The sequence below is a fragment of the Mytilus edulis genome, chromosome 11 (genome assembly GCF_963676685.1).
Source record: "Mytilus edulis chromosome 11, xbMytEdul2.2, whole genome shotgun sequence".
NCBI lineage: Eukaryota > Metazoa > Mollusca > Bivalvia > Mytilida > Mytilidae > Mytilus > Mytilus edulis.
In genome coordinates, this window is record NC_092354.1 from 56,010,089 (window position 1) to 56,065,134 (window position 55,046).

The following is a 55,046-nucleotide window of genomic DNA, read 5'->3' on the forward strand; positions in this document are numbered from 1 at the left end:
TGTTTCAATTGACCCTTTCAAACGTGTTTAACCAACCAACCAACCAACCAACCAATCAATCAATCAATCAATCAATCAATCAATCAATCAATCAATCAATCATGATCAATCAATCATGTTTCCGTCTCGTCTCGTGTGTTTAATATAGGGTCCAAGATCTTCTTTGTTTCTTTTTCGCTGTTTCAATTGGCCCTATCCAACGTGTTTAACCAACCAACCAACCAACCAACCAACCAACCAACCAATCAATCAATCAATCAATCAATCAATCAATCAATCAATCAATCATGTTTCCATCTCGTGTGTTTAATATAGGGTCCAAGATCTTTTTTGTTTCTTTTTCGCTGTTTCAATTGGCCCTATCCAACGTGTTTTACCAACCAACCAACCAACCAACCAACCAACTAATCAATCAATCAATCAATCAATCAATCAATCATGATCATGATCAATCAATCATGATCAATCAATCATGATCATGATCAATCAATCATGTTTCATGAAAAATTGAAATTTAATATTGTTCTTGCGTCACTTCTGAAAAAAAAATCCACATGTACTCTGAAACTACAAATACAATCGACCTCAAAATTTGCAGTCAGCAGGGCATACATGTACTAAAAGTTTATAAAAAAACTTGGTGCAGATATCTCTCAAAGCTTTTCCTAGAGAAAAGAAATTGCAATGCCGTAAAAATTGCTTGCTAGGTCCGAAATTTCAGTAAAAGCCTACAATAAAATGTCCGCTCCGAGATTGAAATACTAATCTGTGTTACAAACAGGTGCTGAAAAATGTACATTATCAGAAAATAATCAATAAATGTGTTTTAAAGTTAAACCGGATCAAATAAATCCAAATCATGCACTGCTTGTAAACTGTCATCAAAATGTCAATTTCCTACAATGACAAAAGAAATTACATTGTGTGCATTCCGTCTCTATACATGTTGTCTGTTCAAAGTCCCCACCTAAAAAGGAATAAAAAGACTATCTTTTCGTTATTATAAACCCGTGTCACGTGATGTGGCGCGCGCGCTGTACCTAAAATAAAAGAAAAACTTTCCAAACTAAACATGAAACTTCTCCGGTAACAATAATATAGACCCCATACAGAAACAAACAAACAAACAAACAAACAAACAAACAAACAAACCCCCCCCCCCCCCCAAATTCAATTAATTTTAAAGGGGGAAAGACCCCCTACAATTGCTTTAAAAAAGCAATTGATTTATATTGTAAAAAACCTTTTTAACCATTCTGTTCCGTTAATAAAAAAATAAAAAAAATCTCCCCGAGACCCCCTTTTGCCCCCCCTTTTTTTTTAACCCTCCACTTACAACTGAATATAGGTTGTGTGCTATCTATATATATATTCTATCAACGGAAAACGAACGACAACTCCAGTTTTTTCCATATTATTAGGTCTTTCCACTTTTCTGTGGAAAGCCTATTGTATTTGTTCTGATTATTAGGTCTTTCCACTTTTCTGTGGAAAGCCTATTGTATTTGTTCTGATTATTAGGTCTTTCCACTTTTCTGTGGAAAGCCTATTGTATTTGTTCTGATTATTATTATTATTATTTTTTTTTTTTTCCGCCAAATTTTGTTCTTGCGATAAATGTTTGTTTCGCAATATGTCGCTTAGATTTTTTTCATATTGTATCGCATAGTTTATGCGCTTTTTAATTTCACCCTGCTAAGCCGAACCATTTTCTTTGTAAGAGTTATCTCCCTATTCACTGTTTGTCATGTGTGTGCATCTCCTTCGTAACAAAATAAGAAAGCGACAAAATTCTTTTTACAAATTGTTCGTTACATCCTCAGGAATTTTTGGCTAATTTGGATCGAAGCGATTCGATGAAATTTTATAGGAGTTATGTACCTTTACGGAATAAATTTGTCGGTATGTTTTTTTAACTCATTAACCGTTAACCGTATAACCCTGGAATGTTTTTATTTGAGTCCCCTGGGTCCTAACTTAGAAAATTAGGTCAAGGTCAAAGGTCAAGGTCATATTTTAGATTTTCATATGTCTTTGATTTCCCTATAATTCTTGAATGGTTATAGATACAGAAAATTTTAGCAGTGAAAAATGTTCAGTACTTCAAGGGGCAACTTTGTTACATTATGACTGTATTAGTTTTACCATTATGTAAGGGACATAACCCCCATTGATGGTTTATAAAAAGCCATTATTAGGCAAAACTATTAAACAAAAGGTCCTTGACCCATAGGGTCTTTTGCAATGACATTGTGAAGCAATGACCTTGACAAAGGTCACAAGGTCAACGGTCAAGGTCATGTACATATGTGATTTGGGGCACGACTTGAAGAATTTTATGCGTGTTTGCCAACCAACCAATCATGATCAATCAATAATGATCAATCAACAAATCATGATCATGATCAATCAACCACTCATGATCATGATTAATCAACCAATCAATCATGTTTCCGTCTCATGTGTTTAATATAGGGTTCAAGATCTTCTTTGTTTCTTTTTCGCTGTTTCAATTGACCCTTTCAAACGTGTTTAACCAACCAACCAACCAACCAACCAATCAATCAATCAATCAATCAATCAATCAATCAATCAATCAATCAATCATGATCAATCAATCATGTTTCCGTCTCGTCTCGTGTGTTTAATATAGGGTCCAAGATCTTCTTTGTTTCTTTTTCGCTGTTTCAATTGGCCCTATCCAACGTGTTTAACCAACCAACCAACCAACCAACCAACCAACCAACCAACCAATCAATCAATCAATCAATCAATCAATCAATCAATCAATCAATCATGTTTCCATCTCGTGTGTTTAATATAGGGTCCAAGATCTTTTTTGTTTCTTTTTCGCTGTTTCAATTGGCCCTATCCAACGTGTTTTACCAACCAACCAACCAACCAACCAACCAACTAATCAATCAATCAATCAATCAATCAATCAATCATGATCATGATCAATCAATCATGATCAATCAATCATGATCATGATCAATCAATCATGTTTCATGAAAAATTGAAATTTAATATTGTTCTTGCGTCACTTCTGAAAAAAAAATCCACATGTACTCTGAAACTACAAATACAATCGACCTCAAAATTTGCAGTCAGCAGGGCATACATGTACTAAAAGTTTATAAAAAAACTTGGTGCAGATATCTCTCAAAGCTTTTCCTAGAGAAAAGAAATTGCAATGCCGTAAAAATTGCTTGCTAGGTCCGAAATTTCAGTAAAAGCCTACAATAAAATGTCCGCTCCGAGATTGAAATACTAATCTGTGTTACAAACAGGTGCTGAAAAATGTACATTATCAGAAAATAATCAATAAATGTGTTTTAAAGTTAAACCGGATCAAATAAATCCAAATCATGCACTGCTTGTAAACTGTCATCAAAATGTCAATTTCCTACAATGACAAAAGAAATTACATTGTGTGCATTCCGTCTCTATACATGTTGTCTGTTCAAAGTCCCCACCTAAAAAGGAATAAAAAGACTATCTTTTCGTTATTATAAACCCGTGTCACGTGATGTGGCGCGCGCGCTGTACCTAAAATAAAAGAAAAACTTTCCAAACTAAACATGAAACTTCTCCGGTAACAATAATATAGACCCCATACAGAAACAAACAAACAAACAAACAAACAAACAAACAAACAAACCCCCCCCCCCCCCAAATTCAATTAATTTTAAAGGGGGAAAGACCCCCTACAATTGCTTTAAAAAAGCAATTGATTTATATTGTAAAAAACCTTTTTAACCATTCTGTTCCGTTAATAAAAAAATAAAAAAAATCTCCCCGAGACCCCCTTTTGCCCCCCCTTTTTTTTTAACCCTCCACTTACAACTGAATATAGGTTGTGTGCTATCTATATATATATTCTATCAACGGAAAACGAACGACAACTCCAGTTTTTTCCATATTATTAGGTCTTTCCACTTTTCTGTGGAAAGCCTATTGTATTTGTTCTGATTATTAGGTCTTTCCACTTTTCTGTGGAAAGCCTATTGTATTTGTTCTGATTATTAGGTCTTTCCACTTTTCTGTGGAAAGCCTATTGTATTTGTTCTGATTATTATTATTATTATTTTTTTTTTTTTCCGCCAAATTTTGTTCTTGCGATAAATGTTTGTTTCGCAATATGTCGCTTAGATTTTTTTCATATTGTATCGCATAGTTTATGCGCTTTTTAATTTCACCCTGCTAAGCCGAACCATTTTCTTTGTAAGAGTTATCTCCCTATTCACTGTTTGTCATGTGTGTGCATCTCCTTCGTAACAAAATAAGAAAGCGACAAAATTCTTTTTACAAATTGTTCGTTACATCCTCAGGAATTTTTGGCTAATTTGGATCGAAGCGATTCGATGAAATTTTATAGGAGTTATGTACCTTTACGGAATAAATTTGTCGGTATGTTTTTTTAACTCATTAACCGTTAACCGTATAACCCTGGAATGTTTTTATTTGAGTCCCCTGGGTCCTAACTTAGAAAATTAGGTCAAGGTCAAAGGTCAAGGTCATATTTTAGATTTTCATATGTCTTTGATTTCCCTATAATTCTTGAATGGTTATAGATACAGAAAATTTTAGCAGTGAAAAATGTTCAGTACTTCAAGGGGCAACTTTGTTACATTATGACTGTATTAGTTTTACCATTATGTAAGGGACATAACCCCCATTGATGGTTTATAAAAAGCCATTATTAGGCAAAACTATTAAACAAAAGGTCCTTGACCCATAGGGTCTTTTGCAATGACATTGTGAAGCAATGACCTTGACAAAGGTCACAAGGTCAACGGTCAAGGTCATGTACATATGTGATTTGGGGCACGACTTGAAGAATTTTATGCGTGTTTGCCAACCAACCAATCATGATCAATCAATAATGATCAATCAACAAATCATGATCATGATCAATCAACCACTCATGATCATGATTAATCAACCAATCAATCATGTTTCCGTCTCATGTGTTTAATATAGGGTTCAAGATCTTCTTTGTTTCTTTTTCGCTGTTTCAATTGACCCTTTCAAACGTGTTTAACCAACCAACCAACCAACCAACCAATCAATCAATCAATCAATCAATCAATCAATCAATCAATCAATCAATCATGATCAATCAATCATGTTTCCGTCTCGTCTCGTGTGTTTAATATAGGGTCCAAGATCTTCTTTGTTTCTTTTTCGCTGTTTCAATTGGCCCTATCCAACGTGTTTAACCAACCAACCAACCAACCAACCAACCAACCAACCAACCAATCAATCAATCAATCAATCAATCAATCAATCAATCAATCAATCATGTTTCCATCTCGTGTGTTTAATATAGGGTCCAAGATCTTTTTTGTTTCTTTTTCGCTGTTTCAATTGGCCCTATCCAACGTGTTTTACCAACCAACCAACCAACCAACCAACCAACTAATCAATCAATCAATCAATCAATCAATCAATCATGATCATGATCAATCAATCATGATCAATCAATCATGATCATGATCAATCAATCATGTTTCATGAAAAATTGAAATTTAATATTGTTCTTGCGTCACTTCTGAAAAAAAAATCCACATGTACTCTGAAACTACAAATACAATCGACCTCAAAATTTGCAGTCAGCAGGGCATACATGTACTAAAAGTTTATAAAAAAACTTGGTGCAGATATCTCTCAAAGCTTTTCCTAGAGAAAAGAAATTGCAATGCCGTAAAAATTGCTTGCTAGGTCCGAAATTTCAGTAAAAGCCTACAATAAAATGTCCGCTCCGAGATTGAAATACTAATCTGTGTTACAAACAGGTGCTGAAAAATGTACATTATCAGAAAATAATCAATAAATGTGTTTTAAAGTTAAACCGGATCAAATAAATCCAAATCATGCACTGCTTGTAAACTGTCATCAAAATGTCAATTTCCTACAATGACAAAAGAAATTACATTGTGTGCATTCCGTCTCTATACATGTTGTCTGTTCAAAGTCCCCACCTAAAAAGGAATAAAAAGACTATCTTTTCGTTATTATAAACCCGTGTCACGTGATGTGGCGCGCGCGCTGTACCTAAAATAAAAGAAAAACTTTCCAAACTAAACATGAAACTTCTCCGGTAACAATAATATAGACCCCATACAGAAACAAACAAACAAACAAACAAACAAACAAACAAACAAACCCCCCCCCCCCCCCAAATTCAATTAATTTTAAAGGGGGAAAGACCCCCTACAATTGCTTTAAAAAAGCAATTGATTTATATTGTAAAAAACCTTTTTAACCATTCTGTTCCGTTAATAAAAAAATAAAAAAAATCTCCCCGAGACCCCCTTTTGCCCCCCCTTTTTTTTTAACCCTCCACTTACAACTGAATATAGGTTGTGTGCTATCTATATATATATTCTATCAACGGAAAACGAACGACAACTCCAGTTTTTTCCATATTATTAGGTCTTTCCACTTTTCTGTGGAAAGCCTATTGTATTTGTTCTGATTATTAGGTCTTTCCACTTTTCTGTGGAAAGCCTATTGTATTTGTTCTGATTATTAGGTCTTTCCACTTTTCTGTGGAAAGCCTATTGTATTTGTTCTGATTATTATTATTATTATTTTTTTTTTTTTCCGCCAAATTTTGTTCTTGCGATAAATGTTTGTTTCGCAATATGTCGCTTAGATTTTTTTCATATTGTATCGCATAGTTTATGCGCTTTTTAATTTCACCCTGCTAAGCCGAACCATTTTCTTTGTAAGAGTTATCTCCCTATTCACTGTTTGTCATGTGTGTGCATCTCCTTCGTAACAAAATAAGAAAGCGACAAAATTCTTTTTACAAATTGTTCGTTACATCCTCAGGAATTTTTGGCTAATTTGGATCGAAGCGATTCGATGAAATTTTATAGGAGTTATGTACCTTTACGGAATAAATTTGTCGGTATGTTTTTTTAACTCATTAACCGTTAACCGTATAACCCTGGAATGTTTTTATTTGAGTCCCCTGGGTCCTAACTTAGAAAATTAGGTCAAGGTCAAAGGTCAAGGTCATATTTTAGATTTTCATATGTCTTTGATTTCCCTATAATTCTTGAATGGTTATAGATACAGAAAATTTTAGCAGTGAAAAATGTTCAGTACTTCAAGGGGCAACTTTGTTACATTATGACTGTATTAGTTTTACCATTATGTAAGGGACATAACCCCCATTGATGGTTTATAAAAAGCCATTATTAGGCAAAACTATTAAACAAAAGGTCCTTGACCCATAGGGTCTTTTGCAATGACATTGTGAAGCAATGACCTTGACAAAGGTCACAAGGTCAACGGTCAAGGTCATGTACATATGTGATTTGGGGCACGACTTGAAGAATTTTATGCGTGTTTGCCAACCAACCAATCATGATCAATCAATAATGATCAATCAACAAATCATGATCATGATCAATCAACCACTCATGATCATGATTAATCAACCAATCAATCATGTTTCCGTCTCATGTGTTTAATATAGGGTTCAAGATCTTCTTTGTTTCTTTTTCGCTGTTTCAATTGACCCTTTCAAACGTGTTTAACCAACCAACCAACCAACCAACCAATCAATCAATCAATCAATCAATCAATCAATCAATCAATCAATCAATCATGATCAATCAATCATGTTTCCGTCTCGTCTCGTGTGTTTAATATAGGGTCCAAGATCTTCTTTGTTTCTTTTTCGCTGTTTCAATTGGCCCTATCCAACGTGTTTAACCAACCAACCAACCAACCAACCAACCAACCAACCAACCAATCAATCAATCAATCAATCAATCAATCAATCAATCAATCAATCATGTTTCCATCTCGTGTGTTTAATATAGGGTCCAAGATCTTTTTTGTTTCTTTTTCGCTGTTTCAATTGGCCCTATCCAACGTGTTTTACCAACCAACCAACCAACCAACCAACCAACTAATCAATCAATCAATCAATCAATCAATCAATCATGATCATGATCAATCAATCATGATCAATCAATCATGATCATGATCAATCAATCATGTTTCATGAAAAATTGAAATTTAATATTGTTCTTGCGTCACTTCTGAAAAAAAAATCCACATGTACTCTGAAACTACAAATACAATCGACCTCAAAATTTGCAGTCAGCAGGGCATACATGTACTAAAAGTTTATAAAAAAACTTGGTGCAGATATCTCTCAAAGCTTTTCCTAGAGAAAAGAAATTGCAATGCCGTAAAAATTGCTTGCTAGGTCCGAAATTTCAGTAAAAGCCTACAATAAAATGTCCGCTCCGAGATTGAAATACTAATCTGTGTTACAAACAGGTGCTGAAAAATGTACATTATCAGAAAATAATCAATAAATGTGTTTTAAAGTTAAACCGGATCAAATAAATCCAAATCATGCACTGCTTGTAAACTGTCATCAAAATGTCAATTTCCTACAATGACAAAAGAAATTACATTGTGTGCATTCCGTCTCTATACATGTTGTCTGTTCAAAGTCCCCACCTAAAAAGGAATAAAAAGACTATCTTTTCGTTATTATAAACCCGTGTCACGTGATGTGGCGCGCGCGCTGTACCTAAAATAAAAGAAAAACTTTCCAAACTAAACATGAAACTTCTCCGGTAACAATAATATAGACCCCATACAGAAACAAACAAACAAACAAACAAACAAACAAACAAACAAACCCCCCCCCCCCCCCCCCAAATTCAATTAATTTTAAAGGGGGAAAGACCCCCTACAATTGCTTTAAAAAAGCAATTGATTTATATTGTAAAAAACCTTTTTAACCATTCTGTTCCGTTAATAAAAAAATAAAAAAAATCTCCCCGAGACCCCCTTTTGCCCCCCCTTTTTTTTTAACCCTCCACTTACAACTGAATATAGGTTGTGTGCTATCTATATATATATTCTATCAACGGAAAACGAACGACAACTCCAGTTTTTTCCATATTATTAGGTCTTTCCACTTTTCTGTGGAAAGCCTATTGTATTTGTTCTGATTATTAGGTCTTTCCACTTTTCTGTGGAAAGCCTATTGTATTTGTTCTGATTATTAGGTCTTTCCACTTTTCTGTGGAAAGCCTATTGTATTTGTTCTGATTATTATTATTATTATTTTTTTTTTTTTCCGCCAAATTTTGTTCTTGCGATAAATGTTTGTTTCGCAATATGTCGCTTAGATTTTTTTCATATTGTATCGCATAGTTTATGCGCTTTTTAATTTCACCCTGCTAAGCCGAACCATTTTCTTTGTAAGAGTTATCTCCCTATTCACTGTTTGTCATGTGTGTGCATCTCCTTCGTAACAAAATAAGAAAGCGACAAAATTCTTTTTACAAATTGTTCGTTACATCCTCAGGAATTTTTGGCTAATTTGGATCGAAGCGATTCGATGAAATTTTATAGGAGTTATGTACCTTTACGGAATAAATTTGTCGGTATGTTTTTTTAACTCATTAACCGTTAACCGTATAACCCTGGAATGTTTTTATTTGAGTCCCCTGGGTCCTAACTTAGAAAATTAGGTCAAGGTCAAAGGTCAAGGTCATATTTTAGATTTTCATATGTCTTTGATTTCCCTATAATTCTTGAATGGTTATAGATACAGAAAATTTTAGCAGTGAAAAATGTTCAGTACTTCAAGGGGCAACTTTGTTACATTATGACTGTATTAGTTTTACCATTATGTAAGGGACATAACCCCCATTGATGGTTTATAAAAAGCCATTATTAGGCAAAACTATTAAACAAAAGGTCCTTGACCCATAGGGTCTTTTGCAATGACATTGTGAAGCAATGACCTTGACAAAGGTCACAAGGTCAACGGTCAAGGTCATGTACATATGTGATTTGGGGCACGACTTGAAGAATTTTATGCGTGTTTGCCAACCAACCAATCATGATCAATCAATAATGATCAATCAACAAATCATGATCATGATCAATCAACCACTCATGATCATGATTAATCAACCAATCAATCATGTTTCCGTCTCATGTGTTTAATATAGGGTTCAAGATCTTCTTTGTTTCTTTTTCGCTGTTTCAATTGACCCTTTCAAACGTGTTTAACCAACCAACCAACCAACCAACCAATCAATCAATCAATCAATCAATCAATCAATCAATCAATCAATCAATCATGATCAATCAATCATGTTTCCGTCTCGTCTCGTGTGTTTAATATAGGGTCCAAGATCTTCTTTGTTTCTTTTTCGCTGTTTCAATTGGCCCTATCCAACGTGTTTAACCAACCAACCAACCAACCAACCAACCAACCAACCAACCAATCAATCAATCAATCAATCAATCAATCAATCAATCAATCAATCATGTTTCCATCTCGTGTGTTTAATATAGGGTCCAAGATCTTTTTTGTTTCTTTTTCGCTGTTTCAATTGGCCCTATCCAACGTGTTTTACCAACCAACCAACCAACCAACCAACCAACTAATCAATCAATCAATCAATCAATCAATCAATCATGATCATGATCAATCAATCATGATCAATCAATCATGATCATGATCAATCAATCATGTTTCATGAAAAATTGAAATTTAATATTGTTCTTGCGTCACTTCTGAAAAAAAAATCCACATGTACTCTGAAACTACAAATACAATCGACCTCAAAATTTGCAGTCAGCAGGGCATACATGTACTAAAAGTTTATAAAAAAACTTGGTGCAGATATCTCTCAAAGCTTTTCCTAGAGAAAAGAAATTGCAATGCCGTAAAAATTGCTTGCTAGGTCCGAAATTTCAGTAAAAGCCTACAATAAAATGTCCGCTCCGAGATTGAAATACTAATCTGTGTTACAAACAGGTGCTGAAAAATGTACATTATCAGAAAATAATCAATAAATGTGTTTTAAAGTTAAACCGGATCAAATAAATCCAAATCATGCACTGCTTGTAAACTGTCATCAAAATGTCAATTTCCTACAATGACAAAAGAAATTACATTGTGTGCATTCCGTCTCTATACATGTTGTCTGTTCAAAGTCCCCACCTAAAAAGGAATAAAAAGACTATCTTTTCGTTATTATAAACCCGTGTCACGTGATGTGGCGCGCGCGCTGTACCTAAAATAAAAGAAAAACTTTCCAAACTAAACATGAAACTTCTCCGGTAACAATAATATAGACCCCATACAGAAACAAACAAACAAACAAACAAACAAACAAACAAACAAACCCCCCCCCCCCCCCAAATTCAATTAATTTTAAAGGGGGAAAGACCCCCTACAATTGCTTTAAAAAAGCAATTGATTTATATTTGTAATTATATAACTTGGTATGCCTATTATTGATTTAAATTGACGGTGTGTTCGATTCATTTTATACTGGTCACTTTAATATGCTAATTAGTTTAGCCCGCGAAATGTTAGTCCGTGCAATTTACCTAGTGTGGTTTGGTCATTTGAATTTAAACCTTACACGGAGCTTGACCAAAGCTATAGAATTTAAAACACAGAAGAAAAGATGAGTATTCTTTTTTAGTTTTAGAATTAAGCAACATTTTATGAAAAAATAATAGCTCAACAATTTAAACTGTTAATCTGGTTTTTCTTTCTTAAATAATTTTAACTATGTTTGTTAAATGCTTTAAATAGTCGTGAACTTTTTCTTTGGTGTTATAACTGAATTTAAATTCTATCATTGCGTAAATTGTCAATCTTTTCTTGGATATTATTTTATATTTATATTTGTAAATTGAGTAGATGGTTATACTTATTGTGCGAGTTGTTATATCTAATTGTTTAACTGTCTTAATACGCTAATGAACATTTACCATGTTATTTATTCTTAATCCAAATCCAAATCTTGCAGCGCGAAGTAACCGGTGAGTAAGCCACATATTAATTTCAACATAAATGTATATATAAATTCTTTTTAGTCCTAAATATGCATGAAATAGGTGCCACTGGACATAAAGAAAACAATCTATGAATCCAGGTATGGCAACGAATGCTATTCACATTCAATGCATTTTGAACTTCAGTCCTGAATGAGATTGGTTTACAGATTTCACTGTATACATATTGTAACTGATATACAGATATGAATTTACTTTACTTTTATACATACAAGTAATTTAATTGTGATCTGATATAATTATTTGTTTGAAATTTCTGGAATAAGAATAATGTTATATTATTTTCATTGTTTTTCAGTGCAACAGGTATTTTAGTCCAGTAGAATAATTGTTAAAAGGTTGTTTATCTTTATTTATAAGCATTCACTATACATGCTATATAAGAATAAGAATATTTCATTAAATGTTAATGAAAAGGGAACATTCTAAACTATCATGACAATACAAAGACAGATGACATATTTCAAAACTTTTCTTGTCTCTCATGGTACAACTGATTTTTATAGTTTGTTATGTTGTACTGTCACAGGTCAGGGGGGGATTGGGCGCCTGCTAACATGTTTAACCCCACCACATTCTGTATGTATGTGCCTGTCCAAAGTCAGGAGCCTGTAATTCAGTGGTTTTCGTTTGTAGATGTGTTAAATATTTGTTTTTCGTTCATTTTTTATACATAAATTAGGCCGTTAGTTTTCTCGTTTGAATTGTTTTACATTTGTCATTTCGGGGCCTTTTATAGCTGACTATGCGGTATGGGTTTTGCCCATTGTTGAAGGCTATACGGTGACCTATAGTTGTTAATTTCTGTATCATTTGGTCTTTTGTGGAGAGTTGTCTCATTGGCAATCATACCACATCTTTTTTATACACACACACAAACATATACATTTGTATATAAAGAGTAATATTTCATATTTTGTTTCTTTACATTCAAATGTTAATAAAGTTTTACTTTACATTTTCAATATACCAACTGATGCTCTGAAAAAAGGAATAAACAAAAATCGTCATGTTATGTGACTTTGGACGATAGAATTTCATGAGAGTGGTTGACATTTTCATGCTTTAAGCTTCTATTTTGATCAAAAAACTTAATATGGAGGATTGAAATTGACTAACAAGATGTAAAAGAAGCAAAATAAACAAAAGCTATAAAGCCAAATAATTAAAAAAAAAAGTATATAAAAAATATTTATATATTTTATTAATTTTTAAAGAGAGGCAACAGTTTTTCCAGAGTAGTGAAAAATTACCATTTTGAAAATTTGCTATTTCTTCGTTGTTATTATGTGTATTGATAAAAGTGAAACTGTTTTGAAAATGTCTTCACAATGCCTTTAAAATGAGGTCAAGTTTTTTTAGATCAGTTGATTTAAAAAAAAAAATCTCTTTCCGTACCTAATGAATCATTTCTTTTTGTAAACTTTTGCGAGCCATCAAGGATGTTAGTTGACTATTTAACATGTTTAAATATATATACTTTTCGATTTAATTGTTTCATAGTTTTCATGTATTATAGTCGATTATAGGATAGGAATATTTCTCATTAACGAAGGCCACTTTAATTGATATTCGGTAGATACAATAATTATTTTCTTTAATGACTTTCGTTATCAATATGATATTATCATTATGAATATACTTGAAATATCTGCCACTGGACATAGACAGCCACAATCAAGCATTTGCGGTTTTTCTACTTTGGTTATTGCCATTGTATCTTAATACTAATTAGTCAATGGTAAAAATTGAAATATTTGTATTTCAATATTGATTCAATTGTTTGATTAAGGGATGTAACATTGACAAATGATATACTATTTTACTAATGCATTGACTAACATTGTAATTATTTGTTTAAGCCAGTATGCCGAGAGGAAAAGGGGAGAGGGTGCTGCCAAACCGTGCTGTACGTAGGCAAAATCAAATACAGCTACCGGTAAACAGAAGGCTTCGCCCAAAGAGAGCTGAAATTGTAAGACAAAAAATAGCCATTCCACAACCGCCGTTAATACCACCACAACAGCCATTAATACCACCACAACAGCCATTAATGCCACCACAACAGCCATTAATGCCACCACAACAGCCATTAATGCCACCACAACAGCCATTAATGCCACCACATCAGTTATTGCCACCACATCAGTTATAACCACAACAGCAGTTATTACCACAACAGCCGTTTGTACCACTACAGCCAATTCTACAACCACAACTCATTTGAACTTCAAACTTCCTCAGCAGCCCGCTGAACAACAAGTTCCTGATCAGGGATGTGTACACCCAGGGCAGCCCACAGCTCGTAATTCTGTACAAAACGGTGAGATTTTAGTTATACCTACTAGTAATGATGTTGATGTGTTTGTACCACAAAAAATTATAAACCAAATATCATGAATATGGAATTTAGAATATGTTGATTTGGCACAATTACTTTACAAAAACATTTTGTTTCAAATATTGATCAACCGAAAAAAGTGCTCGGTTTTGATGAAGATGGAGACATTTTAATTGACAGAAACAAATATTCAAAAGTAAATCATTATCTAACTAGGGTGAGTGGACTGAAGGGTTTTTAAATTATATGAAAATTTTATTGCAAAGATTCCCGGAATTGGCAAATGAATTGATTAGCTATACATGACGATTATAAGGGGGTGTACCTTTAGAGAACGTTTATAAATGACATGCAATTTCGATTTAGAAAAGCTCGTGATCATATGCGTGCATGGGACGTCATTGATGGGCAGCTATGGCTTCAGTTTATTGCAGTAGGCATAAATCATGTTCCACAGACATCTTCTTATACTTCTCACACAGTTATTAGTCCTTGCTACGATTATAATTTTAAGGCCGTTTGTACTCGTATGAATTGTGTATACAGCCAATAATTCATGTATAAGATGTAGCCAGTTCCATCCTTCGATGTACTGTACAAATTATTCATATAACAAGAATAATCCTCGAAGTTCTGTAACTTCGGACTATTCTGCTCTTAGGTATCAAAACTACCCTAGGGCACCTGATGCAAACAATTTTGCACCAAGGTATCAGTCCAGTGCTAGAGCAGTCAAACAGGTTTTTGGATACACATGGAAATTTTAACCCAAATACTCGTTTTTCGATAAATAATTTTAAAAGATTTCCCTGTCAGCAGGCTAATGTTCCACGGATGCAATTTAATCATTTCAAATTTTATAATTTTGTTTACAGCTTGCAATCACAGTATGATTTTTGGTATTTTTGGTTGTACCCCTGTTAATACTACGGTTTAAGGGAATATGTTGACTGACTACCCCGTTAAAATATTGGCAAATTTATTATATAATGGTTTTAAATATGGTTTTCGAGCACATCATACAAGCAAAACATTAAAGTCTGTTTTACATGATCCAAATTTAGCTTGGACAAATCATGATTGAATTGAAAAATGGTAGAATTGCGGGGCCTTTTTATTATCGACCTATTTCTAATCTACGTTTTTGGAAAATAATTTTAGAAAATTATAATGGCATTTCTTATATTTTGGGTGACAAGTGGTTGTCGAGTTCTGTTTTAAATCTCTTTATCGGTAGTGCAAGAGTTATTCAAATACTTGGCTTACGTATCAAATGGACTAAATTAATTCAAAACTTTAAACATAAACTAAACCTGTATGACGTATGGCCATGCCCCGTTTCACATTTAGTTAATAGTAGCTGACATGTTTAAGGATGGATATTCTTATTCCACTGGGAATGCGTACCTTTCAGGCATTAGGTTTAATCATAAGATCAATGGTTTATTGGACAACACTCATTCTTTTATTGTTCAAAAGATGCTCAGTGACATAAGCGACACGTCTGTCGTAAGCCTATTACTATTGGTATATTAACTAGACTTTTAGATGCGCTTAATTTAGTTTGTATTCAGTATATGAAACATGTTTATCCAAAGCTTCATTTTCAGCTAGAATTTTGGGTTTCTTAGTTTTGGAGAAATTTGCAAATTCAAGTTTTAATGAAAATCTTATTGTAAAACGATCCAAGATATAATTTGATGCTTATTCAGGGTCACTTATTATAAAAGTTCCTTCTTAGAAAACAGATCAGCTGGGTAATTCAGTAACGACAATTCTGGAAAAGAATAAACTACTTCAATTTGTCCTGTCCGGTTGATGTCGGACTACATTGCTGAGACACAAAGACGATGGACATTTTCAAACACTTTAAAAAAGGTTATGTAAGAACAAACCTTGTATAGTTGAAACACTTAATTTCAGGGTACCTGAAAGATATTTGGGTAATTGGCTTTTTTATTGTCATAGGAGCTGTCATATTAAGCTTATAGGTGCATCGTTCGGATTAGAGATAGTTTGGTGTATTCCTAAATCAGATTCAAGAAGCTCTGAAAATGTTATGTATATATTTTCTTTAAATTTCCTCATTGTTTGGTTTTCCCTTACAATGAATAACATAGCTTAGATGTTGACAGTATTGCTTTAGCTGAAGTTTATGTTGATGTTGCCACATGAATATCAATTGAATGAAGTTCAAAGTATTGAATTTAAGTTGGTGTTGAAGTTGATAATATTGAAGTTGATAATAATGTTGTAGTTGATAATAATGTTGTAGTTGATAATGTTGTAGTTGATAATAATATTGAAGTTGATAATATTGAAGTTGATAATAATGTTGAAGTTGGTAATATTTAAGTTGATAATAATGTTGAAGTTGATAATGATGTTGAGTTGATAATGTTGTTAATATTGTTGATGTTGAAATTGATTATGATGTTGAAGTTGATAATGACATCGAAGTTGATAATGATGATGAAGTTGATAATGACATCGAAGTTGATAATGATGTTTAAGTTGATTGATATTGATTCTTGCTGTTAAATTTGTCATGCAGTAAATTTTATGGCGGATTACAAGTTGTGCAACTAGTTTCTCAACTTGTAATTTTGGCGGAATTTACTTTAAGCTGCTATGGACTACCCAGTGGCTCCTGATATAACTTTGTTACTGCTGGATCGCCCTTCAGTAATTCAATCGTCATCAAGTTTTGATTGACAAGTTGATTGTGTTTCTTTCTTGCAATAAATGCCATGACAAATTTACAGCCAAATAAAACATAATTTCTTTAGTGATTTTGATTTATAGTTTATTCGTTGGATTCATTAATTACATCATGAGGTCAAACAATGATAATACAGATTTAAACAATACAAGTCGATTACATTTTATCTAGGCCCCCCTTTCAATCTATGTGTATATATATATATATATATATATACAATAAATAATTGTATTATATGACTCTGTTAACAAACTTATTCCTACGAAAATGGTTATTAATGACCGCAATTGGATTTTTGAACTTTTTAAAGTTTCGAATAGGTTGTTTTTAAAAGAAATTAAAAGAATGTCAATAAAATAATATTAAAATTTTGTTCTCATTGTTTAGAATTACCAATTATATATCTAAGATAATAGCAAAAAACTGCAAAATTACCATAGAATTACTAACTGAGGGCAGCAACCCAACAACTGGTAGTCCGATTTGTCTGAAAATTTCAGGACAGATATATCTAAATCTGATAAACATTTTTGCTACCAGTCAAATTTGCTTTAAAAGAGGGACGAAAGATACCAAAGGGACAGTCAAACTCATTAATCTAAAATAAACTGACAACGCCATGGCTGAAAAGGAAAAAGACAAATAGACAAACATTAGTACACATGACACAACATAAAAAACTAAAGAATAAGCAACACGAACCCCAATGCTCTAAATGCTTCAGATTCAGAGATATAAACCAAAAACTGCATTTTACCCTATGTACTATTTTTAGCCATGTCTGCCATCTTGGTTTGCAGGCAGGGTTATGTTACACATTTTTAAACTAAATACTCTTATGAGGATTGTGGACAAGTTTTGTTACATTTTGTCTTAGTAGTTTCAGAGGAGAAAATTTTTGTAAAAGATTACAAAAAATTGAAGAAAAAATGGTAAAATTGACTGTGAAGGGCAATAACTCCTGAAGGGGTAAAGTAAAAGTAAAATCGTCTTCGGACTAGGTGAGTTTAAAATGAGCGACTCGAACCCTTCCAAAAAATGGGGATGATTTCAGGTGCTCCGGAAGGCTAAGCAGATCCTGCATCACATGTTGCACCCATCTTTTTGATAATATTATTACAAACCCGGTAAATAGTCTTAATTCGGTAGGTCACATTCATACTTAAAAATTGAACACAACACGTTTAATAATTCTATGCGTCCGGAGCGCTTTCTGGATTTACCTTCATCAGGAACGCTCAAAGCCAAACATTTGAAATCCGAAGATGTATACGTACTGAAACCGCTGAAGAGTTATATGACAAAAATATCTAAAACAAATAGCCAAATTCATCTAAAGTCAACTTTGCCTGAGGAAGTTGAAACCATAGTTTCTTAATAATTTTCTCTCTGTATCTAACGCATGTGAATACCGAATTGCTAGAAAATCAAGTTAATCATTTCATCATAATTATTTTTTTGGCTTAACTGTTTTGCTTCTTTACAACTTAGTTTTGACTTTTTTTAGTAATTGGTCATATAGTTGTTATACAAAAAGTACACATATGTTAAAAGTGTATACCCTTAGGTCTTAGTCATCAATTAATTGTATTATATTTGATTAAAGAGAAACGATTAGTTGGGAACATCAAATAGTCCAAGGTAGAATAATGATTTGTACAAGTTATTATCTTTTTCTAGTAAAAATTGTACTAGTAATTACTTGTACAATGGACTGTGTACAGGTTATAACTTGTATAAGAGCCAATAAAAGTAAGTGGAAAAGTAATCAAATATCACTTCATTAATTTCACTTAATCTAAGTATTAAGTATGTCCTTGTATGTGGATATCTTTATGAACATCACCCAATAAGTTTGAAGCGATACATCTGTAATCTCTGGCATCATAAGGTGAAAAGTTCGAAATTGTAAGAAGGTGTGTTGTGGGATCTACATGCACATTAGCTCCCAATCGTCTACCCTGCAATTAATAAAAAAAGTATGTAAAACACGTTAGAATAGTATAAAAGAGAATTTAGTACAGTAAGCATTGACTTTCTATGAGTTTAAATGTCCCTCTGGTATCTTTCGCACCTTTTTTATTTTTAACTTAATCATTAAAAGAGAGGCAAAAGATTTCAAAGGGGCATTCAAACTCGTAAGTGGAAAAATTAACTGATAGCGTCATGCATAAATGCAAACGATATACAGACAATTAATATATAACACTTACAGTACTTGCAATCTTACTGTTTGACGTGAACTTGACTGATCGGTGAATGATCGGTGACGGATGTTTGACTGATCGATGAGTGATCGGTGAGTGGTGACCCATAGGATCCGTCAGATTAGTCAAATAACCTATGTGAGAGTTACATTTGTACCCTGACAACTGTCACCGATCGATAAGTAAATTGAATTTATGCACGGATCGGACGAATACGTACATATTTAAATTCTTATGTAAACCGAACTCGACAGTGTTTACAATCGATAAACGCGTACCTCTACGAAAACACCTTAATTTACACCTTAATTTGTAATAACAGTAGTTTCAATAAAAAAGTGAAAATAGTATAACAGAATAAGACGCTTAAAGCGTTAAATTGATTGTGTTGATTAATAGTTTTGCATTAAATATTGTTAACATCAGAGACATATAATACATAATTGTATTATATGACTCTGTTAACAAACTTATTCCTACGAAAATGGTTATTAATAAACGCAATTGGATTTTGAACTTTTTAAAGTTTCGAATAGGTTGTTTTTAAAAGAAATTAAAAGAATGTCAATAAAGTAATATTAAAATTTTGTTCGCATTGTTTAGAATTACCAAAATTAATTATCCTTTTTTTCATCAAACATTATACTATATTATTTGAAATCAATGATTTTTACTATCTTCAGAAAAGTCTGCAATTAGAATTGCACCTTCTGGCCAGGTGAGCGAAAAATAGACTACATTTTTCAATAACTGATCCTTTCATTTTGTTTTTTTCCGAGTATGTTTGGAAAATAATAAAATCAAAATCACGATGTAGACACCGTTATAATAATAAACAAAATGTAATATTGAACGTTCGATTTTCATGAGTCGCCATTCTAATTTAATTAATCGAAACTAAGATTCCGAAATTTGTATTAGTTTATCATGTAACGTATTAAAGTTTAGTCCGTCATCAAAGTCGATCGGCACTATCCGTCCTATCAGTCCGATCAGTCAATTACTTTTACTATAAGTCTGATGGATGGCTCACGTGAGTTTGACGCGAACTTTACTGATAGGTGACTGATCGATGACCGCTGATTGATCGCTGAAATAGTAACGCATAAGGTTGCAAGTACTGTACAACCACTTCGTTGTATTGTGCAATAAAATGAAGAATGAACAACAACCCGACCAAAAAGTAAAATACAGACGAAGGCCAACACATCGAGAAAATCCCGCACCTGAAGCGAATTCAGCTGGCACTTATAATGTGTAAGTTCGGTGAAAATAAACGTCATAATTTCCGAAACATATAAATGAACTAATTAGAAAGAACAAACAAACTTAACGAAGACAGAAGTCTCCAGATTTTGTCCAAGCATAAAGTTGATGATTTTTCCAAAGGAAAAGATGCTACGACTATTTATCTAAGATCAACACCAAAAAATATCAAAGTTGCACATTCAATGTAATGTAGCACTATAATGGTACTAAATTGCATTGAGCTTAATTTATTTGATACATGAACATGATTCACATTTGATGAAAAACAATTATTTATCATGGATGGGACAGCAGTCTGCTCTATGGTCGGGTTGTTGTCTCTTTGACACATTTCCTATTTCCATTCTCAATTTTAATTAAAAACAAATCATATATTGTAATTCATTAACAATTTTTTTTATTAATGTAAATACTTAAAGTTAACATGCAACTATGTTAAAATTGATTTAAAAGCACAATATCATTTGACATATTTGTTTCATGTAAACAAGTCTGAATTGAAAACAAAGTCCAAACCTATGCCTACTTTGGATCACACCGCAATTTGTATACATGTGGATGCAACGGTATTTGAAAGGCAATAAAATTTACCTCAATTTAGGATGGATTTTGAGGAGTCGATATAGAATGAACAAATCATATTAACCCGTAGGCAAATAAGAATCAAACCCAAATAAAACAAAATAACCAAGTCTTAATTGAATTCAACATTGAGACCTATAATTGCGTTGGGTAAAAACCACAATAGTGTACATCTGATACTTGTGCATGCAAAACAAATTGCTTTGCAGCACAAACAATATTTTCCAAAAGACTAACAATAGTGAAAAAGTATATTTTAACAAAATCCATTTGACTAGCAGGTCAAACAACGGACGATGCTAACCCTGCTGACTGTCTTTGGTTTTTGCAAAGAAAATGGACCACTAGATGGAACAAAATAGATCTTAATGATTAATTGAATACCAAACAGAAAACGATACACTTGTGGAAAAAAATATATACCTCATGTATTTGTATATATATACGACGCAAAATTCAGTAGTTCTTTCAGAAATGTGAGTTTTAAAGTGCTATGATTATTTTCCATATTTTGTGCTCTTTTCCCTCAAAAAGTGAATTAAAATACTAAAAATCACATCATTGTATTTGTATCAACAGTTTTAAGGACGTGATCGGCCATTTATAACATTTTGTGTATGCTTTTAAAAATATTACATAAACAAATCAATCTACAATATTTTATCATTCTTCAAGTAATCAATCAAGCATTATTTGAAATTGCCAATCTTATGCTTTTACAAATCTGCTGTCAAACAATATTCTCTTAAATATTTAAAAAGACATTATGACACTCGATACACAAGTCTTTTTATGTATGTGTAATTGAGATAAAAGACAAACATTGTTTACCTTAACTAAGAAATCTATTGCTGGCTTAGGATTTCCTTTTGCAATGCATTGGATCGTAACGGTATCGCCATATTTAATATTCGTTGGTTGAATAACAGTTTGTGTAATAATTGGGGCCGTCACTGAAATAAAAGAAATAAATAAACATATGAAAGATCATGAAAATGTCAACATGAGTAACAAGAAAAATGTTTTTTTTCTATTAAGATGCATATTTATTAACTCCTCGTCTTTCTTGATCTTATTTTCGATAATGATTCATGTCCCAAATATGCTTATCTATATTATTTCTATAATGTGACGTCATTAAAATGGCGAATATGATGTGTGACGAATGATATTTGGAATCTATATGATTAAGGATAAGTAACAATTAAAGATCAATATTGCCTAGACATTGTCAATAAATTATCAAAGAATTTGTAGCAAAAATATACTTTTCCCGACTGGTTAGTTTTTGTTAATTGTTTTCATAATCATCGAATTATTATCGAATTCTCAATTCTTCACAAAATTAAAATTTGATGATGAAATCACATTTTTAGCTTCTCTTAAGGATTTACTTAGGTGAAATTATGTGTCATGATTAACCATTTTATAGTAAGGATGAGTATAATTTGTTTAGCATGGTGTAAATCCAGAGCCGCAACGCCAAAAGGATTCAACTTATATCGAATACTATCAAAAATTTCATTTCATTAAATACCATTGCTATATTTTGTGGTGTAAATTTGCTTTGTATGAAATTGTTATTCGAAACACAAGACATCGGAATGACTGAGACGCATATAGTACAATTTTAAAACTTTTATTTTTGTTATGCACTCGCTTATCTGACCAATTTGATTCCATCATGAAAGGATGAATCTTTTGTTGACAAACCGTGCGTCAAGAGTACACACTCTTAACCCAGATATCTTTAATTCTGATAAAATAGGGGTGAAAGATATCAGAGCGACACTCAAACTCACAGATCGTAAAATAAACTGACAATGTCACGGCTTAAAAGGGAAAAGACAAACAGACAAATAATAGTACACAAGACACAACATAGAAAACTAGACTAAGCAACACGACCCCACTAAAATCTGGGGATGATTTCAGCTAACTTCCTACTGTTGAAATCAATGTAGCAAGACGCGGGGCATACCAAATTGAACAGCCTGGTACCTTTGATAAACTATTTCAAATACAACTAACGAGGAATATGCGTTGTTGGCGCCATACTTGTAGTAGTTGTGGTTGTAGGAGGAGCTATTGTTAATTTGATGGTACTTGCTAGGAATAGGCGTTGTTGGCGCCATAATTGTAGTAGTTATAGTAGTTGCGGTTGGAGGAGGAGCTTTTAATGATTGGATGGTTCCTACGGAGAATAGGCGTTGTTGGCGCCATAGTTATGGTAGTTGTTATAGTTGTGATAGAAGGAGTTGCTATTGTTAAATTGATGGTACTTACGCGGAATAGGTTTTGTTTGTGCCATAGTTGTAGTAGTTGTAGTAGTTGTGATTGAAAAAGGAGCTATTAATCATTTGTTGGTACTTGCGAGGAAAAGGCGTTGCTGGCACCATAGTTGTAGTAGTTGTAGTAGTTGTGGTTGAATGAGAAGCTATTGTTGGTTTGATGGTACTTACGAGGACTAGGCGTTGTTGCAGCCATAGTTGTAGTAGTTGTGGTTGTAGGAGGAGCTATTTTTGATTTGATGGTACTTACGAGGAATAGGCGTTGTTGGTGCAATAGTAGTAGTAGATATAGTGGTTGTTTTTGGAGGATGAGCTATTGTTCATTTGATGGTACTTACGATTAATAGGCGTTGTTGGCGCCATAGTTGTAGTAGTTGTGGTTGGAGGAGGAGCTATTGTCGATCTGATTGTACAGTTACGGTTACATAATTCTGTGTCACAACAAAATGAACAGATTCCCTGGGGATTACTTTGCGCAATTGTTGCACATTGCTGAAAAATAAAATTGTTTTAAGTTTAGTGTGATATATGTGCAGCAAAAAATTGAACCTTTAGTTTTTCATTACAAATTTTCTTTATTACACTATCAGTTATTACTTTATGATATGGTAAAACAATCAACCCCAAAAAATCGATTCGGTTTAGCCCCAGATGACGTTTAAAATGTTCATATCATTGAAAAAGCTCCAAATTATCTCCCTTTGGTGCAAAAATGCCATTTTTTGGCATTAAATTTGAAATATTTTTTTTAACTCATCGGTGACCTATATTCTTATTGTTTTCATATAAGCTGTACATAAACTAATTATTTGTAAATTTAAGCGATTTCTGTAATTAGGTTATTTTTTTATTTCGATATTACCTCTATATCTCCTATTAGTTCAACAGAAAAAAAGGACATTAACCAAAAATGTATGCTTCTTCCAGAGGCATATTGTGAGCTTAAATGAACAGTGACCCATTTTTTTATTTCATTTTTCTTTTAAGTATATGAAAGTACAATTCATGGTGTTTATTGTCATTTACAATTTCATTTGTTTGTTTTTAAATACCCTTAATAATGATATCTAATACTTATCATCATCATGATGTTTGGGGGAACCAGGGTACCTAATAAGCTATCAAGAGACTTCTCAGTATTGTTGTAGTATACAATGTACAGTATCTACTCAATCTTTCAACCACAGGAAGATCGATAATGAAAACATGCAACAAAACAGCGGTACACACTTTTAAAACATGCTTGTGTAATTTTACATGGTGTATTGTTTTGAAATTTAGACGATTGGTATTTGTAAAATTAGAAATAAACTTTCGCACAATTTACTCAATTCTTACAGAAGTCAATTCGCGGCATGTTGCAAGGATTGTTTCTTTCTCTATATATCCCATATACCATCAGTGTCAACTGACATTAAACATTTACCGACAATCATCCCGGTTGACCCAACTATGTATGGTTTGATTATTTCTATTCGTACTGAACATGACATATTGGTCCTTGATAGATAATAAACTAACAATTGATCTATTGTCTGCCATACCCACAAAAAAGAGATTTGTACGTGCATAAACATTATATAACACATATCAGAATACTTTCACTTAATCTGTACGTGCATAAGCATAAAATAGCACATATCAGAATACTTTGACTTAATCTCTACGTGCATAAACGTAAAATAACACATCAGAATACTTTCACTTAATCTGTACGTGCATAAACATAGAATAACACATATCATAATACTTTCACTTAATCTGTACGTGCATAAACATAAAATAGCACATACCAGAATACTTTCACTTAATCTGTACGTGCATAAACATAAAATAGCACATATCAGAATACTTTGACTTTGATTTTTATCTGGAACACAATTACGAATGTTCGTTTTAACATATCTAACATCCAATATATTTAGTAAAAGGACGTCATTAACAATCAGATAAAAACACATGACCATGTACAACCCGGATCTCAATGTTTATCTTGTCTGTTATAATGCACGTCTTATATCAATGAGTGTGGTCCTAGTGTCTCATCTAGTTTTTTGTTTTATATTTTGTTTTATTTTTGTAAGTAGAAGTTACTAAAACTAGAACGACCCCACTATTTGTACTGATATTTAGATTTGATATCGACTTTAGTAAGGTTTGCTTTATTTTGAGCGAGTCATAGTTCATAAATTATTTGGATAGCAAATTCATGTCCATAACATCGAGAGTGTTACTTGTATCAAAAAATAATGTTGTTACTTTTTCAAAATAAATAATGTTATAATTACATTTAATCCTTCATAGAAGTAGTCATTGAATAAAATCAAAATATGTTCGATCTGACTTTTTTTAACTTTAAAGCTCAATACAATCGTTTTAAAGGTTAGATTTTGTTTATCTCACAAAATCTTGTTAGGCACTATAACCTGTTTGCCGGCGCGCAAACCATCCATAAACCTGGGATAGACTTAGTTACAAACTCACTGTAAATAAAAGCAATAGTAGTATGCAACAGCTCAATAGTTATATTCGAGTAAGCAACGGCAAATCCTGGTAACCAACTAAATACAGGAAAACACATCAGGACAACTATGAGGAAAACAACGGAACAACAAAACTAAACTATAACAAAAGCAAAATCCAACACGAATTCACAACAGCACACAAGGACACTATGTATGAAACATATGCATATAGACTTAAAATTGTACGAAATTATATGTATATGTTTTTTGTAAGTATTAAAAAAACAGGAATTGCTATTTAAAAATAAAATAACATAAAAGTTCACTCTGACTAGGCTTAATTTAAATGGCTTTATTTATGAGGTATATATTCACATTCTCACCCTAGTGATAGTAACATACATCTTCATGTGCCCATTGAAAGTCAGTATGTTTACAAAGTTTCTTTAATTAACAGTTAGCATATTATAATGAACATCAAGGAGTATATTACAGTATTTGTTCGATTTCTTTGCCAAGTAAAAGTTATAATGTGTTGATATTACAGCGAGACTGTACTCCTCAATTTACAACTGCAGCCAGATTAACATATTGCAAAACTGTTGCCTAATAAAGGCAACAGTAGTATACCGCTGTTCAAATTCATAAATCGATAGAGAAACAACAAATCCGGGTTACAAACTAAAACTATAAGAATATAAGAGAACTGCATCACAACAGAAACACAACACCACAATGTACACACAAAAACGAATTATAAGGTAAGAATGGCAATTTTTCTGACTTGGCACAGGGCATTTTATGAAAAATAGTGGGTTTTAACATTAAAATGACAACATTACACGACAGGGCTACAATAAATAAATGGGAGAAAATATAGGACAGCGTTCGAGAAACAAACGAATACTAGCCATCAAAAGGTTCCAGGTTAAAATATGTATATGCCAGACGTGCGTTACGTCCACACACAACTATGCTCAGATGAAAAAAGTTTGAAAGTCAAAACAAGTACAAAATTGAAGATCGACGAGGACCAAAAGTTCCGAAAAGTTGTGACCAATACGGCCAGAGTTATCCGCCTGGGACAAAAACACCATTATTATCAAGAATACTACATAGTTTTACAAACAATTAATTTTATAAAATAACTTTATAATATACATGATTAAACTGAAGTGGTGACTAGTATATAATAAATACGAATACATTACAAAATCACAGCCGTGTTAGCTAAAGCCATTACAATGCCAAAAGTGACTTCACACTTGAATTGCTAAAACGTGTTCCGAAAATTAAGAAAGAATTTGGATGAAATCCAAGATAAGATTTGTATTCTTATCCGGTGTTAGGGACCTTAACCTTGTTTTTGTTTCATGTTGAAACCCTCACTGTACGTTTTAGATAACAGCATAATCATTGTTCCTTTTTCTGTCTTGTGATCTTGTATGAAGAACTAATGCATTGGTATATATATATTTTTTTTTTCTCAAAATCTTCATTAAAACCTTTCTACATGCAACATACCGTTTTCTCTGAACAGCCATGACTCCAACGTGGTTTACCAATCAAATTTTGTGTTTGTTTTATAGAGCATGCCTGTAATGTTATTAAAAATGGAAAACATAAATTAATATATTCTAATTACAAACAGTCCGTACTATATTTATTTATGCTGTCATCTGCTCTTTCTTTTTATTACTTGATTTTGTATCACATCATATATTCATGTGTATTTTCGTTGTCATGTATATTTGACCCATAAGGCTAACATGTTTTTGACATCTCACCATTTTGACCTTCATTCAGATGTGGTATATACATATAGCTATATAAATCAAACTAAAGAATGTTTACCGGATTTGTGAGCAACACGACGGGTGCCACATGTGAGGCAGGATCTGCTTACACATTTGGAGCCCCTTGGATCATCTCAGGTTTTAGTTAGGTTCGTGCTTACTCTTTAATTTTCCATGTTGTGTTTTGTTAACTATTGTTTGTCTGTTTGTGTTTTTCTTATTTATCCTTTGCGTTGTCAGTTTATTTTTTATATATAAGTTTGAAGGTCCCTCTTTTAGATATAGTTTATACCAATGCATTTAGATTTGGTATATTCCCTTTTACTTAAGATGTGCGTATACCTATAAATTTGGGAGATATGGGTACATGTAATACCTTGATTTAATGTATTCCCTAAAAATTAAGAAATGAGGTGTATGTCTTGGCCTATACGAGATAATTAAAAAATGTTGCAGTGTTTTCTTAGAACTTTAACAGATACAATGTACTCAAATGACCATTACAGATTCCGTGTACAAATGTGTAGTATGGCTTTTTAACATATCAACATTTTGGAACTTTTATTACCGAGGATTGCAAAATGTCCCTTATAAATTTATAAAAAAAATGAAGACATATTCAAATTGAAAATCAACCTGTGGTCCTCGAAAATGGTAAGACCAATTGCTTTGAATTTCATTAATCAATTCCGTCTTTAAATGTAAGTTTTGGAAAATTACCATTGATGAATTTGTTATGAAATGCTGAATTAATCATTTCTGGGTCTCTTTCGATAAAATTTACCAAACTTAGTTATTAAACTAACAAATAACAAAATACGTCTTGTCATTCAGTCATACATTACCGAATCTCGGTCACAAAGTGTAATGTGATTGCATTTATTAGCATCCATTGCCAAAGGGCAGGAATAACATATGGTTGATCCTACGGGAAGATTAACACCTGTAATATTTATCATACTATTTGGTATTATAGGATACACACGACGGGTGCCACATGTGGTGCAAAATCTACTTACCCTTCCGGAGCTCATGAGATCACCCCAAAGTTTTGATGGGGTTCGTGTTGCTCAGTCTTTAGTGTTCTTTGTTGTTTCTTGTGTACTAGTACTTGTCTGTTTGTCTTTTTCATTTTTAGCCATGGCGTTGTCAGTTTATTTTTGATTTATGAGTTTGACTTTTCCTCTTGTATCCTTCGCCCCTCCTAATACCTTTTTTTAAAGACATACAGTAACAGCACGTTGTGTGTTTCTTTACATATTGTTACGATAACCTTAAAACATATTCATTCGCAACTTTAGGTCCTTATTGTTCTTCAACTTCATACTTTATTAAGGCTTTTGAACTTTTTTTATTTGAATATCACCGATGAGTCGTTATATATAAGACTCGAGTATGGCGTGTAAAATTTAAATCCTGGTATCTATAATGAATTTATTATCCGCATGCACATATCCTAACAATTATATACCTATATGGAGTTATTTTCTTTCAGAACGTCAGGTTATTCTTTTTCAGAATCAACCCGGACGATACCATGTTTCAATGATATATGCTCCAAGGCATAAAATAATGACCTGTGTGAGGTCATTATTTTCCTTGATAAACATGCAATCTATGATTTACTTCAAAACTTTATTCGTCTAATAGTTTTTTGTTGCCGATTTGGAAATTTATTTTTTAAAGTTCAATCGATGATAGGTGTAAAAGAAACCGTCATTGTAGTCCCTCATTTTAGTTTTAGAAACAAATAACGTGAAGTTTTGTTAATTTATCGCTACAATAAAGAAACATTATCATGTATGTCAGATGAATTTTAATGTAGACTTTTATAAAATAAATCCAGATTTAACATATTCGTGTGTAAGATTTTGAAAATCTTATTGAGTCAAACTGAATAGGTTGATTGATTTTTGGTTGCTTGCTTAACGTCCAGTGGCAAATATTTCATGCATGTTCAGAACGATACACACTGAATAGGAAATCATACTGTGACCTCCATGTATTTATATTCGTCTTCGTGTCAGTTTTTAACTTTTTAAAATTTATGTATACCTTTTACTCTATCAGATGATCAACTAATAAGATAATCTTATATTTTATTGAATAACATTAACGTAACTCACGAAAGGGTCGGGTGCGGAGGGTATATAATTATATCCTGATTATCTTTTAATAAAATGTATTGCTATTCAAAAGACAATCTTTCTGAATTTTTCATTCGATTCAAGTAAAATTGTTAAAAAAAATAACCACTTTTCCGCAACAGAAATAACATAACAAATAGAAAAAAAAAATATACCTCCTCCCCCTTTTCCATAAGCTAAGTGGTACAATAAATTACTTACAATGTGTCTTGTATTTGTCATACACCGTTATCGGATGGTAACAATACATTTGTGTCTTACTTCATGCAGTTACAGTAATATTTTTATTGTGTATGGATAATGATTTTTAAAAGGTTTACATCTAAATTATTTAGTGAGTTTTATTTCACATTCTACATGAGCCGCAGAGCGTATTAAAACCTGAACGCATTAGAAAGGAATATCCCACTTTAGTGTTATCGGTAAAATAGGATACTAAATTTTACAAATCTTTATAAAATTAATATTTTTTGACGGTATATAAGTCAGATAATGCATATTTTAAGGTTTTTCTTGTCGTAGAACACACCTCAGGGTGTCAGGATTGTTCAAAGAAAGACCTCCCTCCGGTCGGTCTTTCATTTGATCAATCTTGACACCCCTCGGTGTGTTCTACGACAAGAAAACCTTAAAATATGCATTATCTATAACATAATGACAGATTTTGGCTGAATTTTTAATCATAATAATAAATTTATTACTAATTAAGATTATAACAATGTTGACTGCCGTACCAATATGTGTCACATTGTTACCTTTTATGTCTTATTATTTGCTTAAACATTGTTGTCAATATAATTGATTTTTTAACGACTGTCATATAAGCGAGAGGACTATAAAACTATGTTTAATCCACAATTTTCTATATATAAAAGGACCTTCACAAGTCAGAATTATGAGAATTGTTATTCATTGATTTTGTCATTTAATTACGGATTTTTCGTTTTGTATTTACAAGGGAGTTTTGTGTTTTTGTTATATGACTTTTTGTTATGATTTTCATCTGAGAACCGACGCGTCGAATAAAACTTCAACCAAAATGATGATTGTGGGCGAGTATAAGGATACAAATAAACCCATCATAGATACCAGGACTAAATTGCGTATGCGCGTTTCGTCGACAAAAGACTCATCAGTGACGCTCGAATCCAAAAAAGTTAAAAAGGCCAAATAACGTACGAATAAATTGAAACATTAAATCATAAACTTGTGTTTTGCATATAACTTAGATTTCAGGATATTGTGAGAAAAGTGATAGCACGCTTTTTTGTATATTTTGGATTAATTGTATCAATTTCTATGCATTTATGAAATAACAGTAGCATCAACATGAAATGTCTAAACTTAACCGACCACAGTCAATGTCCTTATTTATTCATCAACAATTTCAAAATTCATAGTACAATGATTTTTTTCAGTCTTTAATAATCATTTTTTTTTTTTTTATACTAGTGACATTAAATAGGTGAAATTAAAATTACAGATAATTACTAAACATTTTAGTAAATACCTGTATTTCAATCTTATAAGTAATTACATGTATTCAATTGTTGATTATCAATGATTACATTACCTGTAATTATTTGGTCATTTTTACAGCTATTTACTAACTTTATATTTTTGTTAGATTTTGATAATAAAACAACAAACAATATGAGAAAGTAAAGTGTTCGAATTGTGGGGCTCACGTTATGCTAAGGAATCAGATGTCTTTCAAGACTGCAAGCTCTTTATTTACAGTTTGTGTATTGAAACTGGAATATGATTGTGTTATAATTTTTTAAACTTGCCGAAAATAATATACATTATGCAAGACAATGATCGAAATCAATCGAATGACTTTAATAACTCATGAATTATCGCATCCAAATATGAATATTGTAGCAAATTAACACACAATGAATGCCTACCTTCACAATGAATGTAAAATATATAATACAGGTTTTCATTGACAATTGAGTCTTAATTATTTGCTTGTTTTGATGTTGAATTATTTAGTAAATACAATTCGTTAAGAAGAAGGGCGACCGTTGGTTCCCATTGGAAGATTTCTAATTGACAATGAACGGTAAAGACTTGAACTATTTCCGTCTTTAAAAGCTTGACAAGGAGCAATATTGACTTGAAATGTGATCCTCTCTTAAAGCTTGACAATCAACGGTAAATACTTGAAATGTTTTTGTAAAGCTTAACATACGTGCACCACATTGGTTCATATTGCATAAATCTTTATCATCACAGCAATGACGGCAAATTAAAGTTTCATCTCCTTTGCCTGGACCTAGTGGGTTTGCTATACAAAACTGGAAAAGAAAAAATAAATAAAAATAAAGAATGTTGTTTGCAGTCAAATCTTAACATAAATGTCAACATCAAACCATAGGAATCGTAGAAACTGACATCATAAGATAACTTATCTTTGAATTGAGGTTAACAATAATATATTGATTCATACAGCTGAACAAAGAGAGGATGACGTGAGAGGTCAAACTTTCAATTAACAGCGATATAGTCTGGTATATACTTCCTTGAGTATCTTTATCACAATAATTTAATTTTTGATGTAACGCTTCTGCTGATTGGCTGAAGTTATTATGTTTATCAGCTCATAGACATATTTTTTGTCATGTGACCCTTACGTCATCAACATTTTTCCATGGTTTATTCCGGTTTAAAGTGGAATTTAGATTTAAATTATGAGAAATTACTGTGATATTTTTTTGTCTATTCGAAATAATATTAAAAATGTGGTGCATAATTTTAAATTACACGCTACGCGGGTTATTCAGTGTGCACCACATTTTTTATGTTATTTTTCATAGACAGAAATAATATTACAGTCATTCCTTGAATAATGTACATATTACAATAATTGCAAATATTTTGTGAATGTTATTAGGAACCTGTATAGCTAACTGTTTGCCAATGCTCCGTGTTGAAGACCGTACTTTGACTTATAATGGCTGTGACTTGGATGGAGAGTTGTCTCATTTTTCACATTTTTTCTTCTTCAGATAAGTTTTGATTATTAATATCTACAAGTAGATATTGAAATCTTTTATGTTCCACTTCAAGTTGAAGATTCGGTTAGATATGTAAAATGATATGGTGGCATGCTGCTAAAAGCATGTTTTTGTTTAATAAACACTACATGATATTTGCTTTATCGAAACCATCCCTGTTGTTACGCAACACAACACATGAGAAAATACCGTAACAATTATGTGTGTAACCTTTTCAAGCATGATCAATATAAGGCATCCATTTCGTATCTAGCTTTCCATGAGTTATCAATGCGCTTATTATGGTTAACAAGCCTACATATCGCATTATAATAAATCTTGTGTATGACATGAACAATAGTGCCTTTTATTAATTAATAATAAAATTAGAATGCTTGGTCTGACAATTTTAAAATGGAAAAGTATCATATTGTATTCAACAGCAGAATGTGTCAAGTAGATTAATTGAATATCCAAAACCTTTAATAAAAAAGGACACTACCAAAGAATTTCAAAATCGAACGGAGATACATTTTGTAACTAGTATTTATCTGTCAAACCTGATGTTGCGTATATTTTTTATGGGAATTAGTAAAGGAAAATTTGAGATTTTGTGCGAAATAGAGATAGATATACGGACAGACAGATAACGATATAGTATAATTGAAAAAGTCTTTTAGACTACACATATGATTATTTACACAAGCGAGATATATGATCTACCCAATACTAAAAAAATCACACAAACTGCATCTTAATTAAAGGTGTGAAACTGCAAAGCATTCCAAAGTTTCTTAAAAGCTACAACTTCTAATGGATTAAACTTGGTAAAATGTTTGTTACAGATATAGTGTGTAGTTACCTGACGGTCTTTGCATCCTACGTTGTAAAAAATGATACCATCATTTGTTACGTATCTCTCCACTGAACAGACCTATATAAAGACAAATAAGATTTATAATTCCTCCTCTTTTTAAAAGTTGCACTTTGTAAATACAGTGTTTCACAAACCAAGCTTCTTTTGTTGAAATATATAATATTCAAAGGTTTTTTCTTTTGTTAACGTCCTGCTTCCTAGATATTATCGCTAGGTTTACTCTCACAAAGACATAACCTGGAAATGATACAAGTATCAATATATAAGAATAGCGGCCAAGTTTAATTTTGAAAATGGCCGAATGTGAATGGAGGAGTAGTAGAGTATTTTAGTTTAAGTTTAAAGTCTTAAAATTTCTGGGCATAAACATGATAAAGATGTTAAAAATATGCCGCACAGCCCAATTTAGATTCTAAAGAAGAGGTTGAATTTAAACTCTTAGAAGTTCAGGGTATATATAAGTTATAAATATGCCGCACTGCCCCATATTGTGATCGATGAAAAAATTAGAAGTGTATATGAACTCTCCGTTCTAGGATATATCGTTTTAAGAAACTTCATAGTAAAAGTGGTACAGTTGTAGCCCTAAGGGAGTTTGTTTGGGAGATTAGTCAGTATAGTTTGATCTAATGTCCTTGGTATGTGAACTTTATGTCGTGGTTGAAGACAAAACTGCTATGTCGAGGGTGTTTGATTTTAAATTTGTAGTTTCATGAAAGTTTCATAACATATTATTTTTTAGACTGTTTTACGCTCTTTTAGGGGGTCACACATACTGATAATACTATTTTTCCCCATTTCTGGAAGTTCGTTCCCACGAAAACAGTTATGTATGCAACAGTCAAGTGATACGCACAAAGAAATTGCATAAGACTAACAGAGCTGCATCGTGGAAATTTTTTTTGTAAAACATATAGAAATTGACAGAATATGAATATGTTGCTCTGTCTTTAGTTTTCTATTTTGTGTTTTGTAAATTGTTGTTTTTCTTTTGTTTTGCCTTGGCGTTGTCATTTGCTCTCTCTGTTTTTTAGTTTGAATATACCCCCTTATTATCTTTTGGCTCTCTTTCATAGTGAATAAATTAATCTCTTGTTTAATATTCAATTGGTCAAGTGTAGTTTTGGATTCTCCAAATCATTTCCTTGTTGGATTCGAATTCAAAATAGATCCGATACAGTTTAAACAATAATGGCACCAATTTTCTATTTATCAAATTCACCATGCTCGTGACAAAAACATTTGGAAGAAGGTGCAACAACAGCTGGGGAAGGAATACGATCTTCGAATGAGGAAGACTCATTTTTAAATAAAAAGTATTTAAACATTTTGTAACAGCATTTTAAAGGACACAATATCCATATTTTGTTGTTTTGTGCCGGTGATAAACTAGGGAACTAACAGTCCACCAGCAGATGCTTAATGATACCATTTGTTTTTACACCAGATGCGCATTTTGATATTAAATGTCCTCAGTGATGTTCAAGGTCAAAGTATTTAAAACTGCATTGCATTTACCTCATGGTCGCCACATTCTGTAACAATAGAAGTATCAAGTGGCGACGTTAAACGAACACCTTCAAGGCATCGTATTTTAGCATCTGCAAATATAAATGACAAAAATGATGATAATGCAATTCGTGTGTAACAATTATATTTATGGACGTTGAAAAATATTTGAAGGGTTAGATTCCACGTTCTACAAGTCCGGAATTTTAATTCTAAATTTGTTTGGTATGGAATTTCTCAAAAAAAAAACCAACACATTTTGTGCCTCAGAATTTCCTGTTTGTCAACATTGAACCCATTTAAATTCGTACAACAAGTATGCTTACGTCTAGTATTTATGTTTTACAGTTCCATGGACTTTTTCATTGATGGTCTTTTTTAAACCAAAATATTTATCAAATGGAATTTATGTTAAAACGTTGCATTAGAATGAAGATAACTGTATTGTGTTTTAAGGTCTGCTTTCGTGAAACTATTCTATTGTCGCAAATATACGTTTGCCTAGCCTCTCTACGCGTCGCTAGGTGAACTCGATTTGCGACAGTGAAATATACGTTACAGACATCTCCAAAGTTTAAATGTTAGTAAACACACGAGAAGCAAACCCATTCATTGTATATAACAATTGCAATAATTTTTTTCAAATGTTGTACGTAACATCACATATATATTGTTGGCGCCAGAGTTGTTGTAGTTGTAGTAGTTGTGGTTGGGAGAGAAGCTATTGTTGATTTGATGGTACTTACGAGGAATAGGCGTTGTTGGTGCCACAGTTGTAGTAGTTTTAGTTGGAGGAGGAGCTATGGCTGATTTGATGGTACTGACGAGGAACAGGCGTTGCTGGCGCCAAAGTTGTAGTAGGTGTGGTTTGGGGAGAAGCTATTGTTGATTTGATGGTACTTACGAGGAATAGGCGTTGTTGGCGCCATAGTTGTTGTAGTTGTAGTAGTTGTGGTTGGAGGAGGAGCTATATTGATTTGATGGTACTGATGAGTAATATGCGTTTTTGAAACCATTGTTGTAGTAGTTGTGGTTGTAGGAAGAGCTATTGCTTATTTGATAGTACCTACAAGGAATAGGCGTTGTTGGCGCCATAGTTGTAATAGATGTGGTTGTAGGAGGAGCTATTGTTAATTTGAAGGTACTTACGAGGAAAAAGTGTAGTTGGAGCCATTGTTGTAGTCGTTGAAGTAGTAGTGATTGGAGGAGGAGCTATAGCTGATTTAATGGTACTTACGAGGAAAAGGTGTAGTTGGAGCCATTGTTGTAGTAGTTGTAGTAGTTGTAGTTGGAGGAGAAGCCATTGTTTATTTAATGGTACTTATGAGGAATAGGAGTTGTTGGCGCCATAATTGTAGTAGTTGTAGTAGTTGTTATTGGAGGAGGAGCTATGGTTTATTTGATGGTACTTACCAGGAATGGGCGTTGTTGGCGCCATAGTTGTAGTAGTTGGGGTTCCAGGAGGAGCTATTGTTGATATGCTGGTACTCACGAGGAAAATGTGTAGTTGGAGCCATAATTGTAGTAGTTGTAGTAGGAGTGGGTAAAGGAGGAGCTTTTGCTGATATGATGATACTTATGACGAAAAGGTGTAGTATGAGCCATAGTTGTAGTAGTTGTAGATGCTATGGTTGGAGTAGCTATTGTTGATTCGATGGTACTTACGAGGAATAGGCGTTGTTGGCGCCATAGTTGTAGTAGTTGTAGTAGTTATGGCTGGAGGAGGAGCTATTGATGATTTGATGGTACTTACGAGAAATAGGCGTTTTTGAAGCCATATTTGTAGTAGTTGTGGTTGGAGGAGGAGCTATTGTTGATTTTGATGGTACTTACAAGAAATAGGTGTTGTTGGCTCCATAGTTGTAGTAGTTGGGTTGTAGGAGGAGCTATTGTTGATATGATGGTACTTACGACGAATAGGCGTTGTTGGCGCCATAGTTGTAGTAGCTGTAGTAGGTGTGGATGGGGGAGTAGCTACTGTTGATTTGATGGTACAGTTACGGTTACATAATTCCGTGTCACAACAAAATGAACAGATTCCCTGAGGAATAATGTGTGCAATTGTTGAACATTGCTGAAAAATCATTTGTTTGATTTTAAGTGTGATATAAATTTTCCCATATAGCCCGAATAGTATCAATATAGTTTTTCTGGATGAAATCAGAGTACTGCATACTTAACAAAGTGACGTCTTGATTTTATTGTATGCGTAAAGAATGTTGAGTATTCAAAATATTTGTGTTCTTCAACAGTGATCATGAATAAGTGCGCCAAAAAGCGCTGTTTGTTGATTACACGTGGCAAGTATTACATAATCCAGGAGCAAGATATACTAACACCTAGGGATCTATTTATGCTGAAATGTATTTATTTTAAAAGATAGCTATTTCAGTTGAGTTTAACAATGTAACATTTAAGTTGAACTATGACTTTGAGATTTTAATTGAAATAGGAACATGCCATCCTTATTTTGGGTGTTATATTGTGTCATTAATTTTTTGATACATAGCTATCATATCAGTTCCTTGTCACTCTATTCCTTGAAATATTTCTACTGTGGACACATTTACTGCGTAGATGTTAAGTTAACAGGTTTTTTGAATTCTGGATACCAGCCTTCAGATAACTTGTCATTTGTTGAACATTTAAGTCAGTGGTTCACCTATATCCACGGAATCCACGCAAATGGCATTCAACTAACACTAATGAATATACAGTAGATGCAACATACCGATTTCTGTGAACAACCATGCATCCAACGAGGTTCACCCAGCAGATTTCGTGTTTGTTTTATAGAGCATGCCTGTAATATGAAAAATGCAAATTTAAATTGAAAATTTCAGGTTTAAGGTAAGGGGTTTGTTGACATGAAAATATTCAAAATCTGTTAATTTACATACCTTTACATTTATTTAATGTCATCGTGTTCTCTTTTCCTTTTTTTATTGGAATTTTCGTTATTTTTTGCAGATTCATGTTGTCTTTTTTTCTAATTTTTTGAACGAAAGGAAATCTAACAGGTGTTTAGTTTTGCATCTGACTGTTAGCCTGGGGAAAAAGGGGAGGGGGCTTTTGAAGTTCACATTTGTGCATGTAAACTCCCCAAAAAACCTCGATAGTCTAACCATCAAGTATAACATAATCTTTTCCTGTTTAAGTTCATTGACCTTGTTTAGCAACTGGAAATATAATCAAAAGATCTCATTTAATCTAAAAAAGTAATCTCCCCATAAACAAAGAAATGGCTTATTTGAAAAAAGTAATTCTGAAAGCACAAATAGTTGGTATTTGTAAAAACATTTTCGATAATACAATGACTAACCAAGTTTTCTTTATCTAAATAAACAGTGTAACCATTAAAATTGAAAATCTGTCTCGAAATTTGCAGATTTTGGCAAAACATTAGACCGATTTTTTTACTAGTGTAAAACTCAAGATGACGGTATATACCTGTACTACCTTAATACAATTGAGAATGTAAATGGAGAATGTACATATAAAACGACAACAACCCGACCATAGAGCAGAAAACAGCCGAAAGCCACCAATAGGACTTCAAACCCGGAGGTTAAAGTCATATGAAACCTCAAATTAAAAAAAAATATGCATATAGTTTTAAAAACTAAATGGATAGTTTTCATTATACAACTTATGTACATATACTTTTTTCTGAGGAAAATTCTTTAATTTGTCAACATTTAGAAGAAGTTTACTTATTTTTAATTGCTTGCTGCCAGGAAGCAATTCGCCGACATATTTTCCGTATGCATAAGCGTAACCCTCCTCGTAAAAATCCGGTGATAGCAATACGCATGAATCTGTCATTAAAATAAACAATTACTTGATTGTATATGTTAAACACGTGCTAAATACCCATGCTTTTTGTTGATTATTTACTATAAGGTGACAATCGGTAAACTTCGGCTTCAAAACACGGCATTTAATGAGTAGCCATATTTGTTAAATCATAGCAGACAGAGAGAAAAAAAATTACGATTATACGATATATTTGCGTAAAAAATGATAAAAATGTGCACAGAGGACTAAGTTTATGATATATACATGCATTGGTTCAAGAATTGGATAAACATTATTTTTCACCAGTCACTCGTTTCTTTTGACTTTAAATACATTTACCTTCTTTAGAAACTGCAAATCTTGTCATAAGACCTCATTTTATCTTTTTTTACCTACTATATATATCTTTTTCTTTAAAGGAATCAATAAATATACAAACAAACTTACCGAATCGCTGTCACATAATGTCAACTGGTTACAAGTGTTCGAACTTTTACTTAAAGGACAGTCATAGCATAAAGTTGACCCAAACGGCTTGGGAAAATCTAAAACATGTTTAAAAATGTACATATAAAACTATCATTTGAGCTGTGGTGGAGAGTTGTTTCATTGGCAATCATAACTCGTCTCCGTATTTCATATAAACCTACCATAAATAATTGTATAACCTTAGATGGAAAAAACACATCATGCAACATGTGTACAAGGCTTGTTAATTTATAAGTCTGACGCACTATTCGTCAACATATCTTTTCATCGAAACGGTGACATATATATAGCTGCTAATTATATGATTTATAATAACTGTTCAAATGTTACAGATATCAGTCAGTCGAGCAACTAAATGTAAATTTGATAGAAGAAAGCGACAACGATTGCTATAAAACCTCTCTAAATAATAAATATCTCCAAGTAAAGAAAATTTAAACAGACAAAATCAATGTATCAACCAACGAAAAGAGTTTAAAACAACAACACACTCATATTTTTGCATTTGTACTGACATTTTTCATTGAAAATGGTGGGTTAAACCTGGATTATAACTATCCTAACCTAATATGTATTACCCTTGTTTGTAGTAAAATTCCCAAAATATGGTAAATATGTTAGTCTTGTAAGATTTTTGATTTTTGTTTCTTGTGTATATTCGGAGTTTAGTATGACGTCCATTGTCACTGTACTAGTATACATATTTTTAAGGGGCCAGCTGAAAGACGCTTACGGCTGCGGGAGATTCTCACTACATTGACGACCCATTGGTGGACTTCGGCTGTTGTCTACACTATGGTCGGGTTGTTGTCGCTTTGACAAATTCCCCATTTCCTTTCTCAATTTTATTTTCAAGCAACCCAAACACACATTTTGAAGCAGACTTTACGGTATGGGTTTTCAAATTGTCAAAGGCCGTAGCGGTAGTGTATATTTGCTTACATTCACTTCGTTTGAAATTACAATTATAATGGATAGTTGTCTCTTATCACACCTCCTTTTTTTTGTTTTATTGAAGGTGAATGTAACACCTTTTGTATTGCAAACATACATCACAGTCGTGTTGAAAGACTAAAACAACTTCCTATTTTTTTTTTTTATAATTAACAATATAAAAAAGAAGATATGGTATGATTGCCAATGAGACAACTATCCACAAAAGACCAAAATTACACAGACAACTATAGGTCACCGTACGGCCTTCAACAATGAGCAAACCCCATACCGCGTAGTCAGCAACATTTATTCCGATACACACCCAAATGATTAACGATTGTTTGTTGCTATACGTTTATTGACAAATTTTTCGTAATCATTGAAGTTAACAATTTGACAATTTTGGTTTGATGTCTATATTTGTTTTGTTTAACTGATAATAATTTTAAAAATATTAAAATAGCCTACTTGCAGAACCACAGTGACCTTCCAAATTACAGATATTCCTGTCACTACAGCATTCATGACATGTGGTCGTATCTATGCTTTTTCTAGCACTCCGTTTTCCGACTACAGGTAAACGTGGGCCTGATGAGGTGCAACTCTTAAATGATGAATGGGAAAACAAAAATTACTCACAATAATATTTAACAGTAAAAAAATACGTGAATCTGGTTACAAACAATAATATGTCTTCCGATGTTGAATTTTTCTTCAATTATCACGTATTCAGTCTGTAAACAATACTCATGACATTGCAGAATTAAAAATGGTGTCATTGTGTTAAATTTTTAAGAATCTAAATGTATTCAAGGTTCAGCTGCCGATTGCATTGTATAACATGTATAATAAGCACAATGCGATTTTATATCTAAATGAGTAAAAGAATAAACATGATGTAGGATAAACAAAGGCAACAGTAGTATACCTCTTTTTAAATAGTAATATAATAAATTGATCGAGCGAATACAAATCCTGGTCACAAACTTCATAGGAGTAAAAAATTTATAATCTACCAGGCAACAAAAGAAAAGATACAAGGCAATGTATTTTCCTTTCATAATGAAATTGGATTCACTGCACCGAAGTAAATATCTGTCCAATTGGTCTAATTTTACAAAGCGTTATTTTACGGTAAAACTCTTAATATAAAATGTTTTAATTTTTTAATTTCAAAAATCGTATTTTCATCCAAATATTAAAAAATCAATATAAGAACTTAAAACTTTAAAACGAAACCGTTACGTGGTTTATTTACAATTTGGAAAGCCTTTGCAGATATTTGAATACTTGAATCTCATCTTCGAAATTAAATGCCCACTTTTTCATCATTTTCGGCAAAGTAAATGTAACCCATGTGTTCAATATAACTCTCTTTTTTCTAACTTTTCAATTTTGTCAGATTATTTAATGCATTTGTGTTGTAAATGAATGTTAATTGAATAATATTACAGTTTGTCCTATGTATTACATTTTATGATAAGTTTGAGTCCAAAGTTGTGGATCGTTTCTTTGGTTGACTGGTATACTTTAAGTGCTACACGTGTTCTTTACTAAATGATAATTATTTGTATTTTGATTTTACCAGTTGATTTGCCGATTGATACTGATGGTTCTCTTGAAACTAGTGTCTTATTTCTACATTGTCGGCAATTCCGAGCTTGACAAAAGTTGGTTTATTTTACAAATTCTGTCTTGAATGTAAAGTTTTCTAATTGGCACTCATCCCACATCTTTTTATATCTACATACATTGAACTATCAAATGTGTTCTGTGTGTTGATGTGTTTCCGTCTTTATGAATTACACACCATATAAACCTTCTTGATAAATCATTCACGACATAAAAAAATCATCCTATTATAAAACACAGTTACCTACTATATAGTGAGTCATCATTTCATTATGATATACAGCAAAAGAAAAAAATCGACGAAAGGCAAAAGAAGCAGACGACATAAAAAAACACATGAATCGAACGTTTCAAAGAAACACAAATGTATAAAAACACATAAAATGAAGGTACGCTGGAAGGGTAAGCAGTCCAAAGTCCAAAAAAATATCTTCAATGTTGAAATCATCATCCTTTAAATTTGTGTTATAATATGCCTCATTTCTAATTGAATGCTTATAATAATTTGAATGTTCAATGAAATAAAATCTTTTATCTTTTTATATTTCTTCTTGGAATATTTGGTAATCATTGTCTTCCCTTCGATTAGCCATCTGCAAAGACCTAAAGATGACATAATTTATCGCCGTGCTATTATATTCCCATACACATGAGAGGTTTAGCTAGCTATAAAACCAGGTTTAATCCACTATTTTCGACATAAGAAATTTCCCGTACGAAGTCAGGAATATGACACCTGAAATCTACCTTATAAACATACATTCAAGCTTACATTGTTAAACGGTTACTTACATTGAGTGGTTTGCATCCAACATTGTATAAATGCCAAGTTTTTTGTCCGTTACTGGTTTCATATTTCTCTGTATAACACACCTGAAACGTTGATACAATGGAAATGAAAAACTATAGAACATTGTATCTTATATTCTTTATCTTTATCGTAAAAAAATCAACATACATACCCATAAACGTTAGCAAAACTGATAGATCAGTAAGAAATGGCAATACTATTTTCATTTTAATACTTAAGGATTATGTACCCTTGTGTTGCTTCAATGCTAAACATATGGAAATTTTATAGAAAATCCACAGTCTTCATCCTTGTTCTATCATATTTGGCAATTTGATGACTGATAGATATAGGATTAATGCATGCAGTGCTAGCATTGATTTCCTTAAAACAAGTTTATTAATGTAGTTATTGGTTAGAACAAAAAACTAGAGGCTCTAAAGAGCCTGTGTCGCTCACCTTGGTCTATGTGAATATTAAGGGAAGCAGATGGATTCATGACAAAATTGTGTTTTGGTGATGGTGATGTGTTTGTACATCTTACTTTACTGAACATTCTTGCTGCTTAAAATTATCTCTATCTATAATGAACTTGGCCCATTAGTTTCAGTGGAAAATGTTAGTAAAAATTTACAAATTTTATGAAAATTGTTAAAAATTGACTATAAAGAACAATAACTCCTAAGGGGGTCAATTGACCATTTCGGTCATGTTGAATTATTTGTAAATCTTACTTTGCTGAACATTATTATTGTTTACAGTTTATCTCTATCAATAATAATGTTCAAGATAATGACCAAAAACAACAAAATTCCATTAAAACTAACAAATCAGGGTCAGCAACCCAACAACCGGTTGTCCGATTCATCTAAAAATTTCAGAGCAGATAAAAGGTGACCTGATAAACAATTTTACCCCATGTCAGATTTGCTCTAAATGCTTTGGGTTTTGAGTTATAAGCCAAAAACTGCATTTTACCCCATGTTCTATTTTTAGCCATGGCGGCCATCTTGGTTGGATGGCCGAGTCACAGGACACATTTTTCGAACTACTAACCCAAAAGATGATTGTGGCCAAGTTTGGATTAATTTAGCCAAGTAGTTTCAGAGGAGAAGATTTTTGTAAAAGATTACTAAGATTTACGAAAAATGGTTAAAAATTGACTATAAAGGGCAATAACTCCTAAAGGGATCAACTGACTATTTCAGTCATGTTGACTTATTTGTAAATCTTACTTTGGTGAACATTATTGCTGTTTATAGTTTATCTCTATCTATAATAATATTCAAGATAATAACCAAAAAGAGCAAAATTTCCTTAAAATTACTAATTCAGGGCCAGCAACCCAACAACGGGTTGTCCGATTCATCTGAAAATTTCAGAGCAGATAGATCTTGAACTGATAAACAATTTCACCCCATGTCAGATTTGCTATAAAAGCTTAGGGTTTTGAGTTATAAGCCAAAAACTGCATTTTACCCCATGTTCTATTTTTAGCCATGGTGGCCATCTTGGTTTAATGGCCGGGTCACCAGACACATTTTTTAAACTAATAACCCTAAAGATGATTGTGGCCAAGTTTGGATTAATTTGGCCCAGTAGTTTCAGAGGAGAAGATTTTTGTAAAATATTACTAAGATTTACGAAAAATGGTTAAAAATTGACTATAAAGGGCAATAACTCTTAAAGGGGCAACTGACCATTTCACTCATGTTGACTTATTTGTAAATCTTACTTTGCTGAACATTATTGCTGTTTACTGTTAATATCTATCTATAATAATATTCAAGATAATAACCAAAAACAGCAAAATTTCCTTAAAATTACTAATTCAGGGGCAGCAACCCAACAACGGGTTATCCGATTCATCTAACAATTTCAGGGCAGATAGATCTTCACCTGTTTAACAATTCTACTCCAGACAGATTTGCTCTAAATGCTTTGGTTTTTGAGTTATAAGCAAAAAAACTGCATTTTACCCCTATGTTCTATTTTTAGCCATGGCGGCCATCTTGGATGGTTGGCCGGGTCACCGGACATATTTTTTAAACTAGATACCCCAATGCTGATTGTGGCCAAGTTTGGTTTAATTTGGCCTAGTAGTTTCAGAGGAGAAGATGTTTGTAAAAGTTAACGACGACGACGGACGACGGACGCCAAGTGATGAGAAAAGCTCACTTGGCCTTTTAGGCCAGGTGAGCTAAAAATATGGACCAAATCAAATACAACTTTTATGGTTCGCTCGACTTTAGTTACTCTGCACGAGGTATTTTGGAATTTACAGGTTGGTTAGAACTTTTTGTAAAAAAAAAACCACTAGCACATCATAGAAAAGCAAGTGAGTAATATATGCTTTAATTTTTATAACAAAAATCTCTTTATTAAAGGCTGTGGATTTTCTATAATAATCTTGGTTTATTTGCCACAAAGTACTCTTTTTCTATTAAATGCAATGCAACAGTAAATAATAATGCTTTGCATCAAGTTCCCCCCTAGTATATGTTCAAAAAGGCCTTTCTCTATTATTCATTATATCTGTAGTTTTGATACAATTGATGTTTAAAAAATTCGTACAAAAATGGCTATAGAAAAGTACATAAACCTTAAATTTATGTACCCTTGTGTTGCTTCAATGCTAAACATATGGAAATTTTATAGAAAATCCACAGTCTTCATCCTTGTTTTATCATATTTGGCAATTTGATGACTGATAGATATAAGATTAATGCATGCAGTTAAGACTGTGGATTTTCTATAAAATTTCCATATGTTTAGCATTGAAGCAATACAAGGGTACATAAAATCGACTTAAAAACCAAATTAGGTACTAATTTTAACGACGCATTCCGCACCAAAAATATGTTTCACGTTGGCGTATTTTAATATTTTTAATATCACAGTGTTATCTTTCGGGAATAAATAATCATTATTCCACTGTATGTACATTGTGATAGGTAAAACACTCATTTAAGACTTCTTCACCTAGAACAAAACTTAATAATTATAACTAAAAAAGTGATATTATAGTTTTTTTGTGTTCAAAACAAAATGGAACACATATTGATATTTATTGCTTATATAATACGAAAACGGGTAAGCTAAAATATTTAAATTACAATTTAAAGTTTAGGAATTTGAAAAAAGTAAAAGCAGTTGACCAAAACATATTTCCTTGGCTTTGAGACATTTGTTCGCAATCTAAGGTAATATTATTCTCCTACGATGCCCTCATGAAATATCATTTTTCTTGGGTGAATATATCTTCCTCAGGCACGGTTTTTATGTGCATTAAATATTACAATTCTACTTGTGTTATAACGACCTAAACTCCTGTAGTGCTTACAGATAATTGAATACTAGTATTGTTTATTGTTGATGAACATTACTTCGCCTACTGACAAGTTGCCATAAATTGCAATCTATATTTTACTAATTAATTTGTAAAGTTTAGTAACCTGTATTACATGTATCATTACAAAACTTAAAAATAAAAAAATGCTTAAAAAATGAATATAATGTGTTTTCGGTCATGAAGCTTTGAGCATTCTTGTTCAAGGTAACTCCAAAAACGCTTTAGACACATGCAATTACTCAAGTGTTTTCAAATTAAACATGATTTAATAAAAAAAAATCAACAATTATAACATAATACCTCGTTTGTACTACACTCAGTAACAGTTGTACAATCGTATGGCTGTGGTATACGTCTACAGTCAAGACAAATTATTGCAACTGAAAAAAAAGAAAGTCTTTAGACTGTCACTTTTACAGTCATTATTTATTTAAGAACATAATACATTATCATCGGAGCCAACAAATTATACTGAAATAAATCTCGAAATTATGATCATAGCTAAATTGCAACAATTTCATTCGGTCATTTTCAATGAACCTATCTTACATATTTATTGTCCATAATCATTTTTATGAATTTTAATCAGTTTGCATTTAATTTGGCATTGTTTTATTGTTGGGGCATAAGAAAACTCAGAGAACTCATGCTATTCACAATTTCGGTGATTTATTGGTCACTTATTTTAACACGAATTTTGGTCTAACCTAAGGCAAGTGTGAGAAAAACATAAAACTTAATAAGAAATTGGATCTCATGTCCTATTTCTACATTTTATTTTACCTGTACCATGAAATAAAGTACTTAATATTTTTTTCTCTCATTTAAACTAAGTTCTATTCTATAAAACTATATAACTAAAGTAATCGAAATGTAATCGAAAAGCAATCAATGATTACACGATAATTTTTTTTTCTGTAATCGATTACATTACGATTACAGATTACTGTCGATTACTTGGAAAGTTGCAATTAGTTCTAATCGATTACGATTACACATTGCAATCACCTCACTCCCTTGTCAGATCATATGTTTTTGTACGTCGTATGAATTTGTATATGTACTATGAGTTATTTTAAAATAGAAACTGTGACGTGATAATGCATGCTTGAGGAGGCTCGTGGGTACAAAAATTTCAGCAAAAAAAAATTCAAATTATTTTTTTTATTACAAATTTTATTTATTACACTATTAGTTATTACTTTTTAATACGTTACAAAAATCAACCAAATAATCAGGTCGGTTTGGCCCCAGAAGACTTCTTAAATGCTTAAAGCATTGGAAAGGGTCCAAATTATCTACCTTTGGTGCACAAATGCCATTTTTTCGGCATCAAAAGTGAAATATCTTTGTTAAGTCAACGCTGACCATTATTCAATGTAAAATGTAAGCGCTTTCTATAATTCAGTTCTTTTTTTATTTCGACATTACCTCTATGTCTTTAATTGGTTCAACAGAAAAAAAGACATTAACAAAATAAAGGCAACAGTAGTATTACTGTTCGAAATTCATAAATCGATAGAGAAAAGACATAACCGGGCTACAAACTAAAACTGAGGGAAACGCACCAAACACAAGAGAACCACGACACAACAGAAACACAACATTAAAATGTAACACACACAGTAACGAACTACATTTTTAGAATTAAATGTTAGGTTGAACCTGGTTGTGTGACATGCCATACCTCCCGTTTTAATGACAATGTTAATTATAACATCAACATGACAACACTACACGACAGAACTATAATACAAATTAAAATGGGAGAAATTACAGGACATAGAAAGAAACGAATAACAGCCAACAAAAGGTACCAGGTCAAAAATGTAATACGCCAGACGTGCGTTACGTCTACACAAGGAAAACCATTGACGCTGAGATGAAAAAAAAAACTTTGAATGACAAAACAAGAACAAAGTTGAATAGCACTGAGGACCAAAAGTTTCAAAAAGTTGTGACCAATACGGCCAGGGTTATCCGCATAGGACAAGAACATTCTTATTATATGGAATAATTCATACTTTTACAAACAGTTAACTTTATAAAATGACTATATAATAGATAAACATGATTTAACTGAAGTGATGACTGAACAAAAATGAATCCTTCTTTCGGAGGCAGATTGTGAGTTTAAATGAACGGTGACCCCATTTTTTATTTCATTTTTCTATTAAGTATATGATAAAGTTCATTTATAAAAAAATACACCGAAATCTAATATTAAAAAAAAATTATACCCGCGAGCCCCCTAAATAGCACGAAATTCCATAATATGAGGATGTAATTTAGATATAGAACAAAATAGTCATATTTAATTGAAAGAAGAAAAGCTTAGTTCGTTGACAGAATAGACTAACACCAATAACTACGATACAAGTATACTCACTGGATGATCTCACGACAAAGCTGATAATTATCAACAAACATATACCTATTGGGGTATAAAAGTTACAATTACAGTAAGTACAACCACGATTTAATGATGTTTGCTTGTCATGCTTTAGATTTTTTGTCAGATTTTCGGAATCCTCTGGTTTTAACCATTAAAATGCATAAAAAAAATTGCCTATGAACCCCCATTTTTTTTTATAAATGTTTTACATGTATAATTATAAGTATTTTGTAAAAGTCTTATAAAATCTTCTTCATTTTTAAATTGAATTTGAGAACATTAACTGTTGAATGATAAAGCTGTGAAAAATCAAGAGAGAACATTTTCCCGCCAAAATTTCAAAGGTTAATATCTCGAAAACAGGCAAATTGACACTTATTTTTATATTTTTTTTTTATTCTTCAATTTGTTCCCTATCAATATATACTAGTTTTATGAAAAGTTACTTATTTTGAAATTGAGCAGCGAAAATCCTTAAGGATAAAGCAACAATTATCTACGATAACAAAAAAATCTAGGAACAGAATTTTTACAACATAATTCTTTTTAATAAAATTGAGATTTGAAATGGAGAATAATGTCAAAAGACAATAACCAGACCAAAGAGCAGATTTTAGCCGAACTGCACCAATAAAACTCCAACGCAACGATAGAGTCCTAAACCAGGAGGTAGGACAGAGCTGGTCCCTAAATAAAAATGTGTACCAATTCAGTTGAAATGAACGTCAAACAAAGGCCAGAGGCTCCTGACTTTGGACAGGCCCAAAAATGCGGTGGGGTTAAACATATTAAGTGAAACCGCAGCACCTGCATGCGGGGTATATATCTCTCAATTGATACGATAATCCCGTGATTGCATTTCCTATCATGATTTTCATGATACAGGGTTGCTGCTCACAAGGAAGCTATTAAACCAAGAGTTCCAAATGGTGAAGTTGAAATCATCCCTTCGTAAATTTTACGGACGCCATCACAAGTTGGTTGACCGTTATGGAATAACCGTTTCACAAATGATATCGGATATGTTCCTTACGTCGTAACTACAACCCCCTTCCCTTTCATAGATGTGACCTACCGAGTTAGACTATTTACTGGATTTGTTAGCATATAAGCAACACGACGGGTGCCACATGTGCAGCAGGATCTGCTTACCCTTCCGGAGCACCTGAGATCACCCCTAGTTTTTTGGTGGGGTTCGTGTTTTTTATGTCTTTAGTGTTCTATGTTGTGTCATATGTGCTGTTGTTTGTTTGTCTTTTTTTTTCATTTTTAGCCAAAGCGTTATCAGTTTGTTTTAGATTTATGAGTTTGACTGTCCCTTTGGTATCTTTCGTTCCTCATTTAAACATTCTAAATATAAACAACATGTTTTCTGATTGTGTTTAGAAATAATGGGAAAAGTATTATACCGCTGTTCAAAAATAATAAATCGATTGAGAGAAAACACATCCGTGTTACAAACTAAAACAAAGGTGAACACACCAAATACAAGAGGAAAACGACGAATGATCAGAAACACTGAAGTGCATCAACAAACCGAAACAACAATGCAACACATTTTTTCATTTATACAAACAATTGTGATTTACTTATTACATTGAAGATAGTTGCACATGTAGAAACAAGAGCTCTTTATGAAACGTTCAGACTTACGTGTCATTATGTCTATCAGTTTATGAATTATGATAGCATTGGTCATAAGAAAAGTCAGGATAACCTAGATAAGACCAAAATCTATTATGATAACCATTAGAATAAAACTACTGCATATCGTTCTGTTAATTGGAACATATCAAACGAGAAAAAGATCCGTCTGAAATAATTCTTATATAAAATGAGTTTACTTTAATTTATAAATTATTATCTGGATGGAGAGTTGTCTCGTTGACACTCACATCACCTCTTCCTATCTACTAATAATAAATGATGTAGTAAATGGATTGTTTTTTGACAAATGACAATGTACCGAAACATAGACGGTATAGTACGGCGGCTTCATGAAAAAGTGTGCACATCCTGCTACAAGCATCTAACTTGGCACAAAGCTTTCTCTAATATTACTCTTTGATTTCAGATAAGGAGGCATTGGAAAAATAATGTCTCTCTTTCGGTAACATTTAAAATGGCGGAAATAAACTTAAGTCAGTCCAATATCGAAGGCTGGTATGTAAAAATATGTTATAATAATGATCCTCTCAGATATGTGTTATTTAATTTATTATACTGAATGTTCTGTTATTACTGTCGATTAAATTTGAAATTCAAAGAAATAAACTATGACATCTTGTACATAACCTTCCGTATTTAATAAAGCGCACACTTGATCAAACGTCTCCGTCAAGGGTAATAGAGTATTTGCCAAAGGATAGATTCGTATTTAATAAAGCGCACACTTGATCAAGCGTCTCTGTGAAGGGTGATAGAGTATATGTCATAGGATAGAGTCGTATTTAATAAAGTGCACACTTCATCGAGCGTCTCCATGAAGGGTAATAGAGTAAATTGACACTCTCGTATTAGCCAATCAAAATCTGGCATTTTGACACGAAGTATAATAAAAACAATTGTTATGTGCAACTTTTTAATTTATTTAAATTTCATTTTTGATTGATTTTAAGTCTTTGAAAGCCCTATTCCGGTAAAATTAAATATGGCAGACATTGTACTAATTAGCGTATTTATTTGGGAGGATAATTGAAATGTGCTTGAATGTATTGCTACTATTATCATATCTCCGTGGTTTAGATTATTGTATTCTTTTAAGATGAACAGGACAAATGCGGTAATAATTATGAATCGAGTATGGCATATAGTTACTGTTTCTAACCTAACGTACGACACACTGCATGGAATAACGTTAAGGATAAACAACACGTACACACTTTTTAAATGCTCAAATCTATTCTTGAGAAAATATTAATGTTAGGTTGATAAGTGTGTGTTTTACACATAATTTCCAATGGTATATTTAAAAAGTACAATAACAAAAATACAGAATTCCGCGGAAAATTTAAAACGGAAAGTCACTAATTAAATGGAAAAATCGAAGAATAAAACACATAACACGAATGGATAGCAACTGTCATCTTCCTAACTTGGTACATGCATTTTCAAATGTAGGAAATCATGGATTGAACCTGATTTTATAGCGCTTAACCTCTAACTTTTATGACAGTTGCATCAAATTCCGTTATTTTACTACAATGCGTTAACAAAACAAACAAAATCGGTAAAATATTCAGAAAACGGTTATATTTATAAATTTACTGTGTACAAATATTTGAATTTTTTGAATTACTAAGGCTTTTCTACCTCAGGCATAGATCACCTTAGCTGTATTTGGCAAAACTTTTAGGATTTTGGTTCCCAATGCTCTTCAACTTCGTACTTTATTTGTCTTTTTTAACTTTTTTGGATTCGAGCGTTACTGATTAGTCTTTTGTAGACGAAACGCGCGTCTAGCGTATGTACTAAATTTAGTCCTGGTATCTATGATGAGTTTATTTACAACAAGTCGGTCGATGCCACTGCTGGTGGAGATTTATTTCACAGAGGGTATCACAAGCCAAGTAGTCAGCACTTGTTGTGCTGACATGAATTGTCATTGATATGGTTATATTTTAAAAATTTACTGTCTACAAATTTTTGAAATTTTTGAATTACTAAGACTTTTCTACCTCAGGCATAGATCACCTTAGCTGTATTTGGCAAAACGTGTAGACATTTTGGTTCTCAATGCTCTCCAACTTCGTACTTTATTTGTCCTTTTTAACTTTTTTGGATTCGAGCGTCACTGATGAGTCATTTGTAGACGAAACGCGCGTCTGGCGTATATACTAAATTTAGTCCTGGTATCTATGATGAGTTTATTTACGACAGTCATCATTGTGTTATAATATCAGCGGTTATACTTTTACAGTTTAGGATTCTTTGTACAGATTCTCTGATGAGCCTTATTTAGAAATTCACTCCAGACAGGACCACGGGTGACTGTTGCTAAACATTTTTGTGACAAATACGTATATATTAGGTTTATGCATAAATATGAATGTCATGGATGTAAAAAGCCAGATATATAATAATACATGCATATATGTGTGTATCCATTACAAATAGGGCCACACAAAAAAGTATGCGTGTTTAATGTCGCATGCTAAAACCGGAAGGTACAAAATGTATTTTTAAAAAAGAGTTAATTAATTTTTAACATTGAGTTTTTTTGTGAGCAACATTGTGACTTTAACAATGCTTATTCAAAAATGATAAAAAAAAAAACCATAAGGATATGGGATAAAAGTGAGGGTAGGTAGGGGTAGATATAGCACACATACATTTTTGTGTGGCGTTGTTTTTCTGTCTGTCTATCCGTATGTCAATCTGTCCGTCCTTCGCCAACACGTAGAACGACTCAAAAATAAATTCCGTTAGGTGGTTGTTTTCATCGGTAATTCGTACATTTTCCCTTTTATCTTACTGTCTAATGTTTCGAGTATCAACCTACTGGCTGTATCACTGAAAATATGAGGTAATACATTGTGTGACATCATAATATATCATGTGGAATATCTTAACTCGCCCTTATAACGGGCTCGTCTAGATATTCCACATGATATAGTCAGTACCAAACACAAAACTACCTATTATTCTATATATAATTATTGATGGGAGTTCCCTTTTGATTTGTATTAGATTAAGATTTTACGTATTAGAGTTATAATGTTATAGGGTTTTACATGTTTTATTCATAACAAAAGAGAGATTTTCCAGTTTTTAGACAATAACTTAAAAATCCTTTTAACAGTTTACACTAAACTTTTAAGTGCTTTGTCTATATGCCTTTTTATGTTTCGTCGATACATATATGACTTGGCTCTGTACAAATACACCACGTCATTGTATTGTACTTGGTACATCTGTGTATAGTCTTGTCTTTAATCTTTTACTAATATGCTTGTTCTGTATGCTATTTTGTGCTTCTTTGTTACATGTTTTTTTTTTGTGTGTGATAAGGATTATAACGCAATGTTGACGGCTGTATACGTGACAGTTTTGCCTATTGTGTTTTGTTCGGGCATCGTTGTCAATATAACGGAATTTGATGCGACTTTGTCATGCAAGTGAGAGGTTTAGCTATCTTAAAACCAAGGTTCAATACACGAAAAATCCTGAACCAAGTCAGGAAAATGACAGTTGTTATCCATTCGTTGATGTGTTTGAGCTTTTGATTTTGTCATTTGATAATGGAACTTTCTATTTTGAAATTACAGCGGAGTTCAGTATTTTTGTGATTTTACTTTTTTCCAAAAGTCGATTTAAGTTTTGATGTTCATGTTGCTGATTTTATAGTTGGCTAAGTGATGTTACTTTTTTCAGATCTTTTAGATAAGTTCCCTTTAATATTTGCCCATACATTTCTGATACGACATTGAGAAGTTATTGAAGTTAACGCAATTATTCATGGCGCAGCTGTTCATTTGTCTCGTCTCTTATATCGCAAACATACATAAAAGAGGGACGAAAGATACCAAAAGGACAGTCAAACTCATAAATCTAAAACAAACTGACAACGCCATGGCTAAAAATGAAAAAGACAAACAGAAAAACAATAGTACACATGACACAACATAGAAAACTAAAGAATAAACAACACGAACCCCACCAAAAACTAGGGATGATCTCAGGTGCTCCGGAAGGGTAAGCAGATCCTGCTCCACGTGTGGCACCCGTCGTGTTGCTCATGTGATTACAAATCCGGTAAATAGTCTAATTCGGTAGGTCACATTCATGAAAGGGAAGGGGATTGTAGTTACGACGTAAGGAACATATCCGTTATCATTTGTGAAACGGTTACTCCATAACGGTCAACCAACTCGTGATGGCGTCCGTAAAATTTACGAAGGGATGATTTCAACTTCACCATTTGGAACTCTTGGTTTAATAGCTTCCCTGTGAGCAGTAACCCTCTATCAAGAAAATCATGATAGGAAATGCAAGCACGGGAATATCGTATCAATTGAGAGATATATACTCCGTATGCAGGTGCTGCTGGAATTTTTGCTACTTATAAATGGAAAGTTCACAATTGGAAAGCTGAAATCATCTCTTGTGTCGTTAAGTTTTGTTTTCAACCGACAGTCATTGTCAATTTCTAGATGTAAGTCAAGATATGAAGCCGACTTAACTGTATCTGCAGTATCCTTTATCTCCAATTCGATGGGATAGATGCGTTCCACATAGTCACCAAATTTTGAATTGTTTAGTGAAAGAACGTCATCTATATAGCGGTAAGTAGAGTTAAAGGATATTGCTTACTTCTTATCTTTCTTCCTAAGAAGTTCCCTTATGAAGTCAGCCTCATAATAATAAAGAAACAAGTCGGCAAGTAGAGGGGCACAGTTTGTTTCCATTGGAATGCCGACAGTCTGTTGAAAAACACGTCCTCCGAACGTTACAAATATGTTGTCAATCAAGAAATCAAGCATCTTGATAATATCGGTTTCAGAGAATTTTTTGTTTGAATCAAAGTGATTCTTTATAAAGTTTGATTTATCCCTCCCTAAGACAAGATACTTGTA

General features: G+C 32.6%; 1 protein-coding gene across 1 annotated transcript; it reads right to left on the reverse strand.

Annotated features, from left to right (window-relative positions):
- Positions 1-18,646: 18,646 nt before the first annotated feature.
- LOC139495858 (WAP, Kazal, immunoglobulin, Kunitz and NTR domain-containing protein 2-like) lies at positions 18,647-48,511 on the reverse strand. Its single transcript, XM_071284263.1, has 15 exons — positions 48,466-48,511; positions 46,377-46,456; positions 42,727-42,807; positions 40,771-40,906; positions 39,325-39,422; positions 37,811-37,882; positions 36,991-37,153; positions 35,089-35,171; positions 33,556-33,627; positions 31,889-31,994; positions 28,390-28,487; positions 27,273-27,344; positions 23,622-23,775; positions 21,824-21,945; positions 18,647-18,895 (listed from the first exon to the last, which is right to left on the reverse strand). The coding sequence occupies exons 6-15, from the start codon at positions 37,832-37,834 to the stop codon at positions 18,740-18,742; spliced, it is 1,050 nt and encodes a 349-aa protein (XP_071140364.1). The 5' UTR covers positions 37,835-37,882; positions 39,325-39,422; positions 40,771-40,906; positions 42,727-42,807; positions 46,377-46,456; positions 48,466-48,511; the 3' UTR covers positions 18,647-18,739.
- Positions 48,512-55,046: the final 6,535 nt, after the last annotated feature.

Bases quoted from the DNA above. Each gene is read 5' to 3' on its own strand.
- LOC139495858 (XM_071284263.1), bottom strand. From the start codon at position 37,834: ATGCATGGTTGTTCACAGAAATCG. The intron at 28,488-31,888 runs GTATGTTAAGCT...TAAATATTACAG, and splicing joins TATGAACCAATGTGGTGCAC to GTGTTAATCTTCCCGTAGGA. The intron at 27,345-28,389 runs GTAATGTATGAC...ATAACATTACAG, and splicing joins CACTTTGTGACCGAGATTCG to GCATGCTCTATAAAACAAAC.